Below are 72,089 nucleotides of genomic sequence, written 5' to 3'. Positions count from 1 at the left end.
ATATATAATATAAAAATCTAAAGTTAAAAGACATAATTCGAACTCATGTCATCGTGTTGCGAGCATCCGACGCTAACCAGCCCAGCACATTTTTGTTGTAGGGCATGCTGGAGATATATCTCCAGTTCTACTCTTATATATACTCCATTCGTTCCTAAATATTCGTCTTTTTCAGATTTCAAATGGACTACCACATATGAATGTGTATGTACACATATTTTAGTGTAGATTCACCAATTTTGCTACGTATGTCCTTTCAGGAAGGGGTCAGATTTGTCCTTGATTTATTTATGAGGTATCCAGATGGCACTGCACCGCCAAGAAAAGAGGGTAACATCAAAATTATGGACTACTTTTTTTAGTATGTTGGTAAGGTCCGGTCATAGTCAGTTGTTGAAATCTCTAAAAAGACAAATACTCCCTCCGTCCGGAAATACTTGTCATCAAAATGGATAAAAGGAAATGTATCTAGATGTATTTTAGTTTTAGATACATCTATTTTTATCCATTTTGATGACAAGTATTTTTGGACGGAGGGCGTAGAAAACAGAGTTGGTGATTATGGTGTGCATGTCATCCTGCAATATAGGCCGTCGGATTTATATCTAACGGATAGGAAAGAAACTATGGCAATTTTGCAAAAATATACCCACACGTCTCTCCATGTTCGCAAATAAGGCCTTCCCTCGTTCAGCCTTTTCTCTCACAAGATAAACTAATCATACAAATGCATCTTGATGTTCCGTGCAACGCACAGGCAACTAGCTAATTTCTTTTAAAATAGTTGCTGCGATAATTGGGTTGAAGTGATATATTTTATGTCTACCCCCAATGATTTCAGATTCACTAGTAGTAACAAAGAAAAGGTTGCCTTGTTAATTAAGAGAAAACAGGGTGAAAACTATCACATGAGGCCGGTAAAAACAAGGCACACTGGGTTCAGCTTCATCGTCACTACAGCTGTGCGCGCGCGAGAAGTCTACATATCGAGGGGGCTACCGAGCGAGGCACCAAGACACAATGTTTGAGAGAGAAACCAATTGACAGATTATGATCAGATCGAGTTGTCACCCTTGTGCTGTCATTGTTGGTGGGGGAGGGAGAGAAAGACGTATCGGGAGTGTGCATGGTAGGCACAGAGGCACAACTAGCGAGTGTGTGTGTGTGTGTGTGTGTTTGAAAGAGGAGTAGATATATTATTATCAAGATCGATGTGCCACACTACTCCTTCGGTGTCGGGTCGTGTGTGTGTGTATGTTTGAGAGAGAATCCAGTCGATAGATTAGTATCAAGATTGAGGTGTCACCCTACTCCTTCGGTGTCGGGTAGTGTGTGTGTGTATGTTTGAGAGAGAAGCCAGTCGATAGATTAGTATCAAGATCGAGGTGTCACCCTACTCCTTCGGTGTTGGGAAGTGTGTGTGTGTGGGGGGGGGGGTACTGACACTCACATATCTCTACTCTTATAAAAAATAGAGTTGGTGATGATGGTGTTCCTGCCATCCTGCAAAGCCATCCGATTTATATCCGACGGACAAGAAGGAAAAGATGGCAATTTTGCAAAAAGATACCCACACCCCTCTCCGCATTTGCAAATAAGGCATTCCCTTGTTCATCCTTTTCTCCCACAAGATAAACTTCTCATAAAAATGCATCTTGATGTTCCGTGCAACGCATGGGCATCTTGCTAGTAGGGAGAATGAGTTTGTGTGACACATATCTAGCTATATTAAGGGATAGGTAGATAGCATATGTGTGAGAGACATTATTATACTTTGAGACATTAGTGGCTGTGGGTGGGCGGATGATACGTCTCCGTCGTATCTACTTTTCCAAACACTTTTGCCCTTGTTTTGGACTCTAACTTATATGATTTGAATGGAACTAACCCGGACTGACGCTGTTTTCAGCAGAATTGCCATGGTGTTGTTTTATGTGCAGAAAACAAAAGTTCTCGGAATGACCTAAAACTCCACGGAATATCTTAGAATAAATAATAAAAAATCCTCGCCAAAGATGAAGACCAGGGGGCCCACACCCTGTCCACGAGGATGGGGGGCGCGCCCCTCCCCCCTGGGCGCGCCCCCTACCTCGTGAGCCCCCTGGTGGCCCTCCGACGCCAACTCCAACTCCATATATTGGCTTTTGGGGAGAAAAAAATCAGAGAGAAAGTTTCATCGTGTTTTACGATATGGAGCCGCCGCCAAGCCCTAATCTCTCTCGGGACGGCTGATATGGAGTCCGTTCGGTGCTCCGGAGAGGGGGATTCGTCACCCTCGTCATCATCAACCATCCTCCATCACCAATTTCATGATGCTCACTGCCGTGCGTGAGTAATTGCATCGTAGGCTTGCTGGACGGTGATGGGTTGGATGAGATTTATCATATAATCGAGTTAGTTTTGTTAGGGTTTGATCCCTAGTATCCATTATGTTCAGAGATTGATGTTGCTATGACTTTGCTATGCTTAATGCTTGTCACTAGGGCCCGAGTGCCATGATTTTAGATCTGAACCTATTATGTTTTCATGAATATATGTGTGTTCTTGATCCTATCTTGCAAGTCTATAGTCACCTACTATGTGTTATGATCCGGCAACCCCGAAGTGACAATAATCGGGACCACTCCCGGTGATGACCATAGTTTGAGGAGTTCATGTATTCACTATGTGCTAATGCTTTGTTCCGGTTCTCTATTAAAAGGAGGCCTTAATATCCCTTAGTTTCCAACAGGACCCCGCTGCCACGGGAGGGTACGACAAAAGATGTCATGCAAGTTCTTTTCCATAAGCACGCATGACTATTTACGGAATACATGCCTACATTACATTGATGAGCTGGAGCTAGTTCTGTGTCACCCTATGTTATGACTGTTACATGACGAACCGCATCCGGCATAATTATCCATCACTGATCCGGTGCCTACGAGTTTTCCATATACTGGTTCTCGCTTATTTACTTTTCCGTTGCTACTGCTACAATCACTACAAAATACCAAAAACATTACTTTTGCTATCTTTACTTTTGTTACCGTTACCACCACTATCATATTACTTTGCTACTAAACACTTTTCTACAGATATTAAGTTTCCAGGTGTGGTTGAATTGACAACTCAGCTGCTAATACTTGAGAATATTCTTTGGCTCGCCTTGTGTCGAATCAACAAATTTGGGTTGAATACTCTACCCTCAAAAACTGTTGTGATCCCCTATACTTGTGGGTTATCAAGACCTTTTTCTGGCGGCGTTGTCAGGGAGCATAGCTCTATTCTTTGAATCACTTGGGATTTATATCTGCTGGACACTATGAAGAACTTGAAAGATGATCGAACTACTATTTTGCCCTCAACTACGAGGGGAGGTAAGGGACTACCATCTAGCCTTGCACTAGATTCTCCTTCTGTTATGAGTAAGTTTGCGACACCTAAACCTACTACTGCTATTGATTCTGATATGTCGCATGTTATTGATGATGCCACTTCTGCTATGCACGATACTTATGATGAAACTACTTCTATGCTTGATACTACTATGCCACTTGTTGAATTTCTTGATGAGCAAATTGCTAGGTCTAGAGAAAGAGAAATTATTGAACCTGAACACGATGATGTTAGTGATGATGAACCTATGCCTTCTATTCCCGAGGGTTATCTTTTTAATGCTGAATCTTTTGAAGCTGTTCTTGCTTGCCAGGATAAACGTGAACGTAAGAGGTTGCTAGTTAAGTGGAGTAAAGAATCTTTTAGAGGTAGAATCAGACCCGACCCTATTTTTGCTACTTCGCCTATCTGTGTTCCTCATCAGGACTATTATGATATTTCTGTCGATCCAGATATAATTAGTTTGGTTGAATCTGATCCTTTTTATGGCTATGAATCTGAAACTGTTGTGGCACATCTTCGTAAGTTAGATGATATAGCTGCCCTGTTTACTAATAATCTGAGATCGCGCCACCTTTATTTACTCAAAATATTTCCGTTCTCATTAAAGGGTGATGCTAAGAAATGGTTTAATTCTCTTGATCCTGGTTGTGTGCAAAGTCCCCAGGATATGATTTATTACTTCTCTGCTAAATATTTCCCTGCTCATAAGAAACAAGCTGCTTTGAGGGAAATATACAACTTTGTGCAAATTTAAGAAGAGAGTCTCCCACAAGCTTGGGGGAGGCTTCTCAAGTTACTTAATGCTTTGCCTGATCATCCTCTTTAAGAAACCTGAAATATTTGATATCTTTTATAATGGACTAACTGATGCTTCCAGAGATTACCTGGATAGTTGTGCTGGTTCTCTTTTGAGGGAAAGAACACCGGATGACACTGAAATTCTATTGAATAATATGTTGGCAAATGAAAATAGTTGGGCACCTCCTGAGCCAGTTCTAGAGCCAATTACCGAGCCTATTCCTAAACCAACTCTGAAGAAGAGAGGTGTTCTATTTCTCAGTCCCGAAGATATGCAAGAGGCAAAGAAATCTATGAAAGAAAAAGGTACTAAAGCTGAAGATGTTAAGAATTTACCTCCTATTGAAGAAATACATGGTCTTAATCTACCGCCTGTTGAAGAAGTATATGATCTCAATTACTTATTTACTGAAGAACCTCCCGATATCCCGACACAGGTAGTAAAGGTAAATTCTCTCTATAGGTATGATAAAGCTGAAGTCCCTCCTACTATAATTGCTAGTCAGTGCTTGGATGAGTTTGATGACTTTATGTTTCAGCAAGACGACTTTAATGATTATTTTGGTAGACAATTAAAACAAGATGCCTATATTATTAAACGCTTGGGTGATTATATGGTTGATATTAGAGGTGAACTTAAACTTGTTAGCAAACATGCTTCTATGGTTACCACTCAAGTAGAACAAGTACTTAAAGCTCAGAAAGAAGTGCTTGATGAAATGAATAGTAAGAAAAATGATTATGCTGTTAGAGTGGCTACTAGAACCGGTAGAATGACTCAGGAACCTTTGTATCCTGAAGGCCACCCTAAGAGAATCGAGCAAGATTCTTAGAGAAATAATATTGATATGCCTAGTTCTTCTAAAAGGAAGAAAAAGAAAAATGATAGAACTGTGCAAACTTCTAGTGAACCTGTTGCTAAACCACCTGATAATCCAAATGATATTTCTATTTCTGATGCTGAAACACAATCAGGTGATGAACATGAACCTAGTGATAATGTTAATGATAATGTTCATGTTGATGCTCAACCTAGTAATGATAATGATGTAGAAGTTGAACCTGTTGTTGATCTTGATAACCCACAGTCAAAGAATCAACGTTATGATAAAAGAGATTTTGTTGCTAGGAAACATGGTAAGGAAAGGGAACCATGGGTTCAGAAACCCATGCCTTTTCCTCTGAAACCATCCAAGAAAAAGGATGATGAGGATTTTGAGCGCTCTTTGCTGAAATGATTAGACCCATCTTTTTGCGTATGCGATTAACTGATTTTCTCAAAACAAATCCTTATGCTAAGTATATGAAAGATATCATTACTAATAAAAGAAAAATACCTGAAGCTGAAATATCCACCATGCTTGCTAATTATACTTTTAAGGGTGGAATACCAAAGAAACTTGGAGCTCCCGGAGTACCTACTATACCATGCTCCATTAAAGGAAATTATGTTAAAACTGCTTTATGTGATTTTGGAGCCAGTGTTAGTGTTATGCCTTTCTCTTTATATCGTAGACTTGACTTGAATAAGTTGACACCTACTGAAATATCTTTTCAAATGGCTGATAAATCAACTGTTATACCTGTCGGTATTTGTAAGGATGTGTGAGGGAGTCCTGGACTAGGGGGTGTCCGGATAGCCAAACTATCATCATCGGCCGGACTCCAAGACTATGAAGATACAAGATTGAAGACTTCGTCCCGTGTCCGGATGGGACTTTCCTTGGCGTGGAAGGCAAGCTTGGTGATACGGATGTGTAGATCTCCTACCATTGTAACCGACTCTGTGTAACCCTAGCCCTCTCCGGTGTCTATATATACCGGATGGTTTTAGTCCGTAGGACAACAACAATAACAACAATCATACCATAGGCTAGCTTCTAGGGTTTAGCCTCCTTGATCTCGTGGTACATCTACTCTTGTAACATCCACATCATCAATATCAATCAAGCAGGACATAGGGTTTTACCTCCATCAAGAGGGCCCGAACCTGGGTAAAACATCGTGTCCCTTGTCTCCTGTTACCATCCGCCTAGACACACAGTTCGGGACCCCCTACCCGAGATCCGCTGGTTTTGACACCGACATTGGTGCTTTCATTGAGAGTTCCTCTGTGTAGTCACCGATAGGCTCGATGGCTCCTTCGATCACCAACAATGATGCGGTCCAGGGTGAGACTTTTCTCCCTGGACAGACCTTCGTATTCGGCGGCTTCGCACTGCGGGCCAATTCGGTTGGCCATCTGGAGCAAATCGAAAGCTACGCCCCTGGCCGTCAGGTCAGATTTGGAAGTCTGAACTTCACGGCTGACATTCGCGGAGACTTGATCTTCAATGGATTCGAGCCACAGCCGAGCGTGCCGCACTGTCATGATGGGCATGATTTAGCTCTGCTGCCGGACAGTGCCCTGGAGGCCGCACATGAGTCCGCTCCAACCTTTGATTCGGAGCCGGCTGTGCAGATCGAGGACGGGTCGTTAGACACCGCCTCGGGGGCTGCAACCTCTACGGTGATAGAGCCGAATACTGACTTTGTCCCTTCTGAAGCTCGTGACTCCAAGGTGTCGGACTCCTTGTCAGACTCCGAACCTCCCGCGCCCCCACCAATCGAATCCGATTGGGCGCCGATCATGGAGTTCGCCGCCGCGGACATCTTTCAACACTCACCCTTTGGCGACATTCTGAGCTTGCTAAAATATCTCTCGTTATCAGGAGAGCCCTGGCCGGACTGCGGTCAGGACGGTTGGGATGCAGATGACGAAGAAATTCAAGACCCACCCACCACCCACTTAGTAGCCGCTGTCGATGATTTAACCGACATGCTAGACTTCGACTCCGACGACATCAACGGTATGGACGACGATACCGGAGATGACCAAGAACCAGCGCCTACTGGGCACTGGAACGCCACCTCGTCATACGACATATATATGGTGGATATCCCGAAGGATGGGAATGGCGAAGGAACAGCGGAGGAAGACCCCTCCAAGAAACAGCCCAAGCGCCAGCGTCAGCGGTGCCGCTCTAAATCCCGCCACAGCAAGAATGGCGATTCCGGTACCGGAGATAATAATACTCCAGACAGTGCCGAAGACAACCCCCTCCAGCAAGATTCAGCACAGGAGGACGGGGATGCCAGCCCTCACAAGAGGGCGGCAGACGAAGAGGTAGAGGAAGATATTTACATGCCTCCCTCTAGAGACGAGGCAAGCCTCGACGACGACGAATTTGACATGCATGAGGATCCCGTCGAACAAGAGCATTTCAAACGCATGCTTATGGCCACCCCAAATAGCCTCAAGAAAAAGCAGCAACTGCTTAGAGCTGATCAGGATCTGCTAGCCGACAGATGGACGGAAGTCCTCGCGGCTGAAGAGCATGAGCTCGAACGCCCCTCCAAAAGCTACCCCAAACGCAAGTTGCTCCCCCGATTAGAGGAGGAGGCATATAAACCTGCATCACCAGAGCACAATACGGCTGACCAGCCACCTCGTGGCCGCGACAGAGAGGCCTCTAGGCCCTTCACTATAACTGTACCCCGGCACCGCTCGAACAGCACAAGGCCATAGGGGAATGCTCCGGACTTGCGAGATTTATTGGAGAATAAGGCAAGACAATCAAGATCGATCTACGGATCTCGTGGGCGCCCCATGATACGTGACGACAACCGTCGTGCCGGACACAGTAAGTCCGGCCGGGCCAAACACAATAGACAAAGCTCGTTGGAGCTTCGTCGCGATATAGCCCAATACAGAGGCGCCGCACACCCACTATGTTTCACAGACGAAGTAATGGATCATCAAATCCCCGAAGGGTTTAAACCAGTGAATATCGAATCCTATGACGGCACAACAGACCCCACGGTTTGGATCGAAGACTATCTCCTTCATATCCACATGGCCCGCGGTGACGATCTTCATGCCATCAAATACCTCCCACTCAAGCTTAAAGGACCAGCTCGGCATTGGCTTAACAGCTTGCCAGCAGAATCAATTGGATGTTGGGAGGACCTGGAAGCCGCATTCCTTGATAACTTCCAGGGCACGTACGTGCGACCACCAAACGCTGACGACCTAAGCCACATAATTCAGCAGCCAGATGAATCAGCCAGACAATTCTGGACACAGTTCTTAACTAAGAAAAATCAAATCGTCGACTGTCCGGATGCGGAGGCCCCCCGCAGCCTTCAAACATAACATCCGCGACGAGTGGCTTGCCCGGCCCCATGGACAGGAAAATCCAAAATCCATGGCAGCCCTCAGATCACTCATAACCCGCTTTTGCGCGGGAGAGGACAGCTGGCTAGCTCGCAGCAACAACCTCAGCAAAAACTCCGGCAGTCCGGATACCAAGGATCGCAATGGCAGGTTCGCAACAAGAATAAACGCCGCATTAACAACGACAATAATGAGAATATGGCAGTCAATGCCGGATTCAGAGGCTCGAAACCCGGTCAGCGGAAGAAGCCATTCAAAGGAACTACTACGGGTCCGTCCAATTTGGACCGAATACTTGATCGCTCGTGCCAGATACACGGCACCCCCGAAAAGCCAGCCAACCACACCAACAGGGACTGCTGGGTATTCAAGCAGGCAGGCAAGCTAATTGCCGAAAACAATGACAAGGGGCTGCATAGCGATGACGAAGAAGAGACCCGTCCGCCGAACAACAGAGGACAGAAGGGTTTTCCCCCACAAGTGCGGACGGTGAATATGATATACGCAACCCACATACCCAAGAGGGAGCGGAAGCGTGCACTCAGGGACGTTTACGCAATGGAGCCAGTCGCCCCGAAGTTCAACCCATGGTCCTCCTGCCCGATCACTTTTGATCGAAGGGACCACCCCACCAGCATCCGCCACGGCGGATTCGCCGCATTGGTTTTAGACCCAATCGTTGATGGATTTCACCTCACCAGAGTCCTGATGGACGGCGGCAGTAGCCTGAACCTGCTTTATCAGGACACAGTGCGCAAGATGGGCATAGACCCCTCAAGGATTAAACCCACAAAAACGACCTTCAAAGGTGTCATACCAGGTGTAGAGTCCAATTGTACGGGCTCAGTCACACTGGAAGTGGTCTTCGGATCCCCGGATAACTTCCGAAGCGAGGAGTTAATCTTTGACATAGTTCCGTTCCGCAGCGGCTATCATGCTCTGCTCGGACGGACCGCGTTTGCAAAGTTCAACACGGTGCCGCACTAAGCATACCTCAAGCTCAAGATGCCAGGCCCTCGAGGAGTCATCACGGTCAACGGAAACACCAAGCGCTCCCTCCGAACGGAGGAACATATAGCGGCTCTCGCGGCAGAAGTGCAATGCAGCCTCTTCAGGCAATTCTCGAGTCCGGCCGTTAAGCGACCGGACACGGCCAAACGTGCCCGAAGTAACCTACAACAAGACCACCTGGTGCGTTCCGAGCACGCGTAGCAATGCGACCCCAACCCCAGCCCTCGCAAGATCGCAAGACTGGTCCTTTGCGTACATCATTACGCTCTGGAGATACCATGGGCATAGGGGAAGGGGCACGACCACGACAGGCCCAGAGTGCGGCTCAACCACATCAGGGGCTCCTAAGTGTGTCATTTCTTTTTTTCCCTTTTTTTTCTTACCCACAGGACTACGTTTAACAGAGGCCCTGTCCGGCAGTAGACCGGCCGAACTCACGATGCAACAGCCAGGGAAGGAGAAAGGCTGCGACGAATATCCAGGTGGTCTCCCTTACGAGCATTTAATCTGTTTTATACACCACTCCGCAGCCTACCCCTGGAGGGGGACCTGTTTAATAGTCCAGTCCCTTGCTTATCGCACTATTTGTATCGTTCTGCATTCACAGCGGTACTTCTTGAATAAAACAATGCAGCACCTTGTTGCTTATAATTGCATTTCTTTCTTATACATATGTTCATTTACGACATGTTGCATCCGTACACTTTGGTACAGCTAAAAACACCAGGGGCTTATGTTCCCCACATCATGGTGTGATAAGTCCGAACACTTTCACAAGTGCGGCACTCCGAACTTATAGCATTATATGCATCAGCTCCTAATCATGTCTTGGGTCAATAGTTGGGTTTGCCCGGCTCCCATGTTTTGGTACCTTACGTTCCGTTGTATCGGCTAAGGTAGCACTGGGAGAACCAATGCGATTGCGCCCCAGTTGAGCTGGGTTAATGCCTCAGAGGAGAAAGCTAAAACTGACAGTCATGATGAGGCGAGAGCCGGTCGCTGTTCGAGAGGTTTTTTCGAGTCCCTAAAGACTTATGCCGCTTAGAGCGAGGAACCGACTTTGTCCGGCCCAGGCGTGGATAGCGCCCCAAATTCGGCCTTCCGAACACTAGGGGCTTCGCTGAAATTTAAAATTATAGAATTCTATGGCTAAGTGAGAGTGTTCAAGCATTATAAGTCCGGTTGCCTAGTTCGTCGTTTTGAGCGCCTCCCTAGATGGACCCAAATATGGGAACAAGAGTGCTCAAATTTATACCGAACACCCCAGCACTCGTGGCATGGGGGCTGAAGCCGATGACTTGCCATCTCTTAGATTTGATAAACAGCCACACTGAAGGTAATATTTTAAATCAACAAGCGTTGCTTAGCGCATATGAACAAAGTTTTCTGCGCACAGGATAACAAAATGCGAGTTTACTCAAATATTACATTATTGGAGCACTCACCCGCAATAGTGCGGGCACCCTTCAGGACACTTTTATAATACATCTCGGGCGTGCGATACTCCTTGCCCTGCGGTGGCGCGTCCGTCACAAGCTTCTCAGCATCCAACTTGCCCCAGTGCACCTTAGCACGGGCAAGGGCCCGACGGGCACCTTCAATCAGGCGGATCGCTTGATGACCTCAACCCATGGACACGCATCCACCAGCCGCCGCACCAGGCCGAAGTAGCTCCCAGGCATGGCCTCATTGGGCCACAGCCGAACTATGAGGCCCTTCATGGCCTATTCGGCCACCTTGTGGAGCTCGACTAGCTGCTTCAGCTGGTCGCTAAGGGGAACCGGATGTCCGGCCTCAGTATACTGAGACCAGAAGACCTTCTCCGTCGCGCTCCCCTCCTCGGCTCTCACGCCCAATATGCGACCCTATCCAAAAGGAACTTGAAGGTCCCACCAAGGATAGACCCGCATATTGAAACGCTTTTGCAAGGTGGATATCATTACATCAACATTACATAATAGATGGGGATACAAACATAAGGCATACAATGCCACATGAATACAACATCATCTTACATAAGAGCACCATCCGACTACGGATGAAACACAAACAGAAACTCAAACGACATCCACCCTGCTAGCCCAGGCTGCCGACCTGGAACCTATCCCCTGATTGAAGAAGCAGAAGAAGAACTCAACGCAAGCAAGCATCGCTCTCGCGTCAAGATCATCGCATGAACCTGTACCAGCAACTATTGTTGTAGTAATCTGTGAGCCACGAGGACTCAGCAATCCCATTACCATGGGTATCAAGACTAGCAAAGCTTAAAGGGAAAGGAAGGGGTAAAGTGGTGAGGCTGCAGCAGCGACTAAGCATATATGGTGGCTAACATACGCAAATAAGAGCGAGAAGAGAGCAAACATAACCCAGTCCTCGCGGAGTGATCCTGAACTCCTACTTACGTCAAACATAACCCAGAAACTAGCAATGATCAAGAAGTGATCCTGAACTCCTACTTACGTCAAACATAACCCAGAAACCATGTTCACTTTCCGGACTTCGCCGAAAAGAGACCATCACGGCTACACACGCGGTTGATGCGTTTTAATTCGGATCTGGTGTCAAGTTATCTACAACCGGACATTAACAAATTCCCATCTGCCTATAACCGCAGGCACGGCTTTCGAAAGATTATACCCTGCAGGGGTGTCCCAACTTAGCCCATGACAAGCTCTCGTGATCAACGAAGGAATAGACCTTCTCCCAGGAAGACCCGATCAGACTCGGAATCCCGGTTTACAAGACATTTCGACAATGGTAAAACAAGACCAGCAAAGCCGCCCGATGCGCCGACAATCCCGATAGGAGCTGCACATATCTCGTTCTCAGGGCAACACCGGATGAGACATCCTACGAGTAAAACCAGCCCTCGAGTTGCCCCGAGGTGGCTCCGCAGTCTACTCGGTTCGGACCAACACTTAGACAAGCACTGGCCCGGGGGGGCTAAAATAAAGATGACCCTTGGGTTGGCCGACCCAAGGGAAAGGGTAGGTGGTGGTGAGGCAAATGGTAAAACCAAGGTTGGGCCTTGCTGGAGGAGTTTTATTCAAAGCGAACTGTCAAGGGGGTCCCATAAATCACCCGACCGCGTAAGGAACGCAAAATCCGGGAACATAACACCGGTATGACGGAAACTAGGGCGGCAAGAGTGGAACAAAACACTAGGCAAAAGGCCGAGTCTTCCACCCTTTACCAAGTGTATAGATGCATTAATAATATAAGAGATATTGTGATATCCCAACCAAAATCCTGTCCACCATGGAGAAATCTTCAACTTCACCTGCAACTAGAAACGCTATAAGAGGGGCTGAGCAAAAGCGGTAACATAGCCAAACAAGGGTTTGCATAGGAAAGGTGTCAAAGGTTAGAGGTTCATGGCAATATGGGAGGCTTGATGAGCAAAAGATAGGTAACGCAGCATAGCGATAGAACGAAGCAACTAGCATAGCAATGATAGTAGTGAGATCCAGGGTAGCGGTCATCTTGCCTGAAATCCCGCAAGGAAGAAGAACGAGTCCATGAAGAAGACGAACGGATGAAGCCACGAAGACGAACCAAGCGTAGACGAACGAATCCTCACGATCACAATGAAACAGGAACTAACAAGAAGAAGCACACAACATAGTAAACACACCACACATGAACAAGACATGATGCACAAACAAGCATGATGCAAGACAAGACTACATGAAACTACTCATGGCAAGAGATGATGCAAACAAGAACAACACATCAAGGCAAGTTTAAATGAGGTCGGGAACAACATATAACAATTCCGGTAAGTCCTCATATGCATATTTCGAAATTGGTCCAGATCTGAATAAGCCTTATGTTCAAGTTGTTAAACAGCAAGTTAAGATGCACAAAGATGATCTACATGAGATTCTAGTCAAGTTACATATAAAGTTCATTTAGTTCGGAGCTACGGCCTAGAAGATATAAGCAAAACAAGTTAAACATGGCATTGATGCAAAATGCACTCAAACATCAAGAAAACACCTCAAAACATGGATGAAACATGATAATATGAAGCTACATGCAAAATCAAGCAAGTTTCATATAGAGCACACTCAAAACGGAGCAACGGTTCAACACACACACATGAAACAAGTTTAAAGGACAAGGTGTCCAAAACAGCAACTAGGCATATTGCAAGCATCAAAACAATATGCTACAACACCACAATATAATAACAAAAGACATGGCCATGATGTACAGGTAAAGCATAACAAAACATGAACACTGAGCTATCTCTAGAAATCACTAGAACATGCTCAAACACACATGGTAAGATTGCAAGTAATAACAATTCAGACTTTGCAGAAAATAACATCACGATGCAATGTTTAGAGCTATCAAACAACATGTTACAGGAACTTACCATGGCAAACAAAGGCATGGCATGAATCTACTAAATGCATAGATCAAAAGTCCATTACTGACCATAAGCCAAAAAGGATCAGAAAATATGATGGCACCCACGTAAATATAGCAAGTTATTATACAGATTCAAACATGGCAGAAACAGAATTATGAAGGCATGTAGATGATCTTGTGCAACTCACTACAGAGCAATACATGGCATGGAAAGGCAACCAACAGTAAGAAGACATGTTTGTGAAGCTAAGCATGGCAATAGCAAGGTCATAGGGTACATGGAACACTAGCATAACACATGAGAACAAGTGAACTTAATGTAAACAGGCTGACAGCAATATTATGAAGCCACTTTGGAGCAAGATATGAACAAGCTACAGAAACTTATAAATGCAACAAGGGGCATGGATGGATAGAGGATGACATGTAGAACAAAACATGTTTATAGAACATCTCCAGATTATGCATAGAATGATTAGTAGCAACATGTTTATATAGCATCACGAAATAACAGATTCAGCCTAGCAAAACAGCAACATCATGAACCCTACTTAACAAGATCGATACACTCACCACAAGTCATTGCATGACAATATAAGCATAGCATCATCAAGAAGACATGTTTTTGAAACAAACCAAGTCAAGAACAAGTCCATAGCATGCAAGGATCAACTATAGCAAGCTTGGCCAAATTGAATAATATGTAAACAATCTGCCAGGAAACATTTTGAAGCAAAAGTAGAGCACGAAAATGACATGCTAGACTACTCCATAATTGCAACAAAGGGCATGAATGGATAGACAATAACCATATGTTCAAAACACCCTTACTGAAGTATCTCAAAATATGCATTTATTTCTCTGTAGCATCAAGTTTACATGGCATCAAAATAACAGCAGAACAGGGACTAAAATCAGCAACATCATGATGCCTAGTTTGCATGCTTGTGCTAGTCACCACATTGATCACAAAAATACATGGTAAGAACCTTTGTAAACAATACATAGCATAGTTCAAAACACATGTAGACATCAACCTCATAGGATGCACACATCAATCATGGCAAAAATGACAAAAGAGTTTGTTCTGATAACAGACAGCAGAAAACATTATGAAGTACTCTTACAACGATGATTCAGGCATCTAGATGACCTCAAATGAAAATGATGCAATGGAATGAAATGATGTACTCGTCGAGGCGAACAATTTGACATATTATACGCACGAAACGGAGCTGCGGTTGCAGAGATACAACAGCATGAACATAGCATGAAAATTACGAAAAACTGGGACAGGATTTCGGGGCAACCTCAAATGAATCTGGATCTGGATCCGGCCGGAGCGGATCGAGGCGGGCCGGACTCGGGCCGGAGCTGGGCGGCACCGGCGACGAGGGAGGATGCCGGAGAGGGCGCCGGCGGGGGTCGGGGTCGCCGGAGGAGGCGGGGGTCGGCGTCGCCGGAGGAGGCGGTGGGGTGCGGGGCGGCGCCCGCGGCGGCAAGGGCCGGCAGGGCCGGGCGCGGGGAGCTTGGGCACGGGCGCGGCGGGGCACTGCGGCGCCGGCCAGCGGAGGCGGCCGGGGCGCGCGGGACGCGCAGGCGGCCGAGGGCGCGGGAAGCTCCCGGCGGCGACGGCGGGGGCGCGGTCCGGCCGGGCGGCAAAGCGACGACGGCGGCGGCGCGGGCCAGCGGCGGAGAGGATGGGCGGGGCGGCGGAGCACGTCGGGCCGGGCGGCGGAGCACGTCGGGCCGGGCGGCGGCGGCGCGAGGGCCCGCGCGGGCCCCGTATGGGCTCCGCGGGCCGCGGCGGCGGGAGGAGAGAGAGGCCGGCGGCGGGGACACGTGGCGACTGCCGATTGGGCACGGCGGCGGGGCGGACATGTCCGCTGCCCGGATTTTTGTCCGGCGGCGGCGGGTGGAGTTTGATCTAGGGTTTCGGGGGGAACATCCGTGAATTTCGGGGGAGGGGCTAGTTTTATAGGTAGAGGGAGGTAGGAGAGTCCAAATGGAGCATGGTTTTCGCCCACACGATCATGATCGAACGACCGAAAGCATGGAGGGGAGTTAGATGGGTTTTGGGCCAGTTTGGAAGGGTGTTGGGCTGCAAAGAGAAGGGGGGCTTTACGGTTACCCGGTTAACCGTTGAAGTATCAAACGACCTCCAAATGGGACGAAACTTGACAGGCGGTCTACCGGTGCTATACCAAGGCCACTTGGCAAGACTCGGTCCATTCCGAGAAAGTTTAACACCCACACACAATAGGAGACAAAAAGAGGAACGCCGGAGGACATAGGAGCGCCGGATTGCGAAACGGACAACGGGGAAAATGCTCGGATGCATGAGACGAACACGTATGCAAAATGAAATGCACATGATGAAATGACAAAATGCAACACGCAAGCAAATGACATGGCAACGACGGCAAATAACTGGCGGACACCTGGTGCATCGAATCCGGGGCGTTACATCGGCGCTGTAGAAAGCGGCAGCATCGGACACGCTGCGGGGCAGATATGCGAACGCTCCTGGAGAGCTCCGAATTCGGGTAAGTAACACGTAATCCACATCCACATGCTTGCTTTGCATGAAAAATGCCTTACCCGACGCTATTTTCTTCAACGCCTCAATTTCCTGGAGGGCCTTGTAGGCTTCGGCCTTAGCGGCTTTGGCACTCTCAAGAGCCGATGCAAGCTCGGACTCTCGAGTCTTCGAGTCACGCTCCAAACTCTCTTGTTTTTCCACGAGAGCCTAGAGCTCTTGCCGTACCTCCGCCACCCGCGCCTCCTGCTTCTCTCGCTCGGCGCGCTCCGCGGCCGCATTACGTTCGGCCACGGACACTGCCTCCTTCAGGGTCGCCACCTCGTTTGTGGCACCTGCAATACCCACGTTATCCTTGTCATTCTTTTTGCAACCAAATCCTTTTCTGTAAGGTACAACTTTAATAAGGTGCTACTCACCTTCTTTGTCCTCGAGTTGCTTCTTGGCACGGCCGAGCTCGTTCTCAGACCGCTCGAGGTTTTGCTTCAAAGCATTGACCTCCGCAGTCAGTGCGGCAGAGGTCAGCAGGGTAGCCTGCAATCCCATATCGACATATTTTTTATGACTCATGCATATATCTTTTTAGATCCTCAGTCCGTCTTTTCTTTCCGAACACCGAATCGAGCATCAGGGGCTACTGTCTATGCGGTACTATTTTACATATATTAATGTTCTTACCTCAAAGCCTGATAGAAGGCTGTTGCAGGCTTCTGTCAGCCCGCTTTTCGTGAGCTGGACCTTCTGAATCACTGCACTCATGATAGTGCGGTGTTCCTCCTTGATGGAAGCGCCTTTGAGCGCCTCTAGCAAGTTATCCGGCGCCTCCGGTTGGACGGAGGCCGCCGGCACCATGGTCTTGCTCTTCTTGCGAAGGGGCCGCCCGCCGGACTCCGGAACCACTGCAGGTTCCGGTGCGGAGTTCGGCACGAAGTCCGGGAGGTCGCCCTGTGCTACCTCCGGGTCCTCCTCCTCCGGATGGGTCCCTCTCTGGGATCCCACCTCGACGTCGTCAGCATCGCGGGGAGAAGAGGCGGTTGGAAGTGAAGTGTTGTTCACATCTGACGAACCCAAGGACCCGCTCGATGAAGCGGGAAGATCATCCTTGGGCGGACTGCAGGGTTGTATGCGGCGTTAGAAAGACACCAAGTGGCAAAAAGTAAAATCATGAAGTCATTCGGGAGTCCGGATACTTACGGTCTTGCCAGGGGCTTGGCCCTCCGAGGCCAATCCTCGTCGTCATCACCGGCGTTGGCAGAACAGTCCGGGGGAAGAGTTCTTCCCTTCTTGGACCCTTCGGCCTCCCTCGTTGGGGAGGCCCTCCTTTTCTTCCCTCCCCCCGCTGGGGGAGAGGCCCTTTTCTTCTTCTCCTCGTCCTCGGGGGAGGAGTCCTCCTCGGAGTCATCGAACACCTGAAAATGGGAACTCTTTCGAGTACCCGTGGCCTCCTTCTTGGCCTTCTTCTCCGGCACCACATGGGGTGCCGGAACCAGCAGCCCCGCCAGATGGGCATCCACTAGATCTTCTGGCAAGGGGGCCGGACAGTTAGTCTACTCGGCCTTCTTCAGCTAGTCCTGTCAAAGGAAAGGGAGTTTAGATCCCGCATAGAGTCAAACTATGAAAAACAAGTATCCCGTAAAGGGTAAAATCATTTACCTCGTCAGCCTTACGCTGCACGCGGAATCCGCGATCTTCGGTAGCGGATGCGGGGGCCTCGGCGCCCTTAAAAAGCTACTTCCAGGCATCTTCGTACCTAGTGTCGAAGAGCCCGCTCAAGGTTCGGTGCTGGGCTGGATCGAACTCCCACAGTTTAAAGGCCTGTTGTTGGCACGGGAGGATCCGGCGGATGAGCATGACCTAGACGACGTTGACAAGCTTGAGCTTCTTGTCCACCAGCTTCTGGATACAGGCTTGGAGTCCGGTCAACTCTTCCGAATCACCCCAAGTCAGGCCACTCTCCTTCCAAGAGGTGAGCCGTGTGGGGATGCCAAATTTGAATTCGGGGGCCGCTGCCCATTTAGGGTCACGCGTCTCGGTGATGTAGAACCACCCCGATTGCCACCCCTTGATGGTTTCCATGAAGGCGCCCTCGAGCCAAGTAACGTTGGGTATCTTGCCCACCATGGAGCCTCCGCATTCCGCTTGATTCCCCTTCACGACCTTCGGCTTGAAATTGAAGATCTTGAGCCACAAGCCGAAGTGGGGCTGGATGCAGAGGAAGGCCTCGCACACGACGATAAACGCCGAAATGTTGAGGATGAAATTCGGGGCTAGATCATGGAAATCCAGGCCGTAGTAGAACATGAGCAGCCGGACAAAGGGGTGAAGTGGGAAGCCCAGTCCGCGGAGGAAATGGGGAAGGAATACCACCCTCTCATGGGGCCTGGGGTGGGGATGAGCTGCCCCTTGTTGGGGAGCCGGTGCGCGATGTCGCTGGATAGGTATCCGGCGCCGCGCAGCCTCTCGATGTGCCCCTCCGTAACGGAGGAGGCCATCTGAGGGTGTTCCGGACTACGGGGTGTCCGGATAGCCGAACTATCATCATTGGCCCGACTCCAAAACTATGAAGATACAAGATTGAAAACTTCGTCCTGTGTCCGTATGGGACTTTCCTTGGCATGGAAGGCAAGCTTGGCGATACGGATATGTAGATTTCCTACCATTGTAACCGACTCTGTGTAACCCTAGCCCTCTCCGGTGTCTATATAAACCGGATGGCTTTAGTCCATAGGACGAACAACAATCATACCATAGGCTAGCTTCTAGGGTTTAGCCTCCTTGATCTCGTGGTAGATCCACTCTTGTAACACACATCATCAATATTAATCAAGCAGGACGTAGGGTTTTACCTCCATCAAGAGGGCCCGAACCTGGGTAAAACATCGTGTCCCTTGTCTCCTGTTACCATCCGCCTAGACGCACAGTTCGGGACCCCCTACCCGAGATCCGCTGGTTTTGACACCGACATTGGTGCTTTCATTGAGAGTTCCTCTGTGCCGTCACCATCAGGAAGGATGTCGTTTCCCGTCTTTAAAGATGGCACCGTCGTCAAGGGAGCTTTGGCTGCTAGCCAGACTATCCGGCTAGGCGGTTTTCTTATGACCGCCTGTTCGGCCACCGCTCCGACAATGACCTCTCAGGTCATTAAAAGCGATCTTCACGTCAGCTCGGAATTCGCCGAGCAGCTAGATCCGATTGAGCTCTCCTCCGTAAACGAGCTCTTGGATCACATCGCCGCCCTGGGAGTCGCTACCGACTACGATCAGATTGGGCTTAAAACCGATCTGAGAGAAATTAACTCTCCCCAGGTTACCCACCACGTTGTTGTGGTAGAGGAACAATGCGGCGACTCTTCTTCTATGTTAAAAACCAACTATGTCCGGATTCCCGATCCCTCCATGCCGGATTCCCGATCCCTCCATGCGGAGAGACGGACGCTAATCAAATACTGAACCTAAAGTCAGGCATCGGACCAGATCTATTGGAAAGCGTCCAGCAAACCAAGCTTCTGAATCCGGAAGCTTCTTGGCCTTTGAGCCTCAGATCGGGCGGGGTTCCGAACTTGATTCCACCCGCCCACCCAAACATAAGCGATCTATCTCAAATACGGCAAGAGCCCGATGAAACAGTACATCATTACTGGGCCAGATTCCTCCTGGTTATGAACAGGATAAAGGACTGCCATGAAGAAAGCGCGATTTCAATCTTCTGCAACAATTGCACGGACAAGGGAATCATAAACGCCATCAGTCGTTGCGAAGTTACACGCTTCGTCGACCTAGCGACCATTGTACAAAAATACTGCGCGATGGAGAGTGCCTGGAAAACCGAAACTAGGTTTTGGGACAATCCGGCCCTGAATACAACCCCAGTCCGAAATAAAAGGGTGTGTCATACTCAAGCACCTGGGTTAAAAACCAAAAAGCAAAAAACCCCTAAAAGGTACGGAACCGTACTGGAGGGATGGCTCAGCGGACCCTGCAAAATCCACAGTACGGAGGACGCCACTCCAACACATAGCCTTCGAGCATGTTGGATATTACGGCAGGTGGCCAAAAGTGGAGAAGGCTTTTTAGCCCCGGGCAACCAGCCCAGCAGCACCAGTACGGTATTAACAGTCTTCAAGACTTTCGCATCAAATAACATGCGGAAACGAACAATCCGCAGCCTCGCCGAACTCTACCAAGTAAGAACAACAAATCCATGGAGTGACACGGCTATCACCTTCAATGCCAGCGACGAACCTAAATTCCGAATAGCTAGAGCACCAGCCGCATTGGTCCTCAGTCCGATAGTGGACGGCTTTCGTCTTACCAAGGTACTCATGGATGGCGGCAGCGAATTAAACCTCATCTACGAAGAAACTCTTCACAAAATGGAAATTGACTGGAGCCGCATCGAGCGGAGCAGCACAACCTTCAGGGGAATAATCCCTCATCGAGAAGTACGCTACACAAGAAAAATCACACTAGATGTAGTGTTCGGCTCGCCGGACAATTACAGGTCCGAAGAGGTCACGTTCCAAGTGGCCCCATTCGGCAGCGGATATCACGCCTTGTTAGGGCGAGAGGCATTCACAATCTTCCAAGCTATACCCCATTATGGGTACATGAAGCTCAAAATGCCCGGACCCAATAGAATAATCACTCTCGCCAGTGATCCAGATACAGCACTCCGCGCTGAAAATAAGACAGCCGCACTAGCCCTAGAGGCATTATCCGAAGCCCTAGCGGCAGAGGAACTAACTGCGCTGTGCTCCATGGTGGATAGGGACGATGTGATACTCAACAAGAGGTCCAAGTCCACCTCTTTCAAACCAGCAGACGAAATAGACAAATTTCAGGTCCATCCAACGGACCCCACAAAGACGGCATCCATTGGGGCACAATTAAATCCTGATGTAGAAGCCGCACTACGAGAATTCCTCCGGGAAAATTGGGACATTTTTGCCTGGCACCCCTCAGACATGCTAGGAATCCCACGTAGGCTGGCAGAGCACAGCCTAAATATCCTAAAAGGATTCAAGCCAGTCAAACAAGCCCTTCGGCGATTTTCCGAACCCAAAAGACAGGCAATGGGAGAGGAGCTAGCCAAGCTCTTAGAAGCCGGATTCATCAGAGATATCAAACATCTGGACTGGCTAGCCAACCTAGTAATGGTACCAAAAAAGGACAAATCCTGGCGCCTCTGCGTCGATTTCAAAGACCTTAACAAGGCCTGTCCAAAGGACCCTTTCCCTCTCCCTCGCATCGACCAAATCATCGATGCTACCGCAGGGCACGATTCATTGTGCTTCCTCGATGCATACTCCGGATACCATCAAATCAAGATGGCGGAAAAAGACCAGGCCGCAACGGCATTCATTACTCCATATGGGCCATTCTGCTTCAACACAATGCCCTTAGGACTCAAAAACGCCGGCGCAACATATCAGCGCATGATTCAGACATGTCTGGCTACCCAGATAGGCAAAACAGTAGAGGCATACGTAGACGATGTGGTCGTCAAGACCAAACACGACGAAACTCTAGTAGACGACTTGAGGGTGACATTTGACAACCTCCGAGCATATGACATTAAGCTCAACCTAGAAAAATGTGTCTTCAGAGTAACAGCCGGAAAGCTTTTGGGCTTCATTGTATCCGGTAGAGGAATTGAAGCAAACTCAGCCAAGATCCGAGCTCTGTCACAATTGGATATCCCAAAAGACCTCAAGCAAATACAAAAACTAACTGGGTGCGTAGCGGCTCTAAGCCGCTTCATCTCCCGTTTGGGAGAAAAGGCTCTGCCCCTCTATCGCCTCCTCCGGCGCACCGAACACTTCGAATGGACGGATGCCGCCACGGCCGGACTCGAAGAAATCAAGGCCATACTGGCAACAAATCCGGTCCTGGCCGCGCCCAACCTGGGCGAACCTATGTTATTATATATCGCAGCAACACATCAAGTTGTCAGCGCGGTACTCGTCGTCGAGCGAGAAACAGAAGGGCACAGATTCCCTCTTCAAAAACCAGTGTACTACGTGTCCACTGTCTTAACTCCATGCAAGTCCCGGTACCCACATTATCAAAAGATAGTGTATGCGGTGTTCATGGCATCCCGGAAGCTGCGATACTACTTTCAAGAGTGTTCCATAACGGTGGCCTCCGAAGTACCTCTCAACGATATTATAAACAATCGCAACGCAACGGGCAGGATTGCAAAATGTGCCATTGAGCTCTTACCATTTGACATAACCTACAAACCACGGCGAGCTATAAAATCGCAAGTTCTGGCTGACTTCGTCGCCGAATGGACCGAAGCCGAACTCCCTAAAGAGTACGGCGCGTACTCCAATTGCATCATGCATTTTGACGGATCCAAAATGTTGGCTGGCTTGGGGGCTGGCGTCGTCTTGACGTCCCCAACTGGAGACACAGTCCAATACGTACTTCAAATAATGTACATGGACTCAAACAACGCAGCCGAATACGAGGCCCTTATACACGGCCTCCGGATGGCAATCTCAATGGGCATTCAACGCCTAGAGGTGCGCGGGGATTCAAACCTCGTAATATCCCAAGTAAATGGAGACTTTGACGCCAAAGATCCGAAAATGGCAGCTTACCGCAACGCCGTCCTAAAAATGTTAGCTCGGTTCTGACTCGAATTCCACCATGTAGCCCGGGATAATAACCAGGCAACAGACGTGTTAGCACGCATCGGCGCAAAACGCGACGCCGTCCCTCCAAACATCTTCCTGGAACGGCTCTTTAAGCCATCCATATTATGGGAAGAGGAGTCCGGAAATAACAATCCGGAGCCAGCTGCAACACCTAACTCAGACAATTCTGACACAATCGGCGGCTCAGCAAATGAAATAACACCTTCAGCCCACGAAATAATGGCAGTAATTGCCCCGTGGACGGAACCATTCCTAGCCTACTTAATTAGGCAGGAACTTCCCGAAGACCAAAATGAGGCCCGCTGCATAGTTCGGCAATCTAAAGCCTACAAGGTCCATGAGGGAGAACTTTATAAGAAAAGCACAACCGGAGTCCTTCAAAGGTGTATCTCCGAAGAGGAAGGGCGTAATCTCCTGGCTGAAATTCATGCCGGACTCGGCGGGCACCACACTGCAGCCCGGGCCCTTGTAGGCAAGGCCTTCCGTACAGGATTTTATTGGCCGACAGCCCGGGCAGATGCTCAGGACTTAGTCCAACGATGCGTCGGTTGCCAGCTCTTTGCTAATCAGAGCCACATGCCACCCGCCGCCCTCAAAACTATACCCATCACCTGGCCGTTCGTGGTCTGGGGGCTTGACATTTTTGGACCCCTTAAAGGGGGAACCCACAAGCACAAATACTTATTGGTCATGGTGGACAAATTCACCAAATGGATTGAAGCCAAGCCGGTTAAAATGGCAGAATCCGGACCTGTGATAGATTTCATATCCGGGGTAGTACACCGTTTTGGCATCCCCCACAGCATCATCACTGACAACGGCATGAATTTCACGGCCGACGAGGTTAAACTCTGGTGCAAAAATATGGGCATCAAGCTCGACTATGCTTCAGTCTATCACCCCCAAACTAACGGTCAAGTCGAGCGAGCAAATGGTCTAATCATGAGCGGCATCAAACCCAGACTAGTGCGGTCCCTCAAGGAATCTAACAAGCACTGGGTAGAGGAGCTCGACTCCATACTCTGGGGGCTGCGGACCACGCCAAACCGAACTACCGGATTCACACCATTTTTTATGGTGTACGGCACAGAGGCAGTTCTGCCCTACGATATAATTCATGACTCACCTCGCGTGCGCATGTACAAAGAAAGAGAAGCCGAACTGGATCGGCAGGAAAGTTTGGACGCCTTAGAGGAGGAGCGAGACGTGGCAAAAGCTCGTTCCGCATTTTATCAACAGCAGGCTCGAAGATATCAAAGCAGAGAAGTACGGGCCAAAGCTTACAATGTTGGCGAACTTGTTCTACGCCTGCCGGACAAGAAAAAGGACAAAATTAAGCCCAAGTGGGAAGGTCCCTTCATCATCGACCAAGTCCTGACCGGCGGAGCATACCGTCTACGTAACGCATCTGACAACCGACTCGAGCCGAACCCATGGAACGCAGTCCGTCTTTGAAGATTCTACGCCTAACGCCGGACTCAGAGTTCGTCTCACTCCTCCATCCACCTTTTTACATTTTCACTGTCTCTTGTCCCCCTCCTTCTTCCCACTTTTTTTCCAATACCTTTGATAGGCTGATTTGCGCATTGTTCGCACACACTTGATGTGCTCCTAGCACTCATTATACATGGGGGCTTCTTTAGCAGAAGCTTATTTATACGGGCTTCATGCCCAACACATGTGTCATACTTCCGCATGTACCTTTTACTCACCATTATATGCATCGATATGACTTAAGTTTTGGTCAAGCTGGGTTGCCTGGCTCCTGTGCTTACCCCTACGTTCCCGATTGTTCGGCTAGGAGGTAAAGGGAGCACCTCTGCGATTGTTACTGCCGGGTCAGCCGGATGTGTACCTCAGACTGGGTGAAGCCGAAAGCTAGCGTTATTAAGAGAATATTCGGTCGGTGACTTGAAAGATGATTTATTACTTACTTATTTATTTGCCCCCAGATGCTTTTTCTGCTATTTTCGCAGTCCGGACATGCACTTTAGGGCATGCCTCCCAGGGAAAGGAACCCTTAACGGAACTATTCTCCCTGGAAGATGTTTCTTACTAACCATGTAATATAACATAGCTAGTTGGGCACTTGTCTGCTAAAGAAATTATGACCCCGACGCCTTGTCTCCACGCTTGCCCCGGTTCTTCTATAACCATAAGGGTATTCGGACACACTCCGGACTGTTGGGTCCCGAGGTTGAAGCGAAAAGGTCCGCAAAGACAAACGATCTACAATCCGGCTAGAAGGCATTTTACATGTCATTTCAAATTACATCGTCAAACTGACTGATTGTACTCCTCTTCAATCCCATCTAACAGGCTGTCTAATTTACAGTCCTGTTGGGAATATTTCGCGGCCAGTTCTACTTGGCCGTACATCAAGCTCACAGGGATCTCCTTCCCATCAGGTCCCGCAGGTCCGACCTCGGCCATGTGGTTTGGGTCAGCCTTCGGGTATCGCGTCTTCACCATGGCCCAGGCCTCCCTGGTGCCTTGATGGTAGGCCGATATCTTCCACAGACGGAGGCATCGCCGTGCTCCCTGAAGCTTCTCAGCAAGCCCTCCAAGGCCCTCGGGTAGGGAGACAGAAGGCCATAAAGCCTGAACGACGCCACCCATCGCCTGCCGAACACGTTCGAGTAGTTGCACCAGCTCGGGAAGTTGGTCACCCATTGAACCAGGCATTTCCTCCGCAGGGCGACCTGTGAGCACACCTAAAGACACATTTCAGTCAATCGACTTCCTCGCTGAATTCTTCTTTTCAAAGGAATTTGCTCAAGCACTTACTATAAATGCCGCGACGAAGCCGCTGATTCACCTTCACGGAGCCAGACAGCTGGGCCCGAACACCTTTCAGCTCTTCTCCTAGCTGGGTGTGGGCATCTTGGAGCTTGTTTCTCTCCTGTTGCACCTTCATAAGCACCCTCTCGCCGGCCTTTAGCTGACGCAGTAGCTGTTGCTTGTCCGGATCTAGTCCGGCGCCCTCTGCAATATTATTGTCAGATTTACGCACACGCCGCACTTTGTTAACTACTTATCTTTTCGAAGTACGTATTACCAGCGGGGGTCTCCGTGGCTCCCCCTGTGGTGGCTAGTGCGGCCTCAAGTTGGGCTTTCACTCTTGGAGCTCCTGGGACAGGTGGGTATTCTTCTCCATAAGATCCTGCATAATAAATGATCCTTAAATCACTTATTTTAACTATTTTAAGTCTCGGGGGCTACTAGCATATATAACTATTAAAATTACTTACCCATATGTCCTTCACAAACTGCTCTGTGGCTCTGGTTAAACCATCTTGAGCAGCACGGAGGTGCGCGTTTCCCGCATCAAAGGAATTCAACGCCTCCGGGGAGAAACACGCGTCACGAAGAACTGTCCGGCGACGCCTGTGATTCATGGCGCTCTCCACCTTAGACCGGGTGGCGGACAGCCTGTCGGCATCCTCCGTCGGAGGAGCATCCGGCTCTTGCCTTGTGTTCGCCTCCACTTCCGGACCACGCGATGGAGCATGGCTGATGGAGGCTTGATTGGCAACCTCTCCGGACACTGTCCGGCGAGCGCTCTTTCTCCTGGAAAAAGTTATGAGCATTAATATACCTCCTAGGGATCCTTCCCTTAAAAACAACGGTGCGCCATACCGTTGCGGCGACATTTCGATTTGCGTCGCACTCCTCTTCCGCCTGCTGGGCCGAACTGACCCTTGCTGGTCAGCCGCTGCAGGTTCGGCTTCCCGCCTTAAAGGCACCTCCTGCGATGCAGCATCAGTATAGGATGGTCAGAATTGAGCATGGATCAAATGATGGTGTCAATACCTCAGTCGTAGTCACCTGGGAGGCCGAAAACAAACCGGGGTAGTCAGCCGTAATGGCGACTAGGGCATTGTCCATGCTAAGTTGGTGGAACACCCCGTCAATCAGCTCCACCTTTATGTCCGGATCCTCTTCGGAGGTCGGATCAAGGGATCATTCCGGATCCTCGGGCTATGGAGTTAGGCTTCGTATGCCCTCCACGTCCCGGCGCAGCTCCTGCGTCGAAATCATAGAGTAAAATACTTGACTTTGGAAGTATGGATCGGGTAGATAAACGTCCTCTTACCCAGCTCCGAGGGTTATTCATGGAGAATCCGTTCAATGGTTTTGTGCGGAGAAAGTCCTCCTCCTCCCCCTTGTACAAGCCGGACAGGATCTTTGCCAGATCGGCTGCCGAGCTCGACCCTCTACGGCCATGACGGGTGGCGTCGTCTTCCCCGTTGAAATCCCACATAGGGTGGCCCCTATATTGGAGTGGTTGCACCCCTCGCATAATGCACGTGGCCATGATTCCAATCATCGTCAATCCGGAGTGGGCCAGTAACCTAATCCGGCCCATCAGATAATGGACGCTCCCATCATCCTCCCGTTGAGGGCTCCGCGGGCGCCAACTTAGGCGTTTCTTCAAGGGAGCATTGCTGAACTCCGGGAGGCTGATCCGAACTGGATCCGGCAGAGGGGCGTCCTCCATGTAGAACCATTTCGAAGGCCAGTCTTCTGAGGCCTTCTTCGGGGTGCCGGATAGATATCCGGTCCCAGCGATGCGCCATATTTCGGCTCCGCCCACTTGATATATCGACCCCTCATAAGGATGGGGTACGAGGCAAAACAATCTCTTCCACAACGCAAAATGGGGCTCGATGCCCAGGAACAGCTCGCAAAGAGCTACAAAGCCCGTGATGTGCAAAATGGAGGCAGGTGTGAGGTGGTGAAGCTGGAGTCCGTAGAACTCCAAGAGCCCCCGGAGAAACGGATGTATGGGAAATCCGAGTCCCCTTATTAGATAAGGGACGAAGCATACCCGCTCTCCTTTGGAAGGGTTGGGGACGCTCTCCGCCTGCTTTCCACCCTTGAAGGTGGACAGTCCGGCTCGAACCAGAACCATGAAATCTAGGGGAAGATATCCCTCGGTTTGGAGCGCCACTAGCTCGCTGTGTGGAACTGAGCATCTCCCCCAATCTCCTGGCTTAGGGCTGGGAGCGCAAGAGGAGGAGCCGCGTCGACTATCCATGATGGAATGGATTTTTGTCAGAGGCGCTTCGATGAGAACTTGCGAATGGAGGATGGTGTGAGCTGGATCTAGATCCTCGCCTCTCTTATAGGCGGCTCGTTCACACGGCTAGGGGGTAAAATGTAAAAATACCCTAGCTTTCCGCATTCATACGACACGTGGAAGAAGGCCTTTATTGGGCGTAGAAGCCAAGGAGCGCAAGATTTATAAGGAAGTCGGACACTATTCGACACAAACATGAAGTTTGAAGGAGAACCCGCCTTGCAACGCCGAAGACAATATACGCGCCGGACTCGTCATTGCTGAAGCCCGGTTCGGGGGCTACTGAGGGAGTTCCGGACTAGGGGGTGTCCGGATAGTCGAACTATCATCATTGGCCGGACTCCAAAACTATGAAGATACAAGATTGAAGACTTCGTCCCGTGTCCGGATGGGACTTTCCTTGGCGTGGAAGGCAAGCTTGGCGATACGGATATGTAGATTTCCTACCATTGTAACCGACTCTGTGTAACCCTAGCCCTCTCCGGTGTCTATATAAACCGGATGGCTTTAGTCCATAGGACGAACAACAATCATATCAAAGGCTAGCTTCTAGGGTTTAGCCTCCTTGATCTCGTGGTAGATCCACTCTTGTAACACACATCATCAATATTAATCAAGCAGGACGTAGGGTTTTACCTCCATCAAGAGGGCCCGAACCTGGGTAAAACATCGTGTCCCTTGTCTCCTATTACCATCCGCCTAGACGCACAGTTCGGGACCCCCTACCCGAGATCCGCCGGTTTTGACACCGACACCATCCATTTGCCTCCTGCTCCGGACATGGCTGGAGGAGGTCGAGGTGAGATGTGCGGACTTGGGCGCTGGAGCTCGAGTGCACAGAGATGGATAAGCAAAGGAGGAAGAAGGCGTAGGTGAAAAGGTGGATCCTTATCCCCTTATATATGGACGGACGAAACTATGCATCCCCACCGGCCTGGTAAAACTCGCTTTTCTCCCAAGCACCGCAATCAATGGCGCGGTTGGGTTACCCATGTCCGTATTGATGAGAATCCCAGAATAAGGGGAGCACGATCTCTGCTTCGACAAGACATGCCAAGGAAACTACTTCGCTAAACGCGCTGAGGCGGTATAATAAAAACAATTCGAGTGAAGGCTTGGTTGTGGTGTGACGTCATGCCACGAAATACGTCAGCAGATTGAACTTGTGTAAATATTATTCTCTCTATGGTGGAGTGTGGAATTTATTTTTGCAGAGCCGGATACTATCCTGGTGTTCACGATCTTCTACAGATTATTCGGAGAAGGAACCCGCCTTGCAATACCGAAGACAATATGCGCGCCGGACTCGTCGTCATTGAAGCCTGGTTCAGGGGCTACTGAGGGAGTCCTAGACTAGGGGGTGTCCAGATAGCCGAACTATCATCATCGGCCGGACTCCAAGACTATGAAGATACAAGATTGAAGACTTCGTCCCGTGTCTGGATGGGACTTTCCTTGGCGTGGAAGGCAAGCTTGGCGATACGGATGTGTAGATCTCCTACCATTGTAACCGACTCTGTGTAACCCTAGCCCTCTCCGGTGTCTATATAAACCGGATGGTTTTAGTCCGTAGGATAACAACAATAACAACAATCATACCATAGGCTAGCTTCTAGGGTTTAGCCTCCTTGATCTCGTGGTAGATCTACTCTTGTAACATCCACATCATCAATATCAATCAAGCAGGACGTAGGGTTTTACCTCCATCAAGAGGGCCCAAACCTGGGTAAAACATCATGTCCCTTGTCTCCTGTTACCATCCGCCTAGATGCACAATTCGGGACCCCCTACCCGAGATCCGCCGATTTTGACACCGACAATGTGCCTGTTGTGGTTGCAAACGTTACTATTTTAACAGACTTTGTTATTCTTGATATTCCCGAGGATGATAGTATGTCTATTATTCATGGAAGACCTTTCCTTAATACTGCAGGGGCTGTTATTGATTACAACAAAGGCAATGTCACTTTTCATGTTAATGGTAATGAGCATACGGTACACTTTCCGAGGAAACAACCTCAAGTTTATAGTATCAACTCTATTGGAAAAATTCCATTGATTATATTTGGAGGTTTTGAATTTCCTATCCCTACTGTCAAGAAGAAATATGATATTCTTATTGTTGGGGATTTTCATATCCCCGTTGAGGTAACTTAGTGTTATTCAAAATTTCTCCGGTTCCGGGATTATTCGGAATGAGTTTGTTAACAAGACTTGATCAACCTTGTTATCGGGTTCATTTTGATGATCACGAGATGGATGAAACTAGAAGCACAACCTTCTGTACCCTCTTTATATTTTCTGTTATTTAGTAGAAATAGAGTAAAATAGTATTTTTCTGTCTGTCTCCTGATTTATCCGTGCAATATAAAAATATCCTAAAAATAAAAGTCCTCAGAATGCCATGCCAATTTAATATGATTTTTTCGGGAGTATTTGAGAATTTACTGTGCAAAAGTTACCACGGGGGGAGCTGCCACCTGGCCACAAGGGTGGAGGGCGCGCCCTACCCCCCCCCCCCCCCCCTGAGCGTGCCCCCCTACCTCATGGGCCCATGGTGGCCCTCCTCCACTTATTCCTGCACCCATCTTCTTCCTCTGCCTCACACAAACACGAAAAACCAACTCAAGCACAAGTTCCAGCCCTCGTTGCTGCGATTTTCGATCTCCTTGCTCAAAGCACCTCTCGCAAAACTGCTTGGGGAGATTGTTCCTTGATATGTGACTCCTCCATTGGTCCAATTAGCTTTTGTTCTAGTGCTTTATTCATTGCAAATTTGTGCTGCATAGGTGACCATGTTCTTGAGCTTGCATGTCAAATTTATATGGTTCCAAGTAGTTCTAATGCTTGATATATTCTCTAGGCACTTGTATGAGTAGTTGCTATCAGTTTTATTAAAGTTGGTTCACTTTTATTTGAAGTTACTAAAAAATTCAGATTGTTTCAGAAATAATGAAGAGGCTTTTGAGGGGCTCGTCAAGCCGAAGCTCTAAGGAGAAACAAAAGGAAGAAGAACAGAAGCCCAAATTTAATCTGCCTCGTATCACAGAGGTCCGGCCGTGTGAATGGCCTTCCGATGACTTCTTGAGGAGCGTCAGGATTTATGAGGATTTCTATCTATTAATTGAGAATGCCGGCCTTATCAACTTCTTCCGCGACCAACGTCATCAGTATCTCTTACTCACAAATACTTTTGTGCAGAACTTCTACTTTTTCCCTAAGAAATCACCTCCAACAGTAGAGTTCCATTTATATGACGTTGTTAAAGAGATGACATTAGCAGAATTCTGCGAGGTTTCCAAAATACCTTTCGAGGGTTCTTTAGATGAACCACACCATAATGAAGTAGAAGCTTTTATTGACACCATCACTGTGGGAGAAACCAGGAAAGTTTCTGATGCAAGGATCACTAGCATTCATTATCCTGTTTTACGCTACTTTGCCCTATTTGATAGTCGTTGCTTGATTGGACGCGGGAACTGTGGGAACCTTCATATTCCTAATATTATTATTTTGCTCCATGGTTTATACCGCGATAACTCTGTTAGTATGGGTGGAATTGATGCTAGACGGTTAAGTCTTAACCGTACTAAGGGCCCCGTCTTTGGAGGCATTTATGCTTCACGCCTAGCTGAACAGTTTGAAATACCTATTAGGCATGCGGAGAAAGAGGAAACAGCGCTTCCCCGTGCTTATTTAGATTACAAGAGTATGATAGCGCATGATTTTCTTGTTAAGAGTCGCGATGGGGAGCTTAAATATAAATTATACTTTGATAAACATCACCCTGAGACTATTACTTTGCCTGCTCCTTCTTTGTTTAACTTGTTTGCAGAACCTCACATTATTCCGTGGTCGGCTGTTCAAGCCTATCGGAACCCTGCACCAGCCCCGGAGCCACAAGATGAGCCTCCATGACTATCTGTTTATTCTTGGGATCCACAGGAGGCTGCCAGCCAGTGGCAGTCAGAGTCTTCTTCATCACACTACGACCCCAACAACACCTATGGATATCCGCCAGGCCATCCCTGGCAATAGACCAACTTAGGCCAAAAGCCTAAGCTTGGGGGAGTACGTATTTCCCACCGACATTACATTCATGTTCACACACACTCATTGCTAGATGTCGATGCTCATACTCTTTCACTATAATATCCATGCTAGTTTATTTTCTTTTTCCTGCTTTCTTCTTGTGTGTTTAATAAACCTTAGAAAAACCAAAAAAATTAGTAATAGTTTATTTTTCTTGTTGTAGTAGTAATAATTAAAAAGAAAACCCAAAAATATTTCCCGTTCTTCTTTTACTTGTTGGGAGTTTCCCGTGTAAATAGTTTTTATTTCTTTTCCTTTCTTTGGGGGTCGAGAAGACCATATTGAAAATGCTTAGTGGCTCTTATATGCATGATTGATTATTTAAACCTAGAGCCCATATTACTTGTCTTCTCTCTTGAGTTGAATGCTTGCAGATTCCAGCTTAGTCCAATGCACGTGCACTCTTATCATTATACACACCGTTCGGTCGTGCAAGTGAAAGGAAATAATGATGATATATGATGGACTTATTGGGAAGAGAAAAGCTGGTATGAACTCGACCTCTCTTGTTTTTGTAAATATGATGATTCATCGTTCTTGATTCAACTATTATAAAGTAAACATATTTGCAATGACATTTAGAGATTATAGTCGCTTGTGCCATGCTTGATTAGCTATGAGTTATAATGGTTTACCTTGCCTGCCAACATGCTATTAGGATGATTATGATGTGGTATGATGGGATGGTATCCTCCTTTAAATGCATTGAGTGACTTGACTTGGCACATGTTCATGCATATAGTTGAATCCAATCAACATAGCCTTCATGATATTTATGTTCATGGTGGATTATATCCTACTCATGCTTGTACTCGGTGTGAATTAATTTTAATGCATGTTTACGACTGTTGTCGCTCTCTCATTTGGTCGCTTCCCAGTCTTTTGCTAGCCTTCACTTGTACTAAGCGGGAATACTGCTTGTGCATCCAAACTCCTTAAACCCTAAAGTTATTCCATATGAGTCCACTATACCTACCTATATGCGGTATTTACCTGCCGTTCCAAGTAAATTTGTATGTGCCAAACTCTAAACCTTTAAATAAACATTCTGTTTTGCATGCTCGAATAGCTCATATGTCAATTAGAACTGCCCTTATCTTCCGTGTTAGGCGGGTTATTCTCAAGAGGAGTGGACTCCGCTCCTCATTCACGAGAAAAAGGCTGGTATCCAGGATGCCCAGTCCCATGCTTCGTGCAAACTAAATCAAAATAACTGCAAACAAAACTCCCCTTGGGACCCGTTGAATGTTGGAGGCACTCGTTGTTTCGAGCAAGCCATGGATTGATGCTTGTGGAGGAAGGGGAGTATAAACTTTATCATTCTATTTGGGAACCGCCTATAATCTGTTTAGCATGGAAGATATCATCGTCTTTTAGTTGTTATGTTGACAATGAAAGTATGCTGCTCAAAATATAATTTATCTCTATTTCAAAATCGAGCTCTGGCACCTCTACAAATCCCTGCTTCCCTCTACGAAGGGCCTATACATTTACTTTTATGTTGAGTCATCACCCTTCTTATTAAAAAGCACCCACTGGAGAGCACACTGTCGTTTGCATTCATTATGATTGGTTTATATTGGGTATGACTTGACTGGATCTCTTTTACCATGAATTACAATGTCTAGTCAGTCCTTGATCTTTAAAGGTGCTCTGCATTTATGTTTTGCGGTCTCAGAAAGGGCTAGCGAGATACCATTTTGTTATATCATGTTATGGTTATTTTGAGAAAGTGTTGTCATCCAAGTTTTATTATTATGGCTCACTAGCTGATTATGCTATTGATATGAGTAATGTGAGACCTACGTGTTATTGTGAGTATGGTTAGTTCATAATAATTGCTGAAACTTGAATACTAGCTTTTCATTTTTACAACAAGAGCAAACAGAGTTTGTAAAAGTTTTTCTTTTTCTCTTTCAGTTTGTCAACTGAATTGCTTGAGGACAAGCAAGGGTTTAAGCTTGGGGGAGTTGATACGTCTCCATCGTATCTACTTTTCCAAACACTTTTGCCCTTGTTTTGGACTCTAACTTATATGATTTGAATGGATGTCACAGCCCTAGAATATTGTTTGTAAATAGTTGCATCTTCATCCAGGCATCATATTTAAATTTCTGAAACTTGAACTGAGGAATTTTGGAAGCCTCAAAAACTCTAATAAAGAGGGGCAAGAAACCCTAAAATTGCAATCAGTAAATCCAAAATGCCCTAGAAATAGCTCTGACAATTTTGGCAAGAGTTATAAATCAAACCAAAATTTTGGGACATTTCTAAGGAATTATTGGGCTCTGATTTTAAATCAATATTTTATTTGAATTTGGAGTTATATTCATAATATATAATGAATATATTTTCAAATGACCTGAGATATTTTTGTTATGTGTGGAGAAGTCCATTAAGTGACTTAAAAATATCCAGGGGAGTTTTGGCACTGTTTTCAAATTCTGTTTGAATTAAAATTCAGTGCCAATTAAATAAAACAGAACAGAAATAGGAAAAACAGAGAGAGGGAGAGAAGGCCACCTGGGCCACTTACCTGGCGCCACTTACCTGGCCCAGCTCCATCTGGCCGGCCCAGCCCACCTCCTCCCCCTTGTCATCTTCCTCCTCTGCCAGGAGGACGAACAGAGGCGAGGCGTGGCGCGCGCCCGAGAGGCCTCGGCCACCTCCTGCTTCCCCTGGCCACCTCCTGCTTCCTCCTCGACGCCCCGGAGACGCCACGCGCCTCCTCGACCCCCCCTTTCACTTTCCTCTCCCTCTGGACCGCTCCCCCTCCTCTGGCTCTCTCTTTCCCTCTCTTCCCTGTGATCCCCGAGCGCAGCCGTCGCCGCCGTTCGCCATAGCCGCAGCCACCAGCCCTCCCTCGCCCCTCCGCCAGTTCCAGAAGCTCCGCCGCTGACCTCTACAACGTCCCCGCCAAGCCACACGAGCGGACGCGCCCTGTAGCGGCTTCCCCGACCTCTTCTTCAAGCTTCGGCCGCCGAGATCGCCGGCGACCGTGCGCCCTCTCTGACGCCTCCCCGAGCTCCCCGAGGCCACCGTCGCAACCCCCGTGAGCTCCTCTCTGTTTCCCCTCTGACCCCCTGCTCGTTCTCGTGCCATAGCTGTTGTCCCCGCAAGCACCAAGCTCCGGCCATCGCCATGGCCGGCGAACCTCGCGCCCCGGAGCTCTTCCGCTCGCTCCAGTAGCTCCCGCGTGCTCTCCAGGTCCCCAGGGTCCCGACGCGCTCCTCTGCTCTCCGGCTAACGCGCTGCAGCCACCGCGTCGTGCTGGCCCGAACTCCGGCCGCCGCCTTTGAGCTCGCCGCCGTCGATATAGGTCGCCCCCGGCATAACTGACCGCACCACTCGACGCGCGGGATCTTCAGCGTCACGTAGCTGCCCTCCGCCGGCCATTTGGTCGCCGGAGGAGGAATTCCGACCCCCTCCGCCGTCTCGGGCTTCACCGGCGACGAGCCGTGGACCAAGTCCGGCAAGTTTGACCCCAGTTAGACGCCCCTGACTCAATGACAGGTGGGCCCAGCCCTGTTAGCTAATTAGGATTAGCACTAATCGAATTAGTTAAACTAATTACCCCCCCCCCCTTGCTGACACTGACAGTGGGCCCCACCCCTGGTCAAACCCCAGTCAGCGCTGGGTTTGACCGGGATTAGGTCCTGTGTCACTGACGTGTGGCCCCCACACGTCAGGTTTGACCCGAGCCAGCCCAGTTGACCCTGCTGACGTCACCGTGACGTGGTGCTGACGCCATCATTCATTTCTGGATTTATATTATTCAGGAAATTCCAGGAGATTGTAAAAACTTCTAAAAATCATAGAAATTCAACCGTAGCTCCAAATTAAATAATTTATATATGAAAAATTATCAGAAAAATTCAAGGAATCCATATGTACCATTTTCATGCATGTTAGAACAACTTATAGCTGCTGTTTAGCACAAATCAATTAAATGGCATTTGAATAATCACATATGGAGTTTGAATTTGAATCTTGTATTCAAACCAACTTCATTTAATCTATTGCTAGTTGCATTAGCTCAAAACACATTCATATTGCCATGTCATAGCATGCATCATTTTGTGCATTGCATTGATTGTGTTCTTCTTTGTTGCCGGTATCTGTTCCCTCCCGGTAGACGATGTTCCGATGTTGTGATCGTTGACACTGATGAAGACTCAATGTTATCTTCAGAAGTGACAGGCAAGCAAACCCCCTTGTTCATTCCGATAAAATCCCACTCTCTCGCTCCTGCTCTCTTTTACTGCATTAGGACAACAACGACATATTTGATACTTGCTGCGGTAGCTGAACCCTTTATCCTTTGCATGACCTGTCATTGCCACAGTAAATAGATGAAACCCACTAGCATGAGTAGGAGTTGTTTGAGCCCTGATGTGCCTACTCATTCATGCTTGTTTGTCATGCCTGCTACTGCTAGAGTTGAGTCAGGTCTGATTCATCGGGGATGAATCAGAGGCGTGTGAACATGTCCTACTGTGTGTGAGCTAAGTGTGTGAACACGATTTGGTAAAGGTAGCGGTGAGAGGCCATGTAGGAGTACATGGTGGGTTGTCTCATTGCAGCCGTCCTCAGGAACTGAGTTCTGTGTTTGTGATCCATGATTCAGCTACTACCACGCATTGGGCCCGAAACCAATGGACCCTCTCGGCTTCTTGATCACCCTTGTCCTCTGTCCAGGAGTTGCAAGTAGTTTCTGGTGTTTGTAGTATGCTGGAGGCCGTGGGCAGCGCTGACCGGAGGGGTGGGCTGTGATGCGGTAGGCACGTGGCCGGGTATACCGGGCGCCCGTTTGGTGTCACGGAACCCTGTTCACATCGTTTGGGGCTGTGAGCGAAACTCCGGCCGGATCTCCTCATGGATGGAACCCGAATAGGCGATAAACCTGGACTAGAGACTCGAGTGTTTAGGTAGGCCGTGGCCGACACCCACGTTGGGCTTCCGCTTGAAGGTTGCCGAGTACATGTCGTGTAAACGGCGGTAAGTGGTGAGAGCGTGTGTGAAGAAGTACACCCCTGCAGGGTTAATATGATCTATTCGAATAGCCGTGTCCGCGGAAAAGGACTTCTGGGTTGCTTATATCAGTTCATAGACAAGTGAAAGTGGATACTCTAAAATACGCAAGATAAGCGTGAGTGCTATGGATGGTGTTCTCGTAGGGAGACGGGAGTGGATCCATAGTGGTGTATTGATATGGTGAATATGTGGACTCGTGTGCGCCACCTCAAAAGAGTCGCTTGCAGACGTAGTTTAGGATAGCCACCGAGTCAAAGCTGGCTTGCTGCAGTTAAACCCCACCACCCCTTTGTTGATAATGATGCATATGTAGATAGTTCTGATGTAAGTCTTGCTGGGTACATTTGTACTCACGTTTGCCTATTTTATGTTTTTGCAGAGAGACTTCAGTCTCACTAGTAATTCCACGTGGTCTTCGACGTTTAGCTTGTTACCTCAGCTACGATCTTGTGCCTCGGCAGGATTGGTAGATAGTCAGGCTTCTCAGCCTTTTTCATTTATAGATGTCTGTACTCAGACATGTTAAGCTTCCGCATGTGCTTTGACTTGTATGCTCTGATTGTTGGGTCATAAGACCCATGTTTGTAATATCTCGCTCCTCAGAGCCTATTGAATATTTACTTGTGTCGTAGAGTCATGTTGTGATGCCATGTTGTATTTGCACATATCGAGCATATTGTGTGTATGTTATTGAAATGCTTGGTATGTGTGGGATCTGGCTATCTAGTTGTTTATCCTTAGTAGCCTCTCTTACCGGGAAATGTCTCCTAGTGTTTCCACTGAGCCATGGTAGCTTGCTGCTGCTCCAGAACACTTAGGCTGGCCGGCATGTGTCCTTCTTCGTTCCTGTGTCTGTCCCTTCGGGGAAATGTCACGCGATGAATACCGGAGTCCTGTTAGCCCGCTACAGCCCGGTTCACCGGAGTCCTGCTAGCCCAGTGCTACAGCCTGGATTCACTCGCTGATGACCGACACGTTCGATGTTGGGTCATGGATGCCTGTCCCTATAAGTTTGTGCCACTTTGGGTTTACGACTAGCCATGTCAGCCCGGGCTCCTTATCATATGGATGCTAGCGACACTGTCTTATACGTGTGCCAAAAGGCGCAAACGGTCCCGGGCAAAGGTAATGCGACACCCGTGGAAATACCGTGCGTGAGGCCGCAAAGTGATATGAGGTGTTACATGCTAGATCGATGTGGCATTGAGTCGGGGTCCTGACAATGGAACTAACCCGGATTGACGCTGTTTTCAGCAGAATTGCCATGGTGTTGTTTTATGTGCAGAAAACAAAAGTTCTCGGAATGACCTGAAACTCCACGGAATATCTTAGAATAAATAATAAAAAATCCTCGCCAAAGATGAAGACCGGGGGGCCCACACCCTATCCATGAGGGTGGGGGGCGTGCCCCTCCCCCCATGGGCGCGCCCCCCTACATCGTGGGCCCCCTGGTGGCCCTCCGACGCCAACTCCAACTCCATATATTGGCTTTCAGGGAGAAAAAAATCAAAGAGAAAGTTTCATCGCGTTTTATGATACGGAACCGCCGCCAAGCCCTAATCTCTATCGGGAGGGCTGATCTGGAGTCCGTTCGGGGCTCCGGAGAGGGGGATTCATCACCGTCGTCATCATCAACCATCCTCCATCACCAATTTCATGATGCTCACCGCCGTGCATGAGTAATTGCATCGTAGGCTTGCTGGACGGTGATGGGTTGGATGAGATTTATCATGTAATCGAGTTAGTTTTGTTAGGATTTGATCCCTAGTATCCATTATGTTCAGAGATTGATGTTGCTACGACTTTGCTATGCTTAATGCTTGTCACTAGGGCCCGAGTGCCATGATTTCAGATCTGAACCTATTATGTTTTCATGAATATATGTGTGTTCTTGATCCTATCTTGCAAGTCTATAATCACCTACTATGTGTTATGATCCAGCAACCCCGAAGTGACAATAATCGGGACCACTCCTGGTGATGACCATAGTTTGAGGAGTTCATGTATTCACTATGTGCTAATGCTTGGTTCCAGTTCTCTATTAAAAGGAGGCCTTAATATCCCTTAGTTTCCAATAGGACCCCGCTGCCATGGGAGGGTAGGACAAAAGATGTCATGCAAGTTCTTTTCCATAAGCACATACGACTATTTACGGAATACATGCCTACATTACATTGATGAACTGGAGCTAGTTCTGTGTCACCCTATGTTATGACTGTTACATGACGAACCGCATCCGGCATAATTATCCATCACTGATCTGGTGCCTACGAGTTTTCCATATACTGGTTCTCGCTTATTTACTTTTCTGTTGCTACTGCTACAATCACTACAAAATACCAAAAACATTACTTTTCCTGTCTTTACTTTTGTTACCGTTACCACCACTATCATATTACTTTGCTACTAAACACTTTGCTGCAGATATTAAGTTTCCAGGTGTGGTTGAATTGACAACTCAGCTGCTAATACTTGAGAATATTCTTTGGCTCCCCTTGTGTCAAATCAACAAATTTGGGTTGAATACTCTACCGTCGAAAACTGTTGCGATCCCCTATACTTGTGGGTTATCAGCGGAACTAAAGGGGTCGGCGTGTTAGACATAGAGAGCGTGTGTGTTTCTCTGTGATAGACTTGTAGGACGGGGTAGAAAGACGAATTTAACCCTGACGGAAGGAGAGAAATACACGAAGTGCGCGTGTGTGATTCCGATGCCCACAGGGAAATGAGATATGTATGCGTGTGAGAGAGATTGCAATTCATTCATGTATCACTATCTAGCAATTGTGGACGTGCATCGCTTGAACATAAGTCAATATCTACTTCGTATCGTGGCCAAAGGTACAATATCGATTCAATGTTGTAAAGATTGGACACTCACATATCACATTTTTTTCAATTTAAATAAACCTTTTTAGTTGTGCATGCCAAAGTTACAGTGATGTTTCTTCAAACAACCAATGTAGGTATCATGCACATGCACCATTGTTACTCTTGCATTGAAATTCATTAGTCTTGGATGATTGAAGTTTCTATTTTGAAGTAATATATGTAATATTCATATATGAATTCAATGGGTACGCAATTTATGAAATGGAGGCTATGTAATCATATGAGATAACACTTTTAAGTAGCTAACTACAATATCCATTTCTTTTTGTGCGCCTCGACACTAACACGTCAATGCATTATCTTTAAAGTAAATAACCAATGGCACTAAATTATCTATTTACACGAGAAATACATAGGCTGAGCGTTTGATCCTTTTTTTTAGAACGCGCCACTACACTCGTACGATTGGCCACGCCCGTCTGAACGTCCAAGTTATCGGCGCATCATCCTGAGTTATTGTCTTTTTTTCTGGGGTGGACTTCACACCAGTTATTAACTGCTGACGCGTGCCCCGTGTACACAGTCTAGCATGACCTTCCTGCTAGCACAGTCAAAAATTAGTTGAAACTGGATACGAATGATCCAGCAGGCGGCAAAATCTCACGCCTCCTTCTAAAATTTCCGCCACCTTGGTCTTTAGCATGCGAAATCCCCTTTTTGTCCTTGGTGCATGGAGACCAATAGTTACAATACCACCCTCATCTACATGATAGATCGGGGATGCTTTGGTAACTTCCGGTTGCCCCGACTACATGGCACCCCCATTTCCTCTCCCTCTCCCGCAAAAAGGACTAACTCCACAGCACCAGAGCATCTTACATCACGCCGTCCGTACTTCATCGCCCTTTCTCCCCCCTCTCGAAACCCTAGACTGCTCATCCACCGGCGTACCATAGCCCAGTCACTGTCGGCGGTGTCCACCTTGCCGGATCTGCTTTTGCGGCCGCATCTACCCCTCCCACCTCCCCTAGAAACAAGTAGACTGCTCATCCACCACTATACCACAGCCCATTCAGTGCCGGCCTTGTCCACGGCACCGGATCTGCTTCGCCGGTACTCTCGTCAACCGCCGCACATCTGTAGCGGCTCATTCGTACTCCCCACCAGAGACGCTTCATCCACACCCCCCGGAGCCGCCCCACCGATGCCCCCGTCGACAGCCTCTGATCCTCTTCGCCGACACCTTCCTCAACCCTACCGGAGCCGCTTCGCCGACACCTTCCTCAACCCTACCGGAGCCGCTTCGCCGACACCATCGTCAACCCTACCGGAGTAGCTTCGCCTATACCATTCTCAACCCTACCGGGGTCGCTTTGCCAACTCACAAGTCCACGGCCTTAGATCCGCTTCCTCGCACCCTCATCCAACCTACCGGAGCAGCTTCTGACGCCCCTTCCACGGCCGCAGATCCGCATCGTCGACACCACCCTTAACCCAACCACCGGAGCAGCTTCTGATGCCCCGTCCATGGCCGCAGATCCGCATCGTTGACACCATCCTTAACCCAACCACCGGAGCAGCTTATGTCGCCCCGTCCATGGCCGCTAATCCACGTCATCGACACCATCCTTAACCCAACCACCGGAGCAGCTTCACCTACGCCCTCGTCCACGGCCACAGATCCGCTTTGCCCACACCGTAGTCCACCCTACCGGAGCCGCTCCACAAACACCCTACTCGACGGTTCTAGATCTCCTTACCGGACCCCGACAGCCAGCGCAGTGTCATCACCCTCGATGTTTCTAACCTGATTCCCACAGTCTGGAGAGATGCCAAGCACCCACCATGGCCTAGGTACTTGTCACCTTTAAACCCGTCCAGCATCACCTGCCCGATGCACTTCAAATATACTAACCGGTCATTGTTACTTGTTATGCAGCTGGCAAAAACTACAAGGACGATGTTTCTTCTGGATCTAACACCTTGGCCAACCAAGATCCTGGACTGAGGCATTGCTATGATCTTGTAAGCGTGTCTCTCTCTCTTGTATTGTTCTGTGCCTGCCAGCGTGCTTTGCTAGGATTTTCGACCAGTAATCCCTTTGTGCAGACAATGATTTCTATTACTGGCTGCTAAATTAGATATGTAGATGTCATACATGATACTACCTCGTACCTCTGTTCCTAAATATAAATCTTTTAGTGATTCCACTATAGGCTACATAGGGAGCAAAATGAGTGAATGTACACTCGAAAATGCATCTATATACATCTGTATGTGGTCCATACTGGAATCTCTACAAATACATATATTTAGGAACAGGGGCAGTACATTACACAAAATCGTAGGTGGCATGTAGTAATTCCAATGCACTACATTAGGCTCCCTTAGAGTGCCTGCTAGTCCAGCATATAGAGTCATGGCTAGTTTATGGTACGCACACAATCGTTAATTGGTGGTTTAAATATGGGCAAGGGATATGCAATGTAGTATCATGTAGAGATGTCTGAAATTAGCCATGTCAACTTGCAGATAGGGTTACACAATGAAAAAGTACAAGATGTATGTGGCAATTTCATGGAACATCGCAAAAAAGGAGAGGCAGCGGTGAGCCTATACAGTGTGCTATGGTACGTCACTCCTCCATTGCAATCATCGTGACATGTTATTTGTATGCCAGTTCTATTAGCCAAGTTTCTTAGGGACAGTTATTATGAGTTATCCTAAGAAAATAAGCACCTGTGAATATAAGCTCCATGTAATACGCCAACCAGTTCTTTTCATTGTGTTTTCAGCTTATCTTTGGTATGATCAGTGGAAAGTCTAGATTGCATTATATATTTCTCATTTTGCTGCCCATATGGAAATTAATTTGACTTGCAAACATCACAAATTGAACCCAGTGCAGTAATTAATATGATAGGAAAACAGACCATCACTATTTGCTCAAAATGCAAATACAAAGGTACCATCTACTTGGCACAATCTACTTTGGTTAATGTTTTCCATAGAGATCCCATTGCCTAATTTAAACGAAGAAGGCATGACCCACATTTAAATGAAGAACAATTATTTATTGAAATTCGATGGTCCAAGTGGCTGGTTATTATCATATAGCAGCACCACCTGAAAGCATCATATAGCAGCAGCAGCTCATAGCAACTCATCATACAGCAGCAGTAGTCTGCAATTCATCATATACCAACAGCAGCTCATAGCAATTCATCATATAGCAGTAGCAGGAGGAGCTCATAGCAATTCATCATATAGCAGCAACAGGAGCAGCTCATAGCAATTCATAATATAGCAGCAGCAGGAGCAACTCATAGCAATTCATCATATAGCAGCAGCAGGAGCAGCTTGTAGCAACTCATCATATAGCAGCAGCAGCAGCAACTCATAGCAATTCATCATATAGCAGCAGCAGCTCGTAGCAACTCGTCATGCAGCAGCAGTAGCTCATAGCAATTCATCATATAGCAGCAGCAGGAGCAGCTTATAGCAATGCATCATATAGCAGCAGCAGAAGCAGCTCATAGCAATTCATCGTATAGTGGATCAGAATGAAAAATTTGGCAAAAAATTGGATGAGATCCTCACCTTGTTGGATGAGCTCATCCTTCAACAGCACCTCAAGGCCATGGCCTGGGAGGAGGGCAGGGGGAACAAGGTGCCTTCTGCTGCAGTGTGGCATCAGCCGTAGTTGTGCAGCACCCGCCGGAGTAGTGCGTTGGACGAACCACAGTGGAGCAGCTGTTGGAGATCATGAGAATGAGGGGCGGCGCCAGAGGGAGGAGCAGCCAGGGAGATTTGCCCCTATCCGCTGACCATGTAGCCTAGCTAGACATAGCATTGTCGAGGACCAGGCCAGATGGGACCAGTGGCGATGGCTCGCTGGAGGAACCCTAGTGCTGCAGGCATGGGATAGAGGTAGAGGGAAAGGGGAGAGGAGATGCAAGCGGGCAGGGCAATGAATGCTTGCGTGTTTGTTTTTACTTGAGGGTCAGGTGTGACACGGGCGTCAGCAGTTGCATTTTGAGTGTAATATAGGAAGACAACAGAGTCATTTCACTATTCCCCTTCCCTTTAATTTTTAGTGAGGTTCTACCCGAAACACCCCCCTCCAAAGCGAAATTAGTTAAGACCAAGCCCATAACTCAAAAATGACTTCTTTACATCTTTTATGGCTTATTTTGACAATATTCCCTGAAAAGGCGGAATCGAACTGGCCCTTAACCTGCAATTCAATTGTGCGTGCAATGATGAATCACTCATGCCTGCTATCTGTACATTTAGGCATCATCATACATGGCATAACCTAATACATGTGCATTCCATTGTAGAATCTGGAATATGCAATGTTTATGTTAGTTCATACGTTGCACATGATGTTTAAATGCCCCTTAAATCTGGTCAGTCAAGTGATGGTCTTTAAGCCTCCTTCTTTGCTTCTTTTCTTGATATGTAAGATTTGCTCACACATCTGTTCTTTTGCTTGTTTGCATCAGCCAGCCGTACTAGGACTGTTTGCTTTGATTACTTGATGTTCTTGACCTAACACCCTAACAGAGCTTGTCAACGATTTAAACACTAAGGGCTGCTATAGTGGGGCCTTGTCTAACTCATAGGTAAAATAAAGGTTTGGCTGTACACTATAGTAGGCTCTCCAAGAGTACCTGGAGATCCAATTCGAAGGTATGCCTATTTTTTACATAGTGCAGACATAGTAAATGCTCATTTCATTGGTGCAAGAGATGCGGCATGTTTCATTATGTGGTGTTGTTTTGTTATAATCTCATCCTTTTGTGTTCACAGACTGGAAAGTATGCATATTTATCTTCCATGTAGACGAGTAACTAGTTTGTGTCACCTTGCAGAGGGGGTGCAATGAAGACAAGATTGAGGATTTCCAAGTACAAAATGTTAGGAAGGAGCCTTGCAAGAGAAGTAGGAGCTGCGCTGAGCCTCTTCAACCTGCTAAGGTAAGTCACTGTATGGAACTCAACAGTTCAATTCCTTGTTTGTTTCAGGCATAGTTAATTTTCTCTTTTCAATTGCTCTATTTGTCCTCACTTAATGAGATGCCCAAATAATTATGCCTCATGTTCGGTAATTGTATCACTATTAGTTGACATAATTAAAGGCATTACCATTTAATTACTCTGCCGAAGTGTGCCTGAAGCTTTGAAGTCTATTAACCAACTATTATTGCATGAGGCTCACAATCTAGTTTATACTACGCTAATGATTGCATAGTTTTGCCTGTTGTAGTATGTTTGTATGAAACCCTCTGTTGTTCATTATGCTCACTAAGACTTTAATTGAGGTACAGAATGGCCAGCTTCTTGCTTACTTATACGCAACGTGCTGTCTAAATTTGTAACTTATCTGTGTTTTCGATTGGGCCCCAACATCATGCTCTTCTGGTGAGCTAAGAGGGATTTCTGTATGCAGGCTGCAGAGACTATCTTTTTTATAATTTTTGAAATATCACCTGCTTATGCTTCATGACCTGTAACATTTTTTTGTGAAAGTGACGTGTAACATTATTGTTAGTCCTGTTTTGCCATGTAGTACAAAATAGTGTCTTGTTTGCTTCACTGTTGTAACTATATTTTTTCCCTAGTCATGTGTACTTACAAAAACATTTCAGGATGAAGTGACATCAACACAAAAATCTGCGAGCAGTGCGGCATGGCCGTTACCGAATGATTATGGATTGGAATTGGAATGTGCTGATGTTCTCGAGCATCAACTAGAGGTGGCAAGACAACGTGTACATGATTGTCAACGTATAATCAACAAGTTGAGACTGGACATGCAGGTATTAGATGCAGGAGTCAAAAAAATGAAACAAGACACCGAGGTAACCATGAAGGAATTGGAGATTTTGCATACTGAAATTTGTGCTATCTGAATCTGGCAATCCTATTTTCTGAAGAGATTATAGTTCAAATGGAGTTAAGTTGATGCGCGTCCATGATGTATGAGCTGTATTTGCCTAGTGTATGTAATTTGCTATTTGTGTATGCTTTATTATCACCTGTGCCGAACCATAATGCCCAGTGGGTATAATCGGCTGTAATTTCTTTATTGTATAGTGTAGGATTATTCTACCTTTCTATGCCTTGATCTCTTTGTTGTATAGCATATGCTTTTTAGAGGTGATAGTATTGAGTAGGATAATTCTTTGAATATGCTATATCATTCAAACGGGGGCCAACTCGCCCGACCATGGCCCTTCACGGGCCGTAGGATCCATGGCCTTCTACGTCTCGCGGGATCCATGGGCCTTCTACATCTCGCAGGATCCATGGGCCTTCTGCGTCTCGCAGGATCCATGGGCCTTCTACGTCACATAGGATCCATGGGCCGCCGACTCATTTATGGGTCTCGTACGGGCCTTTAATGGGCCGTATACGGGCCTATAATGGAAACCGTACGTTTTATGGGCTGACCATAATGGGCCGTTAATAGGTCGTATTTGGTGATGCTATGAAAATGGCCCAACAGACTAACCGACCACAAACGGGCCGACTGTAACGACGGGCTGTTTTTGGGCCACAAGCAGAAAATGACAGTAACGGGCCGTAAGTAACCGAATGCTGCAAATGAGCCCAAGAATAAATGGGCCCTTAAAAGGCCAAAAGTTAACTTGGGCTGGAAACGGCCCAACGGAATAACCGCACGTTAATGAGTATAAAGTGTTACACTGTTCATTTCGGGCCAGTTTCACCGCGGGCCGTTAATGGGTGTAAAGTAATACATTGTTCATTACGGGCCAGTTTCAGCACGGGCCGCTAATGGGCCAAGAGTTACAAAGGGCCTCATATGGGACGAAAGACGTCATGGGCCAGAAGTGAAAACGGGCTGGAATCATATTGGATGGCCCAGATGACGTTACTGGGCCTAATTCGCATAGGGCGTGATGGGCCTTGGGTTAGCGGGCTGTAAATGGGCTATATGCTAACATGTCGTTAACAGGCTTTCCATGAGCCGGGCTGCCAGCTTTTGACCAAGTCAAACGGGCTGGCCTTTTCCACGAATGGGCCATTGTTGGGTCGTGCCACGTGTCGACATATCATAGGCGCCTTCTGTCCAGTGAGTGGATGACATCTGTCCCAATGATGAGCCGACACGTGTTTCCTCTAGCCAATGATGATTTTACACGTGGAAAATCCCCATTGGTCGATGCTGTTAATGGGTTATCGGATCCAAAACCCAACCCAATAGCTTAACGGCGTTCCGTTACGGTGGATGCCGCGTGTCGGTCACCCTTGACGAAAGCACTTCTGTGACACGTGATTTATCTTCACGGAAGTGGACACTTCCGTGATGATAATTTTGGTAATGTCATGGAACACTTCTACGACAGCACAGGTATGACTATCTTGATTCTGTCAGAAAATCGTCATGGATGTACATGCATGACAAAAAACGCGACCTATTGTGACAAACACGTATCATCACGGAAGTGTATTTTTTTTGTAGTGCAACCACCGGACATCCAGCGCTCTCCCCCGGAAATCTGGCGCCCCTATCCAGTAGCTTGGTCACTTCGAGCCAGACATCCGGCATCTCACGAGAGCCCAGACATCCAGGCCCCAGCCCGGACATCCGGCGCCTGCCTGCGCGCAAAGACGGGCCTGAGGCCCATGTATCCCCTCCTCACTTACCCCTTCGTGGGCTAGCCTATATATACTCCATCCCCTTCCTCTAGTTAGGGTTAGAAAATATGATAGCTCATTCTTAGGTGAGCTTTGCTCCTACCTCTAATCTTGAGAGAGAGAGACTACCACTCCCATGGAGTTCAAGACCTCCATGTGAGAAGATCCCGCGGGATATCATCAAGACCCCCTCGTGGGAAGATCCGCCTAGGATATCATCAAGACCTCCTCTTGGAGATGAACCTTACCTTGTATCTTTCCCTTTGTTGTTCATGTACCTTGTGATCTTGTGTGTTTGATTGTCTAGTGGATGTGTGATTGGACATGTTCTTGAGTGTTTCCCCTTGTGATTTCTCCCCGTTCTGCCCGTGTTCATCGTGTTCTTCGAGGGATCCCACTCCAAACGTGAAAGATCGGCCTACACCGGGTTAGCCCCGTATCACAACTTGACGAAGATTAACGTTGATGGAGCTGTGGAACGATACAAGTGAGGTAGGATGGTGGCAGCAGTTTGCCGTGACCATACTAGGCGTTCATGGGATCATCGGTCATGATGTACTGGCGAGTTATTGATCCAGTGATGTTGTAAAATTTTGCATGCAGCAAAGGCTTGGCCCTAGCAGATGATCTTAATATCCAGAGGATGATGTTGGCGTCGGACTGCTAGAGTGTCATTAAAGATACTAAATTTGGTACTGGAGGTCAGCACTTAGCAATCATCCATGAAATAAAAGATCGTAGAGACAATTTCCTTTTATGTAATTTTGTGCATGAGTCTAGGAATCATAACTTCGAGGCTCGCAATCTTGCCAAGCAGGTTTGTAAGCTAGGTTTAGGTCGACATGTTTGGCTAGGTAGTCCCCATAACCCAAGTCATGTACCTATGAACATTGCTATTCAATAAAGTGGCGAGATTCTCTCAAAAGATGTATTAATCATCATCATAAAAAAAATTCTTTGTCTAAAAAAATATATTAATCATCTCTTTTTTGCGGGTCATGTATTAATCATCAAAGGTCCTTACAAATACATCCATACTTAAAAAAATATCATTCAAATTCTTGAGGGTGTCAAGCTCTTCTTCCTCCTGCATAGCTCGATGACATCTCTGGTGTTGGGGATATAACTATTAGGTATGACCTGCCAGGAGGGGCCAGGTTATACCTATAAGCATTCCTGAAGCCCAAGGCTCAAGGTTGAAGACGGCGGCTTAGTAAGGACCCAAGGCCCAGAGGTGACTTAAGGCCCATAGTGATAAACCGCCTTAATCATGTAACTTGTACTGTAAGGCAAGAAATATTAAGAGACCAAGCTGGATATTGTTTATAAGCCGACCGGGACTCTGTAGAGCCGCTGGGCATCGACCTCAGTATATAAAGGGATGACCTGGCGGTGGTTCAGGGCAAGGAATAACAACTCGAGAGCTAGGTCAAGCGATTTGCTCCCTGGTTATTGAGACATAAGTAATCCAATCACAACTAGACCTAGGCTTTTACCTTCATCGTAAGGGGCCGAACTAGTATAAAACTCCCGTGTCTCTTGTCCCGATCAACCCCTTCAAGCTTCCTAGTTGTGATGGCTCCACGACTAAGTCCTTTCACTACGACATCCATCGTGACAAGTCCATGACAGTTGGCGCCCACCGTGGGGCCAGCGCACGGTGGATTTGAGTTCTTGAAGGGCAGCTTCGAAGGGCTCAAGGGATACGATGTGGGCCGGATGACCAAGAGTCGTCGCGGCAAGCTCTACATCGATGACGCAGGCTAGGGCCCTGATGCCGGCTCAATTGAGTACGGGTACCGGGTTCCCTTCGGTGGAATCCACGTCTTCATCGGCAAGATCGGCGAGCCCGGCCCTGAGCCGGACATCTGCACCGACCCCGTCGAGACGGATCAGCGTGCGAGACCCGCCCGGGCTCTGCCGGCAGTGAAACATGCTTTCATGGGATGCATCCATGGAGGACCTTATGAAGGATATGCCTCTGGTGGTGAGACAACCATCTTCTCCGATGGTGAGTCGTCCACAAGTGAGACAGATTTGTTGTACCAACTGCGGGATGGCGAGCTTGGGGGCTGTTCCGATGGCAGCAGTATTCCGGATTGCCTCGAGCCGCCAAGCAGGGTCAGGATCTTCATGGATGGCACACAACCCATCCAAGACTCCACAACTGCAGCAGTTGTAACCTCCGGGTCAGCGCCAGCCAGGGCGGGAGGCCCTGTGCGTTTGCCGTCCCAGATATTAATGGATCTTACAGACAAGGTGACCACTCTGTTAACCGCCATAGTCAACCCGGCGAATCAAGCTCGTCATGATGTAGAGGTGGCACAGTTAAAGTTGGATATGGTGCAAGCTAAGGAAGACCTGGCAGCAGAAGATTTCAGGATAACTGCAGAGCGGGCAGCTCTAGATGTTCAGGCTCCGCAGATCCAGGCGCACGCTTTTCGGCTCACACAAGACCAGAACGCGGCTAACGAGGTCATGAGGAGAAGGCATCAGAAGACGCAGTCTCGGCTTCCCTCGGTTTATGATCCTAGGAATCTTTTTAACACGCCAGGAGCAGGGCCCAGTAACCCGCCGTGGCTTGCCCCGCAGACAGGCAACCCCCCCATGGCTCCCTCCGCGCACAGGAACGGACCATGTTGCAACACCCGAGGGCGGTGCACCGTTTCAGCCACCAGTGATGGGACCTCCCCGCATGAACATGGCGCCACCTCAGTACATACCAACACCCCCGAGTCATTATTCTAACCCGTTGGAGAACATGATAGCAGCAGCGGCACGATTAGAGGCTCTCCCGATTGATGGCGACTCTCCAGCGACGGTTGAAACCCGCCGGGTCAGAAAACTTCTTCAGACGGCCTTGGCATAGTAGGAGGCGTACTCATACAGCCGAGACAGGATCCACTCGACCCCTCGTCCGAGCCGAAGCCCGAGTTATAGCAGGCACATGGATTCAGCGGCCGTGTCAAGCAATGTTAGATGCCATGACCCGCCAGGTTGGCTTAACCTGACACGAAATGAGGCTTTTAACTTGGTAGATCAAGAGAGACTATGACAAGAGGCTGAACGGTTGGCTCAACAGGTGGCTGAGCAGGCAGCACAGTTGACGGCTTACCAGTCGTATCCGGTTTATCCGATGACTTCTATCGAGGCAGGTGTAGCCACCCGGACAGGAGGGGTCCCATGTCTAGTGCCGGCTCTACGAAATGAACGGTTGCACAAAGATTTTAAGGGACCTAGGAAGGTGCCGAATTACACAGCCGACTTATAGCCCGGGGCATGGATTGAGAGCTACGAGATGGCTATGGAGCTATTGGAGGTTACTGACGCTGCAATTGCCAAGTACTTCACCATGATGTTGGATGGAACTGCACGCACTTGGTTGAAAGGCTTGCCACCTAATTCAGTTAGTTCATGGGTGGAGTTAAAGGCCCGGTTCATCCAGAACTTCAAAGACACTTGCAAGCAGCCCATGTCGATCATGGATCTGACAAATTGCAAGCAAGAGGAGGGCGAGTCTACAACCCATTGGTGCGCCGGGTTAAAGCCATAATACATTCATCTGATAAGATGGATGCTGGCTCCGCAGTCTTAATGTTGGAGAAAAATTGTCGTTTCTTACCTTTGAAACAGAAGCTGGGGCGGTTCAAACGTGAGTGTAATGATATGGGCACGCTGATGGCGGATCTGGTCAAGTATGCTGATTCTGATAGTACCAAGGATCCCGAGTCTGATGATGAAAAGGCAGGGAAGGGAAAGAGGAATGGCAACAGCAAGGGCTCTTAGCACAACCCGGCAAATCAAGGAGGTAATAAACGTAAGGCTGATGGTAGTTTAGATTTCGTGGCTAACACTAGTGCACAGGGTAATCACCAGTGGCGTAAGGGGAGGCCACCTCCCCGATCCGGCGGGACAGGACCCACACTTGAGCAGTTGTTGAATGAGCCTTGTCCAAGACACGGTACTAAGGAGAAGCTGGGTACACATTTGTGGAAGGACTGCACGATCATGAAAGCTTTAAAAAATTCCAACATGTTTGATGGTAACAATGGCCAGGGCAGCTCAGGTGGTGGCGGTTTTCATGGCCCGGGCGGCGGGTCAAATCCCAATTCTCAGAATTCCCATGGAAACCAGGGTGGGTATAACCAACAATCTGGCCAGGGCAGTCAGCAGCAGCAGCAAGGTGGATACCAGAGCAATCCAAAGCAGCTGAACAGTGGGCAATACCATGTGTTTACCACCAGTTTATGTAAACGGGACCAGAAGCTTCATAAGAGGGCCGTGAACGCGGTTGAGCCGGCGATTCCTCGTTATTTAAGGTGGTCTGAGCAGCCTATCATATGGAGTAGAGAGGATCACCCTCCCCGAGTTGACAATCCGGGTCACTTAGCCCTGGTGGTGGCCCCTCAAGTGGGTGGATACAAATTCACCAAAGTGCTCATGGATGGAGGCAGCAGCATCAATATCCTCTATTATGAGACCTTCCGTCGCATGGGGCTAACTGATAAGAACCTTAAGAAGTCCAACACTGTTTTCCATGGAGTTGTACCCGGTAAGTCGGCGTATCCGGTCGGCAAGATCGAATTGGAGGTAGCCTTTGGGGATGAATATGACTCCAGAGCCGAGAAATTGACGTTTGAAGTAGTTCAGATCAAGAGCCTGTATCATGCTCTATTTGGGTGGCCGGCTTACGCCAAATTCATGGCACGGCCGTGTTATGTGTACTTGCAGATCAAGATGTCGGGTCATAATGGAACCATCACGGTGCACGGGAGCCGCAAGGTGGCCCTGGAATGTGAAGAGGGTGACGCGGCTTATGCTGAGTCGGTCTGTGCGACAGAAGAGTTAAAATTCTACAAGGACAATGTTGACCCAGCGGACATGACGTCCTTAAAGAAGCCAACCACAGAGCATGAGCCGATCATGAAGTTTAAGTAGGCCGATGAGACTAAGCTTGTCGATTTTGTTCCAGGCGACTCATCCAAGCAGTTTAGCATCAGTGCTAATTTGGATCCCAAATAGGAAAGCGCGCTCATCGAGTTCATCCGTGAGAATCGGAACATTTTTGCATGGAAACCATCTGACATGCCGGGTGTACCAAGAGAACTCGTTGAGCACACTCTTAATATTGATCCTAAGTTTAAACCGGTCAAGCAGTTTATTCAGAGGTTTAATGAGGAAAGACGAGCCCGGTGATGACCCACAAGTATAGGGTATCTATCGTAGTCCTTTTGATAAGTAAGAGTGTTGAACCCAATGAGGAGCAGAAGGAAATGATAAGCCATTTTCAGCAAGGTATTCTCTGCAAGTACTGAAATAAGTGGTAACAGATAGTTTTGTGATAAGATAAATTGTAACGAGCAACAAGTAACCAAAGTAAATAAAGTGCAGCAAGGTTGCCCAATCCTTTTTGGAGCAAAGGACAAGCCTGGACAAACTCTTATAATAGGAAAAGGGCTCCCGAGGACACATGGGAATATCGTCAAGCTAGTTTTCATCACGCTCATATGATTCGCGTTCGGTACTTTGATAATTTGATATGTGGGTGGACCGGTGCTTGGGTGTTGTCCTTACTTGAACAAGCATCCCACTTATGATTAACCTCTATTGCAAGCATCCGCAACTACAACAAAAGTATTAAGGTAAACCTAACCATAGCATGAAACATATGGATCCAAATCAACCCCTTACGAAGCAACGCATAAACTAGGGTTTAAGCTTCTGTCACTCTAGCAACCCATCATCTACTTATTACTTCCCAATGCCTTCCTCTAGGCCCAAATAATGGTGAAGTGTTATGTAGTCGACGTTCACATAACACCACTAGAGGCTAGACAACATACATCTTATCAAAATATCGAACGAATACCAAATTCACATGACTACTAATAGCAAGACTTCTCCCTTGTCCTCAGGAACAAACGTAACTACTCACAAAGCATATTCATGATCATAACCCGAGGGGTAATAATGTGCATAAAGGATCTGAACATATCATCTTCCACCAAATAAACCAACTAGCATCAACTACAAGGAGTAATCAATACTACTAGCAACCTACTAGCACCAATCCCGGACTTGGAGACAAGAATTGGATACAAGAGATGAACTAGGGTTTGGAGATGAGATGGTGCTGGTGAAGATGTTGATGGAGATTGCCCTCTCCCGATGAGAGGAGCGTTGGTGATGACGATGGTGATGATTTCTCCCCCCCGGAGGGAAGTGTCCCCGGCAGAACAGCTCTGCCGGAGCCCTAGATTGGTTCCGCCAAGGTTCTGCCTCGTGGCAGCAGAGTCTCGTCCCGAAAGGTTGCTGTATATTTTTTCTCATCGAAAGACTTCATATAGGAGAAGACGGGCGTCGGAGAGCCACCAGGGGGCCCACGAGGTAGGGGGCGCGCCCAGGGGGGCGCCCCCCCACCCTCGTGAGCATGGTGTGGGCCCCCTGGCCTTCATCTTTGGCGATGATTTTTCTTTATTTCTTTTAAGATATTCCGTGGAGTTTCAGGACTTTTGGAGTTGCGCAGAATAGGCCTCCAATATTTGCTCCTTTTCCAGCCCAGAATCCAGCTGCCGACATTCTCCCTCTTCATGTAAACCTTGTAAAATAAGAGAGAATAGCCATAAGTATTATGACATGACGTGAAATAACAGCCCATAATGCAATAAATATTGTCATAAAAGCATGATGCAAAATGGACGTATCAACTCCCCCAAGCTTAGACCTCGCTTGTCCTCAAGCGAAAAGCCGATAACAATAAATATGTCCTCGTGTTTAGAGGTAGAGGCATCGATAAAAATAGAATACGGACATGAAGGCATCATGATTATTTTTATAATAGCAACATATAAAGATTTTGTCATATGATTACTTATGTTCAAGTGATGACCTTTTCACAAAGCCAAAGTATGAATCAGAAACCTTATTGAGCACCAACAATTATAATCTCAGTCATTGAAGCAATTGCAATTTATCATAACATCGGAAAGAGTCTATGTCAGAGCTTAAAAGCTAGTCCACATACTCAACTATCACTTAGTCCTTCATAATTGCTAACACTCACGCGATACTTGTGGTTACGGAGTTTTAATCGGACACAGAGAAAGATAGGGGCTTATAGTTTTTCCCCACAACCTTTTACCTCAAGGGTAATGTCAACAATAATAATTCATGCTCCCCCACATCCAATTAGATATATATATCATGTTCTTTCCAACATGCTGAGCTTGCCAAAGGATAAAATGAAAAAGGAAAGGTGAAGATCACCGTGACTCTTGCATAAGGTAGAGGATAATAATAAAAGATAGGCCCTTCGCAGAGGGAAGCAGAGGTTGTCATGCGCATTTAGGGTTGATGCACAAAATCTTAATGCAAAAGAACGTCACTTTATATTGCCCCTTGTATGTGAACCTTTATTATGCAGTCCGTCGCTTTTATTGCGTCCACAACAAGTTCGTACAAAGTTTATTTCTCCGCACTAATAAGTCATGCATATTTAGAGAGCAATTTTTATTGCTTGCACCGATGACAACTTACTTGAAGGATCTTACTCAATCCATAGGTAGATATGGTGGACTCTCATGGCAAAACTGGTTTAAGGGTATTTGGAAGCACAAGTAGTATTTCTACTTGGTGCTGAGAATTTGGATAGCATGAGGGGGAAAGGCAAGATCAACATGTTAGAGGATCCATGACAACATACTTTATCTCAGATGTAAGAAAACATAACTCATTATGTTGTCTTCCTTGTCCAACATCAACTCTTTAGCATGTCATATTTTAATGAGTTCTCCCAATCATAAAAGATGTCAATGATAATATATCTATATGTGAAACCTCTCTTTCCTTATTACTTCCTATTAATTGCAATGATGACCAAAGCTATATTTGCCAACTCCCAACAACCTTTAATCATCATACTCTTTCTATGTGAAGTCATTACTTTCACTAAGATCAATATGAACTCTTTGATTCTTTTTATTCTTTTTCTTGAAATCACCCAAGATCATGGAAAAATACTCAAGCCCTTGACTCAACACTAATCTTTATTATATAGCTCACGGACTCGATTACAAAGAAGGATCATAAAGCAAAACTCAAAACTAGATCATGCCATGACTTTATTCTACTAAATCAAGATACTACTAAATAGATCGAACTAAGAAAAACGGTAAAGATAGGAGTTGTGATGGTGATACGATACCAGGGCACCTCCCCCAAGCTTGGTAATTGCCAAGGGGAGTGCCCATACCCATGTTATTATATCTTCGGAGGTGGTGAAGTAGGAGTCGTTGCACTTTTCTTCTCTAGCTTACGCCTGAATTTTCCTCCCTCGGATCCTCATTCTCGAGCTCAAGTTTCATTATCTTCTTGCATAGTGTTGCCTTGTTGTCCTGCAAAAAATGTGGTGGGATAGATTGGACCTTAGGGAGGCTTGACTTCTTGAACTCCACATGCATATCACCAGGTTGAGGCAGTGGGTAGTCCTCTTCATCAGAGCTTGTCTCCTCCTTCCTCTTCGGATCATAGTCTTCTTCTTCTTCCATGGTCCAGCCATAGTGTTCCACGTCCCCATATACTCTTGGATTTGCAATATAATCAGCTATGTAGCTCTCTCCCTCTGAATCTTGGGATGACATCTTGTTCAAATATGCAGCAGGAACAGCTCGAAACGAAAATAGAGGATATTTGTGTGATACGAGAGTCAAAACCTTCGGGGGTATATATAATGAATTTTTACCGACCAAAATACGTATCGTGCAGGGAAACAGAGTCCGGAGGGCACACGAGGTGCTCACGAGGTAGGGGGCGCGCCCAGGGGGGTAGGGCGCGCCCTCCACCCTCGTGGAGGCCTCGTGTCCTCCCAGACTGCTACTTATTTTTCTATTTTTCTAAATATTCTAAAACGGAGAAATATTGCCTTAAAAGTTGTTTTGGAGTCGATTTACTTACCGTACCACATACCTATTCCTTTTCAGAGTCTGGAACGTTCTGGAAAGTGTCCTTTATGTATTCCTCCGGGGTTACGGTTTCAATAATATTAGTTTCAACATTTATGAGATTACCTGAAATATAGTGTTTAATCCTTTGACCGTTTACCACCTTTGGATTTGTGCCTGCGAAGCTATTGATTTTTATGGCACCGGAACGATAGACCTCCTTGATAACGTAGGGACCTTCCCATTTGGAGAGAAGGTTTCCTGCAAAAAATCTTAAACAAGATTTGTATAGTAACACATAATCACCTACATTAAACTCACGCTTTTGTATCCTTTTGTCATGCCATCTTTTAACCTTTTCTTTAAACAACCTGGCATTTCATAAGCTTGGGTTCTCCATTCATCAAGTGAGCTAATATCAAATAACCTCTTCTCACCGGCAAGTTTCAAATCATAGTAGAGCTCTTTAATAGCCCAGTATGCCTTATGTTCTAGTTCGAGAGGTAAGTGACAAGCTTTTCCATAAACCATTTTATACGGAGACATACCCATAGGATTCTTATATGTAGTTCTATAGGCCCATAATGCGTCATCCAGTTTCTTGGACCAATTCTTTCTAGACCTATTGACAGTCTTTTGCAAAATTAATTTGAGCTCTCTATTGCTCAATTCTACCTGACCACTAGACTGCGGGTGATATGGAGATGCAATTCTATGATTAACGTCATATTTAGCAAGCATCTTACGGAAAGCACCATGAATAAAGTGTGAACCACCATCAGTCATTAAATATCTAGGGACTCCAAACCTCGGAAAAATAACTTCCTTAAGCATTTTAATAGAAGTGTTATGATCAGCACTACTAGTTGGAATAGCTTCTACCCACTTAGTAACGTAATCAACAGCAACTAAAATATGAGTATATCCATTAGAGGCAGGAAAAGGTCCCATATAATCAAAGCCCCAAACATCAAATGGTTCAATAACAAGTGAATAATTCATAGGCATTTCTTGACGTCTACTAATATTACCAATTCTTTGACATTCATCGCAAGACAAAACAAACTTACGGGCATCCTTGAAGAGAGTAGGCCAATAAAAACCGGATTGCAATACCTTATGTGCAGTTCTATCTCCAGCGTGGTGTCCTCCATAAGCTTCGGAGTGACACTTGCGTAGGATCTGTTCCTGTTCATGCTCAGGTACACAACGTCTAATAACACCATCTACTCCTTCTTTATAAAGATGTGGGTCATCCCAAAAGTAATGTCGCAAGTCATAGAAAAACTTTTTGTTTTGTTGGTATGTGAAGCTAGGTGGTATAAATTTAGCAACAATATAATTAGCATAATCAGCATACCATGGAGTGCTACGAGAAGTGCTTATGACATTTAATTGTTCATCAGGAAAGCTATCATCAATAGGTAGTGGGTCATCAAGAACATTCTCTAACCTAGACAAGTTGTCTGCAACGGGGTTCTCAGCTCCCTTTCTATCAACAATATGTAAATCAAATTCTTGCAGCAGGAGAACCCATCTAATGAGTCTAGGTTTTGCATCTTTCTTTTCCATAAGATATTTAATAGCAGCATGATCAGTGTGAATAGTTACTTTTGAATCAACAATATACAGTCTAAACTTATCACAAGCAAACACAACTGCTAAAAGTTCCTTTTCGGTAGTAGCATAATTTCTTTGAGCACTATCTAAAGTCTTACTAGCATAATGGATAACATTTAATTTCTTATCAACTCTTTGCCCTAGAACAGCACCTACAGCATAATCACTAGCATCACACATAATTTCAAAGGGTAAATTCCAATCAGGTGGCTGAACTACAGGTGCAGAGACTAATGCTTTTTTAAGTATTTCAAATGCTTCTACACAATCATCATCAAAGACAAATGGTACATCTTTTTGTAATAAATTAGTTAGAGGCCGAGAAATTTTTGAGAAGTCCTTAATGAACCTCCTATAAAATCCGGCGTGACCAAGGAAACTTCTTATACCTTTGATGTCCTTGGGACATGGCATCTTTTCAATAGCATCAACCTTGGCTTTATCAACTTCAATACCTCTTTCAGAAACTTTGTGCCCCAAGACAATACCTTCATTAACCATAAAGTGGCACTTTTCCCAATTCAAGACAAGATTAGTTTCTTCACATCTCTGCAAAACTCGAGCAAGATTGCTCAAGCAATCATCAAAAGAGGAACCATAGACGGAAAAGTCATCCATGAAAACCTCACAAATTTTCTCGCAAAAGTCAGAGAATATAGCCATCATGCATCTTTGAAAGGTAGCAGGTGCATTACATAAACCGAAAGGCATACGTCTATAAGCAAAAGTACCAAAAGGGCATGTAAAAGTAGTCTTTGATTGATCTTTAGCCGACACAGGTATTTGAGAAAAACCGGAATAACCATCTAGAAAGCAATAGTGTGTATGTTTGCATAATCTTTCTAGCATTTGATCAATAAAAGGTAAGGGGTAATGATCTTTCTTAGTAGCCTTATTTAATTTGCGGAAATCAATTACCATCCTATAACCTGTGATGATTCTTTGCGGAATCAATTCATCTTTATCATTAGGGACAACAGTAATACCTCCCTTCTTAGGGACACAATGGACAGGACTTACCCACTGACTATCAGCAACGGGATAAATTATACCTGCCTCCAGAAGCTTGAGTATTTCCTTTCTTACCACTTCTTTCATTTTAGGATTCAAACGTCGTTGAGGATCACAAACTGGTTTGGCATCAGCTTCCAAATTTATTTTATGTTGACATAGAGTGGGACTGATGCCCTTAAGATCATCCAGAGTATATCCAATAGCAGCACGGTGCTTCTTCAGAGTTTTCAATAATCTTTCTTCTTCATGCTCTGAAAGGTTAGCGCTAATAATGACAGGATATATTTTCTTTTCATCAAGATAAGCATATTTAAGATTATCAGGCAACGGTTTAAGCTCAAACACGGGATCACCCTTGGGTGGAGGAGGATCCCCTAGGATTTCAACAGGCAAATTGTGTTGCAGAATAGGTTCCTGTTTAAAGAATACTTCATCTATTTCCCTTCTTTCATTCATGAACATATCATTTTCATGGTCTAGCAAATAGTGTTCTAAAGGATCACTAGGAGGTACGGCAATAGAAGCAAGACCAATAATTTCATCCTTACTAGGCAATTCTTCCTCACGATGTTGTTTACTAAATTTAGAGAAATTAAACTCATGAACCATATCATCCAAGCCAACAGTAACAACATTCTTTTTGCAGTCTATCTAGCATTAACAGTATTCAAGAAGGGTCTACCAAATATAATGGGACAAAAGCTATCTTGTGGAGAACCAAGAACAAGAAAATCAGCGGGATATTTGGTTTTCCCACACAAGACTTCAACATCTCTAACAATTCCCATTGCAGATATAGTATCTCTATTGGCAAGTTTAATTGTAACATCAATATCTTCTAACTCAGCAGGTGCAATATCATGCATAATTTCTTTGTATAAGTCAATGGGTATAACACTAGCACTAGCACCCATATCACATAAGCCATGATAACAATGATCTCCTATTTTAACAGAAATAACAGGCACGCCTACCACAGGTCTATGTTTATCTCTATCACAAGGTTTAGCAATTCTAGCAGTTTCACCCTGGAATTGAATAACATGCCCATCAATATTATCAGACAAGAGATCTTTAACAATAGCAATATTGGGTTCTACTTTGACTTGCTCAGGAGGTGTATAAGTTCTAATATTGCTTTTACGAACAACAGTTGAAGCTTTAGCATGATCCTTCATTCTAACAGGGAAAGGTGGTTTCTCAACATAAGAAGTGGGAACAATAGGATCATTATAAGTGACAGTCTTTTCTTCAACTTTAATAGGTGCAGCTACTTTTACTTCTATGGGAGGATGATATTTAAACCACTTCTCCTTGGGGAGATCAACATAAGTAGCAAAAGATTCACAGAAAGAAGCTACTATCTCAGAGTCAAGTCCATATTTAGTGCTAAACTTACGGAAAATGTCGGTATCCATAAAAGATTTAACACAATCAAACTTAGGTGTCATACCTGACTCCTTACCTTTGTCGAGGTCCCAATCTTCAGAGTTGCGTTTAATTCTATCCAATAAATTCCATCTAAATTCAATAGTCTTCATCATAAAAGAGCCAGCACAAGAAGTATCGAGCATGGTGCGATTGTTATCAGAAAGCCGAGCATAAAAACTTTGCATAATCACTTCTCTTGCGAGCTCATGATTGGGGCATGAATATAACATTGATTTAAGCCTCCCCCAAGCTTGAGCGATGCTTTCTCCTTCGCGAGGCCAAAATTATATATATAATTGCGATCACGATGAACAAGATGCATAGGGTAATACTTTTGATGAAATTCCAATTTCAATCTTTTATAGTTCCATGATCTCATATCATCACATAGCCTGTACCATGTCAATGCGTCTCCCTTCAAAGATAAAGGGAAAGCCTTCTTCTTAACAACATCATCGGGTATACCTGCAAGCTTAAATAGTCCACAAACATCATCCACATAGCGTAGATGTTCATCAGGATGCTTTGTTCCATCTCCTGTAAAAGTGTTAGCTAGCAGTTTTTCCATCAAACCCGAAGGAATCTCAAAAGGAGTTTCATTTTCAATAGGTTCAGTAGGTTGAGTAGGTTGAGGAGCAACTCTTTGCTCTACTGGACGGGGTGAAGATACCCCGAACAAGCCCCTCAGACAATTACTTTCCATAGTAACAAGTGACAGAAAATTTCAGCACACTATATAAATTTTTCCTTACCAAATTCCACCTACCAAAGGCGCTTCACTCCCCGGCAACGGCGCCAGAAAAGAGTCTTGATGACCCACAAGTATAGGGGATCTATCGTAGTCCTTTCGATAAGTAAGAGTGTCGAACCCAACGAGGAGCAGAAGGAAATGATAAGCGGTTTTCAGCAAGGTATTCTCTGCAAGTACTGAAATAAGTGGTAACAGATAGTTTTGTGATAAGATAAATTGTAACGAGCAACAAGTAACAAAAGTAAATAAAGTGCAGCAAGGTGGCCCAATCCTTTTTGTAGCAAAGGACAAGCCTGGACAAACTCTTATAATAGGAAAAGCGCTCCCGAGGACACATGGGAATATCGTCAAGCTAGTTTTCATCACGCTCATATGATTCGCGTTCGGTACTTTGATAATTTGATATGTGGGTGGACCGGTGCTTGGGTGCTGTTCTTACTTGAACAAGCATCCCACTTATGATTAACCTCTATTGCAAGCATCCGCAACTACAACAAAAGTATTAAGGTAAACCTAACCATAGCATGAAACATATGGATCCAAATCAGCCCCTTACGAAGCAACGCATAAACTAGGGTTTAAGCTTCTGTCACTCTAGCAACCCATCATCTACTTATTACTTCCCAATGCCTTCCTCTAGGCCCAAATAATGGTGAAGTGTTATGTAGTCGACGTTCACATAACACCACTAGAGGCTAGACAACATACATCTTATCAAAATATCGAACGAATACCAAATTCACATGACTACTAATAGCAAGACTTCTCCCTTGTCCTCAGGAACAAACGTAACTACTCACAAAGCATATTCATGTTCATAATCAGAGGGGTAATAATGTGCATAAAGGATCTGAACATATGATCTTCCACCAAATAAACCAACTAGCATCAACTACAAGGAGTAATCAACACTACTAGCAACCTACTAGCACCAATCCCGGACTTGGAGACAAGAATTGGATACAAGAGATGAACTAGGGTTTGGAGATGAGATGGTGCTGGTGAAGATGTTGATGGAGATTGCCCTCTCCCGATGAGAGGAGCGTTGGTGATGACGATGGTGATGATTTCCCCTCCCGGAGGGAAGTGTCCCCGGCAGAACAGCTCTGTCGGAGCCCTAGATTGGTTCCGCCAAGGTTCCGCCTCGTGGCGGCGGAGTCTCGTCCCGAAAGGTTTGCTTCTATTTTTTTCTCATCGAAAGACTTCATATAGGAGAAGACGGGCGTCGGAGAGCCACCAGGGGGCCCACGAGGTAGGGGGCGCGCCCAGGGGGGCGCGCCCCCCACCCTCGTGAGCAGGGTGTGGGCCCCCTGGCCTTCATCTTTGGCGACGATTTTTCTTTATTTTTTAAGATATTCCGTGGAGTTTCAGGACTTTTGGAGTTGTGCAGAATAGGCCTCCAATATTTGCTCCTTTTCCAGCCCAGAATTCCAGCCGCCGGCATTCTCCCTCTTCATGTAAACCTTGTAAAATAAGAGAGAATAGCCATAAGTATTGTGACATAACGTGAAATAACAGCCCATAATGCAATAAATATTGTCATAAAAGCATGATGCAAAATGGACGTATCACCCGGCTCTTGGCAGCAGGGTTCATCATCGAGGTGTTTCATCCAGAGTGGCTGGCTAACCCGATGCTTGTTCTTAAGAAAAACGGCACTTGGCGTATGTGTGTGGATTACACGGACTTAAACAAGGCTTGTCCAACTGATCCTTTTGCTCTCCCTCGTATTGATCAGATCATTGATGCTAGGGCAGGTTGTGAGCGTTTGAGTTTTTTGGATGCTTACTCTGGTTATCATCAGATCAAGATGGCGGTTAAGGACCAGGAGAAGACGACATTCATTACTCCGTTTGGAGCCTTCTGCTACGTTTCAATGCCTTTTGGGCTCAAGAGTGCCCAGGCGACTTACCAGTGGTGTGTGCAGAATTGTCTTCATAATCAAATTGGGCGCAATGTTCATGCTTATGTGGATGAGATAGTGGTCAAATCCAGAGAGAAGGAGACCTTGATTGATGATCTCAAGGAAACCTTTGACAATCTTCGGGTTTACAAGATGATGCTTAACCCGGCCAAGTGTGTTTTTGGTGTACCTGCCAGCAAGCTTTTGGGTTTTCTGGTTTCTAATAGGGGCATCGAGGCTAACCCGGAGAAGATCAAGGTCATCACTTCTCTGGCTAAACCAGCATGTATCAATGACATTCAGCGTTTGGTGGGTCGTATCGCCGCTTTAAGCCGGTTCATAAGCCGGTTAGGGGAGAAGGCTATACCGCTGTATCAGATGATGAAGAAGACGGATAGCTTTACTTGGAGTGACGCCGCCAACGCTGCTTTTGAAGATCTGAAGAGACAGTTGGCTGAGCCGCTGGTTCTTGTTGCTCCCATTGACAAGGAACCCTTGTTACTATACGTGGCTGCTAACACGCGGGCTGTCAGCGTGGCCATCGTGGTGGAACGCAAGGAGGCTGGAAAGGAGCACCCGGTCCAACGGGCGGTTTACTACATCAGTGAGGTACAGATTGAGTCTATGCAACGATATCTGCATTGGCAGAAGCTCGTCTATGGGGTGTTCATGGCAAGCCGGAAGCTTAAGCAATATTTCTTGGGCCACCCCATCACTGTGGTTAGTTCTGCCCCTTTGGGGGATATCATTCAGAACAGAGAGGCCATAGGGAGAATCGCCAAATGGGCCATTGAGCTTGGGCCTCATGGTTTAAAATATGTGCCACACACAGCTATCAAATCTCAAGCGCTGGTGGACTTCATCAACGATTGGACAAAGCTGCAGATGCCTGAGGAAAAGCTGGACAATACATACTGGACGATTCATTTTGACGGGTCTAGGGAATTGGAGGGCTCGGGGGTTGGAGTTATTTAGGCTTCCCCTCGAGGTGATAAATTTTGTTATGTACTTCGGTTGATGTTTCATTGTACTAACAACGCAGCTGAGTATGAAGCCTTGCTCCATGGTCTCCAGATGGCTAAAGAGATGAATTTAAGCCGGGTAAGGTGCTTCGGCAACTCAGATCTAGTGGCTCAGCAGGTATCAGGCAAGTGGGATTCAAAGGATCCTCTCATGGCGGCATATCGCCGTGAGGTTGATGCAATTGCGGGACACTTCAAGGGTTATCAAGTGGAGCACATTGACCATAGAAAGAACGAGGAGGCTGACGCCTTAAGCTGGCTGGGGTCTAAGCGTTAGCCAGTGCCTCCTAATACTTTCTTGGATATTTTGCATAACCCTTCTGTCAAGCTACCTACAGAGGAAGATTTGGATGTTCCTGACCCAGAAGCACAGTTGGTGGCGGCTCTTCATGCCATTCCAGATTGGACGGTGTCATACCTGGCTTATATGACACGGGGTGAGTTGCCTAAGGATGAAACCTTGGCCAGATAGATAACCCGGCGGTCTAAGTCCATGACGATTGTCAACGGCGAGTTGCATCATTGCAGTGTTACAGGGGCGTTTCAACATCGTGTCTCTCCTGAAGAAGGCCAAGAAATTCTCTGTGAGATTCATGAAGGAGATTGTGGTCATCATGCTAGGTCAAAATCCCTCGTGGCTAAGGCTTTCCGTCATGGGTTTTATTGGCTGATGGCTCATGCTGATGCGGAGGCAGCAGGGTTCATCATCGAGGTGTTTCATCCAGAGTGGCTAGCTAACCCGATGCTTGTTCTTAAGAAAAACGGCACTTGGCGTATGTGTGTGGATTACACGGACTTAAACAAGGCTTGTCCAACTGATCCTTTTGCTCTCCCTCGTATTGATCAGATCATTGATGCTACGGCAGGTTGTGAGCGTTTGAGTTTTTTGGATGCTTACTCTGGTTATCATCAGATCAAGATGGCGGTTAAGGACCAGGAGAAGACGACATTCATTACTCCGTTTGGAGCCTTCTGCTACGTTTCAATGCCTTTTGGGCTCAAGAGTGCCCAGGCGACTTACCAGTGGTGTGTGCAGAATTGTCTTCATAATCAAATTGGGCGCAATGTTCATGCTTATGTGGATGAGATAGTGGTCAAATCCAGAGAGAAGGAGACCTTGATTGATGATCTCAAGGAAACCTTTGACAATCTTCGGGTTTACAAGATGATGCTTAACACGGCCAAGTGTGTTTTTGGTGTACCTGCCAGCAAGCTTTTGGGTTTTCTGGTTTCTAATAGGGGCATCGAGGCTAACCTGGAGAAGATCTAGGTCATCACTTCTCTGGCTAAACCAGCATGTATCAATGACATTCAGCGTTTGGTGGGTCGTATCGCCGCTTTAAGCCGGTTCATAAGCCGGTTAGGGGAGAAGGCTATACCGCTGTATCAGATGATGAAGAAGACGGATAGCTTTACTTGGAGTGACGCCGCCAACGCTGCTTTTGAAGATCTGAAGAGACAGTTGGCTGAGCCGCTGGTTCTTGTTGCTCCCATTAACAAGGAACCCTTGTTACTATACGTGGCTGCTAACACGCGGGCTGTCAGCGTGGCCATCGTGGTGGAACGCAAGGAGGCTGGAAAGGAGCACCCGGTCCAACGGGCGGTTTACTACATCAGTGAGGTACAGATTGAGTCTAAGCAACGATATCTGCATTGGCAGAAGCTCGTCTATGGGGTGTTCATGGCAAGCCGGAAGCTTAAGCAATATTTCTTGGGCCACCCCATCACTGTGGTCAGTTCTGCCCCTTTGGGGGATATCATTCAGAACAGAGAGGCCATAGGGAGAATCGCCAAATGGGCCATTGAGCTTGGGCCTCATGGTTTAAAATATGTGCCACACACAGCTATCAAATCTCAAGCGCTGGTGGACTTCATCAACGATTGGACAAAGCTGCAGATGCCTGAGGAAAAGCTGGACAATACATACTGGACGATTCATTTTGACGGGTCTAGGGAATTGGAGGGCTCGGGGGTTGGAGTTATTTAGGCTTCCCCTCGAGGTGATAAATTTTGTTATGTACTTCGGTTGATGTTTCATTGTACTAACAACGCAGCTGAGTATGAAGCCTTGCTCCATGGTCTCCAGATGGCTAAAGAGATGAATTTAAGCCGGGTAAGGTGCTTCGGCAACTCAGATCTAGTGGCTCAGCAGGTATCAGGCAAGTGGGATTCAAAGGATCCTCTCATGGCGGCATATCGCCGTGAGGTTGATGCAATTGCGGGACACTTCAAGGGTTATCAAGTGGAGCACATTGACCATAGAAAGAACGAGGAGGCTGACGCCTTAAGCTGGCTGGGGTCTAAGCGTTAGCCGGTGCCTCCTAATACTTTCTTGGATATTTTGCATAACCCTTCTGTCAAGCTACCTACAGAGGAAGATTTGGATGTTCCTGACCCAGAAGCACAGTTGGTGGCGGCTCTTCATGCCATTCCAGATTGGACGGTGTCATACCTGGCTTATATGACACGGGGTGAGTTGCCTAAGGATGAAACCTTGGCCAGATAGATAACCCGGCGGTCTAAGTCCATGACGATTGTCAACGGCGAGTTGCATCATTGCAGTGTTACAGGGGCGTTTCAACATCGTGTCTCTCCTGAAGAAGGCCAAGAAATTCTCCGTGAGATTCATGAAGGAGATTGTGGTCATCATGCCAGGTCAAAATCCCTCGTGGCTAAGGCTTTCCGTCATGGGTTTTATTGGCTGATGGCTCATGCTGATGCGGAGGATCTGGTAAGTAAATGTGACGGTTGTCAGAAGTTCTCAAGACGGGCTAATGTACCGGCTCAAGAATTGAGGATGATTCCAATTATTTGGCCGTTCGCAATCTGGGGGCTTGACATGGTTGGGCCTTTCAAAAGGTCCAAAGATAAAAAGACTCACCTCTTGGTGGCAGTTGACAAGTTCACAAAGTGGGTTGAGGCAGAGCCGGTCAGTAAGTGTGATGTAGACACGGTGGTTCAATTCATGAACAAGGTGATATTTCACTTCGGCTTTCCACACAGCATTATAACTGGCAATGGCACTAATCTGTCTAAAGGCACCATGGAGGAATTCTGCCAACGTGAGCATATCCAGCTTGATGTTTCATCAATAGCTCACCCTCAGTCCAATGGTCAAGCCGAGAGAGCCAATCAGGAGATCTTGAAAGGCATTAAGCCCCGGCTTTTGGTCCCCCTGCAATGGACGCCGGGTTGTTGGGTTGAGGAGTTACCCTCCATATTATAGAGCATCAACACTACTCCTAACAGATCTACGAGTTATACGCCTTTCTTCATGGTCTACAGAGCTGAGGCAGATCTCCCTAGTGACATCCGTCATGATTCACCTCGTGTGGCGGCTTATGTCGAGGCAGGCAATGAACGGGCGTGCCAGGATGCTCTTGACTTGTTAGATGAATAGCGGGACTTGGCAGCGGCTCGTTCGGCAATTTACCAACAGGACTTGCGCCGTTCTCACAGCCGACAAGTTAAATCCAGATCCTTTCAGGAAGGTGATTTAGTGCTCCGTCTCATCCAGGATCAAACTGATGCTCACAAGTTATCCCCATCTTGGGAAGGGCCATTTGTAGTCAGCAAGAACTTGAACAACGGGTCATATTACCTTATTGACGTTCGAGAGCACAAAGACTCACGTAAGTCGGAGGAAGAGACCCAGAGGCCGTGGAATATTTCTCATCTTCAGCCCTACTACACTTGAGCCATAGGCTCCACTGAATATATTTTGCCAATGTATATATTATGATAAATAATAAAGCAAGACATATGTCCTTTTTTCCCTCTTCACAAGGTAAATTTTTCATTATCATTGTCATTATTCTCTCACATGATTACTCGGGGGCTGATCACATTTGATCCGGCTTAGCCCGTTCTGATCCGGCTTATGATCGTATTCGAATCTAGCCATTAAAAATTATGGTCACTAGGGGGCTTCCTATTCAAACATAGGTCGTATTCGAACCAAAGAGAACATAGTTGTCGATACCCTTTTGATTGGCACACTGCCGAGCTCACTCGGGGGCTTCTTGATCGTATTTGAATCATAGCTTAACCCCTTTTGGGAACCGACTTTGATCGTATTCAAATCATAGTCATCAAAAAACTCTCAAGGTCATTAGGGGGCTTCTTGTTCAAACATAGGTCGTATTCAAACCAAAGAGAACACAGCTGTCGGTACCCTCTTGATCGGCGCAATGCCAAAGCCATTGGGGGCTATATGATCGTATTCGAATCTTAGCTTAAACCCCTCTGGAATGGTCACTCATCGTATTCGAATTAGTAGCCTTGCCATTTTTACTTCTCTTTTGATTTAAGTTGTCTTTGGAAGCCCCATTGTTTGACTTGAGATTTTTCCTAAGGCTTACAACTTTAAGTATGGTTGCTATAGCCCGGTTCAATATTGACTGATGAGTCACCGATCCATAAGTATCATTGTACTTTTTCGGGTATCCAAAGATTGGGTCTTTACCCTTACTGACCGGGTCATATAAACCGGTGGGGCAAGGTGCGAAGTTTGGAGCATAAGATCATAGTTGTGTTTTTTGTAAACAAGCTAATCTATGATTGCTTTTCCAACCTTTTGACCTGCCTGGTAGTCTATTGAAGGATAGTTTTTCAAATCTGATCAAGTATATGGACGGCATATGACAAGAAACATGCATGGATACAGCAAGGCGGCTTAATGATGTTAAGCATCAAAACCTGCATGATGGCACGGCCACAACAAAGTTATCTCTATCCTATTACAGGACTCATTAAGTCCAAATAGTTTGCACTGTTTTTTACACCAGGTAATGAGTGAGGGAGTCCTGGACTAGGGGGTGTCTGGATAGCCGAATTATCATCATCGGCCGGACTCCAAGACTATGAAGATACAAGATTGAAGACTTCATCCCGTGTCCGGATGGGACTTTCCTTGGCATGGAAGGCAAGCTTGGCGATATGAATATGTAGATCTCCTACCATTGTAACTGACTCTGTGTAACCCTAGCCCTCTCCGGTGTCTATATAAACCGGATGGTTTTAGTCCATAGGACATAACAACAATCATACCATAGGCTAGCTTCTAGGGTTTAGCCTCCTTGATCTCGTGGTAGATCTACTCTTGTAATACCCACATCATCAATATTAATCAAGCAGGACGTAGGGTTTTACCTCCATTAAGAGGGCCCGAACCTGGGTAAAACATCGTGTCCCTTGTCTCCTGTTACCATCCACCTAGACGCACAGTTCGGGACCCCCTACCCGAGATCCGCCGGTTTAGACACCGACATTGGTGCTTTCATTGAGAGTTCCTCTGTGTCGTCACCGATAGGCTCGATGGCTCCTTCGATCATCAACAAAGACGCGGTCCAGGGTGAGAGTTTTCTCCCCGGATAGATCTTCGTATTCGGCGGCTTTGCACTGCGGGCCCATTCGCTTGGCCATCTGGAGCAGATCGAAAGCTACGCCCCTGGCCGTCAGGTCAGATTTGGAAGTCTGAATTTCACGGCTAACATCCGCGGAGACTTGATCTTCGATGGATTCGAGCCATAGCCGAGCGCGCCGCACTGTCACGATGGGCATGATTTAGCTCTGCTGCCAGACAGTGCCCTGGAGGCCACACACGAGTCTGCTCTGACCCTCAATTCGGAGCCGTCTGTGCAGATCGAGGACGGGTGGTTAGACACCGCCTCGGGGGCTGCCACCTCTACGGCGATAGAGCCGAATACTGACCTTGTCCCTTGTGAAGCTCGTGACTCCGAGGTGCCGGACTCCGAACCTCCTACGCCCCCTCCAATCGAATCCGATTGGGCGCCGATCATGGAGTTCACCGCTGTGGACATCTTTCAGCACTCACCTTTTGGCGACATCCTGAGTTTGCTAAAGTATCTCTCGTTATCATGAGAGCCCTGGCCGGACTGCGGTCAGGACGGTTGGGATGCAGATGACGAAGAAATTCAGAGCCCATCCACCACCCACTTAGTAGCCACTGTCGACGATCTAACCGACATGCTAGACTTCGACTCCGAAGACATCGACGGTATGGACGACGATGCCGGAGACGACCAAGAACCAGCACATACTGGGCACTGGAAAGCCACCTCGTCATATGACAAATACATGGTGGATATCCCAAAGGATGGGAATGGCGAGGGAACAGCGGAGGAAGACCCCTCCAAGAAACAGCCCAAGCGCCGGCTCAGCGGCGCCGCTCTAAATCCCGCCACAGCAAGAATGGAGATTCTGGCACCAGAGATAATAATACCCCAGACAGTGCCGAAGACAACCCCCTCCAGCAAGATTCAGCACAGGAGGACGGAGAAGCCAGCCCTCATGAGAGAGCGGCAGATGAAGAGGTAGAGGATGATAATTACATGCCTCCCTCCGGAGATGAGGCAAGCCTCGACGACGACGAATTTGTCGTGCCTGAGTATCCCGTCGAACAAGAGCGTTTTAAACGTAGGCTTATGGCCACGGCAAACATCCTCAAGAAAAAGCAGCAACAGCTTAGAGCTGATCAAGATCTGCTAGCCGACAGATGGACTGAAGTCCTTGCGGCCGAAGAGCATGAGCTTGAACGCCCCTCCAAAATCTACCCCAAACGCAAGTTGCTCCCCTGATTAGAGGAGGAGGCATATAAACCTGCATATGTAGCGACCCGACCTCAGATGGTCAAGTCTCTGTGCTTCCGTGTCATCCCTGGATCGGTAATGCGGACACACACAGTACTCGAAGGATTTATAACAGAGTAGCAATCACACACTTATTACATCGAATGTCTCAAAAGAGAACTTATTACAATAATATGGCTTAAGGCCATCTAATGCGATAACAGCGGAAGGCTTGGAAGATAAAGTGAGTCCATCAACTCCAACGGCATAGCTGAGCTGCACAGCAACGACCTACGAACCTTACTCCTCGTCTGAAAAGTCTGCAACATAATACGTTGCAGCCCGAGAACGGGTCAGCACATGGAATATGCTGGCAATGTAACACAAAAGAGCAATAACAGAATAATACTACCACTACATGCATATTTGGCTGGTGGAAAGCTCTATGGTTACAGTTTTGCGAAAAGCCAATCTTTCCCTACTACAAAGGAATAAATTTTAATTTAACTATCATGGTGGTTGAAACATCATTTGAGAAGGTAACCCCAACTCAATGATCCCAATTAAAATAGTTAACAACCCAGCAAGATTATTTAGAAGTGTTGAGATACATGTGAATACTCAAGTACTAGATACTCAGAATTGTCCATAACCGGGGACATGGCTAACCATGATTAGATTGTACACTCTACAGAGGTTTGCGCACTTTTCCCCGCAAGACTCGATCGCCTCCGCTGATTCCTCGCACTACATGATGTTTGAGAAACGGATGACCGAGACACAGTGTTTTAGAAACATTAACTCTCTACTCCGGGCAGACCATACCAAACCTACAAACCCACTACCTGCTGATCCACCTCTTCAAGAGCTTCACATAACTTACTCAACTATGCTAGAGCCCATAATAGCTTGCGGATGCACATGGAAGTTTCTAGCATGAATAGACTCAGTTCCCTTTGAGCCTGGGTGGCGGTCCATAGGAGAATCACACGGTAACCCCGGGATTTCCAAAAATAAAACAGGCAATCACTGGATAACCCAGGTGCCTCAATCCACCCAGATGTGTATTAAAGTTGCCACCTTAAGTAAACCATTAATTTAACAATCTCACATCTGTCATGGAAATCA

Source organism: Triticum aestivum, chromosome 1B (genome assembly GCF_018294505.1).
Source record: "Triticum aestivum cultivar Chinese Spring chromosome 1B, IWGSC CS RefSeq v2.1, whole genome shotgun sequence".
NCBI classification, from domain to species: domain Eukaryota; kingdom Viridiplantae; phylum Streptophyta; class Magnoliopsida; order Poales; family Poaceae; genus Triticum; species Triticum aestivum.
Note: the sequence above shows the minus strand (reverse complement) of the source record.